We start from the raw sequence: 72,089 nt of genomic DNA, 5'->3' as shown, positions 1-72,089 counted from the left end.
TGGAAACATTTCTGGAGTAAATCTGAATAAAAACAGCTGGTGGATTGGATTTAGGGAACAAATATATACAGGTGAAAAACAAACATGGTTTCTGACCTGGTCCTTTGGCTCCTCCTCGCAAAATGCGGCCCAGGCGAAAGATAATTGCTCGTTCATACTCCTTCACGATCTGTGTACAGAGCAAAAAAAACACACAAATGGCTTAAATACATTAACTTTTTCTTCCAGGAGCAGTTCCCCTGCTTACTGAGGGTAACTTTTAATTAAGTAAAAAGCAAAACAACAGTTCAACGGCTTCTAAAGGCAATTAAATAAATACACACAATAAAGGGGATGAGTCTGAAGCACAAACTCCAGAGTTGAACACTGAGTAAACAGACTGAGTCATTCACAGTCATTTACTCTCCAACCAGCCAGCTTTGCTTGCACAGTGGAAAATAAACAGTGAACTTGACAAGCAGCTGACCTTAATGCACATCCATATGGAGATGGGAAGGGTAAGCAGCATGAGCAGGAGGGAGAACCCCACCAACAGCCAGCCACAAAAGCCAATGTCAGTGTCTGGATTCTCCAAAGCTGGAAGAAGAGAAGATAAACACACGAATGAATACATGAATTCACCTGATGCACGTTCACAGTGGGATTAGATAAATAACAATAGATCAAGAATAAAAACAATTAAGCAGCAGCAGCATTTAAAGCACTTCCACGTGGCAGATTCTTTCAGAAGCAACAGCTTTCATCCATCTCTGAAAACCCACACCTTGATAAAATGTATATTAAGGGTGTAACAGTATGCATATAGGTTTGGGTACAGGCCTTTCGGTACGGCACACAAGTGGTCTTAACAAATGAATCCAATGCATCTGCAGAGCTTTGAGTGTGTGTGTGAGGAATTAAATTAGAAATTTAAGCTGCTTCTTGCCAACCACTCAGACCGGGGACAAAACAATAACATACAGTGTGTTGTATGGGCTGCCATTTCCTGTCCTCAATCTCAAATTACATAACTGTTTTTGTAGCAGCAGAATAAACTGCTACAAGGGACACAGGATTTAAATGGTGTTTCTGCAGGCAGTGGCAGCAGCGACCAAACTGTACCACGATCACTGTTTACTGTTACTCCCCTAAAGTAAAAGATTAGTCACATTTAAAGTCACCTCCATCAACTGCTCAGTCACATCCTCTGCCCTGTTTGCAGCTCAAGCCTCAAATCTAACACACGACATGCAACCAAGTCAGCGGCTTTGAGATTCGTACCTTCGCCATCGAGCATATCATGCCTGCCCGGACCTACAGACAAAGTTTACAGGTCAACAAAAACAACTTGAAGCAGTGTTTACAGTAAAGCATTCATCGGGGCTGCACGTTACAAACAGTAACTGACGTTTTTTTTAAGCACAGACGCCATCACTGATGTGTGTGTGTGTCGTTATTCCCATGTGGTGGGGAAAATCTGAAAATAAAGAGAAAACAACGGAAAAGTGTCTGTGTTTATTATTATTATTATTATTATTATTATTATTATTATTATTATAGGGAGGAGGAGGACCTTGGGAGGAAGCAGGTGGTTTCTCTACATGTCGCAGGGGAGGGAAGGGAAGGAGCAGATAAGATCTCACTGGAATATAACGGTTTGGACCACAGAGCCATTTGAGACCAGCTGACAGGGAAATGTCGCGAGAGGAGGACATGTCCACGACAGCCCCTCAACAACAGCAGCTCAATAATCGATACTGATTTGCATTGAGCTAAAAATGAGATTTCAACCCGTGATATTAGAAGTAAATCGGCTACAATGCTAACTAGTGTAAGCTGGTTCGACACAGACTATACCTTGATCAGGCTTTTCAGCTAATAATAGTTTATCCACCGAAACAAGCCTTCATTAATAAATGTATCGATTAACGTTTATCTAACCCACAGAAGAGCAATGCATGAAAACAGTTTGGATTTTTGCTAACGAGGCGAATTTTAAAAGCAATCGGCTTAATTCGGCTGCGTCTCAATTTATGACGCACCGATAGAATCCACCATCAAAACCCGTTATGCTCGCTAGCATTAGCGTTCGAGGAGGTGGGGGGCGTGGGGGGTGGGGGGGTTATTATATGACTAAAGGTTTTCTCTGGGGTCGTTGGAGCCAGAGTTAGCAAACATGGTTTCATAGCGTTGAGTCTGACATGTTTCCATAAGCAGGAGGAAGGGAGACACCAGTTTGGATCTGTGCGGGACTGGGAATGATGGAGAAGGGGGGGGGATTAAATATGAATACATGAAATAATGGTGATCGACTCGCTGCGAACTGATCCCCCGGAGAAAAGCGTCAGGCCTTACCCGACACACGGCCCTTTCCTCTGGGTGCCTGCATGGGGGCTGCTTCGCTGTCGGTGTCCATTCCTGGGGCCGGTTAAAAATAAAAGCAGCTCTGGTGGGTTGTGTGTGGGTGTGTGAGTGTTTGTGGGTGGGTGTGTGTGTGTGTGTTTGTGGGCGTGTTTGTCCTGAACTGACCGTGGATCTGCTGCTGGGCTCAGCTGCAGCTTCTCCCTGAGCTTTGACTCGCAGGTTACTGCTTTCCCAGGCTTGTGGAAGTGGGCGTGGCTCAGCCTGTTGATTCTTAAAGGGATAGTTCCCCCCCCACCCACCAAAGGGGGTCAACACTGCTGCAGCCAAATCCAATACAATTAAAGTTAATTGTTCTTTAAAATGTTAAAAAAAACAATAAAATAATAAATAAAATAGCACCAAACTGCCGCAAACTTGAATGCGGCTCCAGACAGGAGGATATCAGAAGAAATTTAAGCTAAAATCTTAAACACAGACACACACACAGTGACATTAGACACATTGTGTACTCAGACTGGGTAAAACAACATAACTTTGTCTTCCTGAACAGAAAATACGTTTGTGTTTGTTTGTATAGAGCAGGGAGGTGAAATTTGATCTGAGATCCTTTCACGAGACACATGTGGGGTGAGGGTTAACGAAGAAGCTCAACAACAATAATGATAAATATAAATATTTGCCCCACACCCACAGGAGCCCCTCCCAGGCCTCAGAGATACCAGCGGTGCACAGGGAATAAAGCCCGGTCCATCTCTGTGTCAGCTGGCAGCTAAATTAGCCAGCACTTCAAACTAGCTAATCTCAGCTGGCTATTTATAAGCCACAGTGCTGGATTAGTTAACAGCTGACAGGCAGCACATTCTCCCATTAATAACCTCCTCAATTAACTTTCTGTTGTAATTCTGTCTATAATTCTGAAGCTACTGCAAACCAGTCGTTCGGCTTCACGGCTGCATGACGCCAGCGATCCAGAGAGACAAGTCGGTTCCTGTGCAGCACAGAACAAATTAGGTACTTACTGGTTTGTGCATTAAGTGAATAAGAAAAGCATCTTTGAGCATAGCAGCTTTTTAAGACATGTTCTGGACTTACAAGCATTTTATTATAAAATGCGTTTGAATAAAGTTTAAATGCAAATCTGAAGAATCGACCGATTATCGCCGAAACACACTGAGCACCCGTAGTCATGAGGGTGACACGGTGGGAAATTAAATGTGTTTCTGTTATTATAAATATTACACTGCTCAGTGAGCGACCTGTTTGCCCAGTTCAGGTGGCATGTTCAGGACAATCCAGGCGAGTCCAGTAAGTGTGATTATCCTGGGAAAGCAGAGGGACGCTGGAGCATGCATGTCGGAGTGGCCCACAGCTCCATCGCATCTAATCCTCTTTTAATTAGGGTGAGAGAAAATGCAGGACCCCTCTTGGATTAGTCACAGCACATTGACAAAGCACCAAGCTGGGACCAGTGTACAGGACTGCTGGCCAGTGTGGCCACTTAAGGTGCAGCAAAGACCCTCTCAAGCGTGAAAAAATCTGCCCCCCCGCCCCTCCTGCCCTTCATCTCCCTGCAGCTACCTGGAGTTTGTCCTCCGTGCATCTAAAAACAAAGCGTCTCTGCTCTTTGTTGAACTGAGAGGATAAGTTACAGCGTGTGATTCGCTCATTTCCGATCCTTCCCCCTGTTTTTCCACTCTCACTTGATGGGAAACTGTATCCGCGGTCACACTGGCTCCCTATTATCCACCCTTTTTGCTAAGCCTACAGGGTACTTTGCACTCCTCTTTATCTCTCCCCATCCCTAACTATCTCTCTTCATGCTCCGTCTGTCCGTTCTCTCCATCCCTCCTCCTTTCCGTGGCCAATAATGGAGGCTCAGTCTCGTGCTGATGGGGATTGAGGCGAACAAAAGAATCAATTAAGAGCCAACTACTGTAGACTGTGCTGCCACCTCAGATCTTTGAACATGTACAGAGAGGGCCTACAGAAGCTGTGTCACAGTACAAAGTAACACAAGTACTTTCAAGGCTTCGGCTCTACATGCTGGAGATACGTAGAAATCAATTAATTCAGGATATATACAGCCCAAAGTAGGTTTTACTGCAATACTTCTAATGCAGTTATGCAACATGGATTTCTCTGTTATTCAAAGGATTATTTTAGATTAAAAACAAAGAAGCTTTAGGAGAAATTTGGGGTTCGATCAAAGAACAACCACCAAGTTCATATCACTGTGGAGCTAATCCAGAAAAACAACCAGAGGAAATCCTGAGGACCAGATAGAAGTTTGAAGCTGAGTGTGTCAGGCCTCCCAGGAGACTCTGACTCACTGCAGCCGTCCAGGTTTGGGCTGAAACCTGCTGAAGGTGACAGACACTTCACTGAGTGATGAGCAGAAGGTTAAATTCAACCAGATTCAAATGTGTATTGCACTGACTCGGTTCTGAATCACTGCTCTCCTCAGTGACACTCATGTCATTTGATGTTTGTGTCTCATTGTCACACGATGAGTTCAGCAATTCACTCTACAGAGAATTAGCACAAATACAAATTACTTTATTTTTAAGATATTCCAAGTATTTGGTATGAGTCAAACCTTCTTATAACTCAGCTTAGTGATTAATGTTTTGTATATATATATTAAATGTGTATAATATATATATATCATACAAGGTCGTGAATAATCTTGACATCATAAATTGAACACCTTTATAGAAACAATCATATCATTTTTTTTACATATTTATCTGTAAATTATTCTAGGTCAATCAGTTTGAGGGATTTCTTTAAATTAAGTTAAGATTCTCAGAGTTCAGTTTCTTAAATATCAATATCTTCTGGTGTCTTTGCTCTAATGACATGAAGTGAATATCTTTGGTTGGTGGACAGAATAACACATTTGAGGAGGCCAACTTGAGATTTGGGAAACAGAGAGATATCTTCTGACATTTTCTGGACCAAAAACTGATCGATTAACCAAAAGAATTCGTCAATAATTAAAATTATCAATAATCACAGCCCTAATCTAATAAGAATAATGAAAATAACTGTCAAACTTTCCTCACAACAATACACATAAGCCAATAAATGTTATCAAGCATTATTAAACTATAACAAAAGTGAGGACTTATTGATAACCTATCTGATGTTAAATATATATATTAGTGTAACATCAGACTGGAAGATTGAAGCATTAGGAGAATGAAGAGTCCTGAATGAGAAATGGTCAAACAGTGTTTCCTGCCTCACAGCCTGTGACACTGGGTGGCAGCATGTCCCTCTGAACAGAGAGAGCTCACCTCCCGTCTCCAGCAGAGGAGCTCGCTCTGTGGGAAGCGAGGGTCTCTGAGGGGGGGGGGGGGGGGGGGGGGGGGGGGGGGGGGGCGCTGGAGCTTTCCCTGAGAAGATGTCACACAGCAAAGAAACGCGTCTAAATCACGACTGAGCGCATCTTTAAATCACTCCTGTCAAACTGGCTGAGAAATAAGAGATGAAACTGCTGCTTTCTGTGTTTTGACCCAATGTTCTGTCACTAAGAAACTTGATTTCAATCAATGGAAAAATAGAAAAATAACCCAAACAAAAAAACAATATATGTCCCTCGTTTTTGTATTCTATATAAATATCCATAATAAAAAGTTATGATAGGTCTTGTATATTTATTTCAAAATACCTTTATCGGGGCTTGTGACAAATATAATACACTACTACTTTTTCATGTAGTTGTTTACCTTATTTGTTTTTTTACTGATCCTTTATTCCATGTACACAGCAGCTCATATACTAATCTACAGCGTAACCTGGAGCTGCTGTTCTATTAGCACTGTGGTGTTTCATCCAATGAGATCTTCTTGTTCTACTCCAACGGACCGACAGTCAGAAAAGAAATCCTGTGGGGATTTATCAACTCTGCCTGAAGGAGCAAGTCGGGTCAATTATAAAATCACACTTCTATATTCCTCCTCTCTGTTTCTAGTCTGGCTACATTGCCACAGAATCGAAAGCAACACACACACACACACAAAAAGAAGCATTTCCATGATTGTACTGTATATAACACCAGATTATCCTGGAAAAGTCCGTGAATAAGCCTCAGACGTACGAATTTCGCTCCGAAAAGTTGACAGTGGAGATAGAGGTCACGGAGGTCAGAGTGAAGATAAGCTGAGAACTTGTAAATCCCGTCAATCTGTTTTTCAAATTACTGCAGTAACAGCATGCGAGGTGTTGTTTCCGTGTGTTATGGTAATGTGATAGCTGAGGCAGGCCTTGGTCTGCAGCTCGTGTTTGTTCGCAGGTACCGTGCGAGCCGCGTTTGGCATTCTGCTCCACTTCTCCTGCCGAAATGAGTTCTCTCTCTCTCTCTCCCTCTAAACTTACAGAGGATGCGGCGCCCACACAGCTGTTCTCCCCTGAGCTGGCGTACATAAAACATAAAAGGCGAGCCTATATGAAAAATGCACAGAGCGCTGGAATATAATGTGCTTGATAACCTGCTGCTGTCGGGCAGGAGAGAGATAAAGAGAGAGGCCTGCCCTGGATAGATTCCTGTTTCTGCAGAATTCGTTTGACTGCGGGCTTGGATGGCTGCCTGTGCAAACATTTGCTCGCCACGCTCAATCCATGGATCACATTACAAAGATTGATTGTTCACTTGCCTCTCACCCTCCACCATTTCATTGGCCGATATCAAATCAAATGGGATTCTTGAAAGGGGGCTGAATCCGAGGGGTGGAGTTGTTATGCACGGAATAAGTAACTGTGCTTCTCAGGCAGATGTGAGCGAGGGAGCATGAGTGTGTGTGTGTGTGTGTGCGTGTGTGTTTCCAGCAAATTCCTCCCCATTGTTCTCGAGGTGAAGTGAAATGCCGAAGTGCCAGGCGGAGAAAACAAATCAAAATGATTGTTACAGCTGAAAGAGTGGCACCTCGCAACCGTGTGTTCCAGGCCGTCATACCGCCATGTAAATTAGCCGAGCCGCCGCGCCAACTTGCAAGGCAATTCATTTGTGACACGCAGGTGCTTCACGTACCGACCGCCGAGTGATTGCAAAGTTCACAAAGAGGGAAATTAAACAAGGGAAACACCGGGCTGTGTGCGTGTGTTCTCTTCGGAGAATTTGTAGTCCAATTAAAGCTCGGTGGGTTTGCGTTGCGGTGGCACAAACACTGCATCCTGTGGTTGTGCCAAACCCGGGCTTATAATCATCATTTCAGCTCGAGCAATTGCCAAATATTGACTCAGTTGTTTTTAGGGCCTGTGGGTACTGTATCAAGAAGCCTAACTAAGAAAACAATTGTTCAGGAGGCAGAGCGAAGGAGCAAAAACTCACAATGCAACAATGTGAAAGGGCCGGGCGGTCCGCCGGTGTGCGCCAGGGAGAACCGGATCGAAACAGACATTACTCTCAGTTCAAGGTGACCCGAAGCTTTTACCCCAGTCGTTTCCAACCAACTACACCAGCCAAAGTGAATCAGATCGGTAACTCTGGAAATCTGTGCAGCGGCTGGACGCCCACACTCCCCTCCCTTCTTTAATCAATAGGGAAGTGAGCAGGTGATGTTGGTGTCAAAACTGCTCAAGAGGAAGTAAAGCAGCAGGATCAGGTGCTTTGACCCCAGTGACGGAAGGTCAGCACACAGGACGCTGGACTTTCTCTTCAGCTAACCTGCTTTCAAAATAAGCAAACTGCTCCTGGAGACCCCGAGCAGCAGCAGATTAGCCCCCCCCTGCCGCATCGCGTCCTCCCCTGCAGCCAACACGGCCCGCGCTCCCTTTTTCCATTTCCCCTCCACGTCTTCCTCCCGCGCCGTCATTCTCCTACACCCTCCTCGCCGCTCTCACCCCCTCACATCGTTAGCATTTAGATAGTTGAGAGCAGAGGAGCTTGGGTAATAGGCTTTTCCCTTCCCCTGCATCCCTCTTTCCCCTCTTGCTCAAATCAGCTGAAGTAAGAGGGATTAAATCAAAAGAACAACAATGATGATGAGAGCAACTGCGAGGGGGCGAGAGGGAGAGTGTCAGGGGGTGGCGGTGCATAACGCTTGATCGGCTGTGAGCTCATTAACCCAGGCCTTGACAGAATTGATGTTAGAGGTGATTGGAGATTATCACATTTAGGAGATACTTCATCCCCTTATCTCTCTCAGCTCCCCTCCTCCTCCTCCTCCTGCCTTTTTCTCTCCTTTTCTCCACGGCTCCCTTTCTCTCGATTTCATCCACCCTAACCCTGGTTCCATTCTCCAGGGTACGGAGGTGCATGTGTGTGTGTGAGTGTTTTAAGGGAGGGGGGGGGTTTACCATCGACACCAGCTCCCGTGTCTGCTTGATCTCCTAATTCTGCTTCATTTAAACTTCATCAACTGTTCCACTGGACCGGAAGCGGAGAAGAATGAAAACAGCTTGTGTGGAAACAGCTTTCTCTCCCTCGCTCCTCTTTTGTTGTTCAATCTGATATGATTCCCCAAAGCTGCAGCAGCGGCCCCGACCTACGCCCACACACATTCACACACACACACACACACACACAGACACACACACTTTCTCCTTCCATCATGAAACACACGCTCTTGCTCATGTATATAGACACCTGCACTATTAAAAAAAGAAAAATGTCCACCAATACCAAGTCGTTTTTGTCAATGAAGTCCCCGAAAGTTGAGTTCTCTTATATACGTAAACTTCTAGAAGTCAACTTTACTCTCACCCAGCAGAATTAACTTTATTTTGAGTGTTCAAACACTGAATTGATTGTCAGATTCACAAAGAGACGCAACAACAACACAATTAGTGTAAATTGAGCAAACACAAATGTGATAAAACCACCCCAGATGATGTCGTCAGGATTATGTGGGTTTATTGTTTAAGACTTTAAATGTATAACTTCAAAGTTTTGTTTTTCATTTACCAGGAAATTATTTTATTCTGAAGTACACTGTTGTGATATGGGAATTACAATCGTTCACTATGTGATTGCAATTTTATGGAAGTTCAATGGAGAATTTATGGAGTTGCCCTTTAATCCACAACAGACAGACTCTCGTTGAAGTTTCTAAACTGAGAGGATTTTCTTTTCTTTTCTGTTTCATCTTCACAAACTGAATCGTTGGGTTTTGGACAATTAGTTGGTCAAGATGAGAAGACTCAGTATTTTATAGACAGATTTTTTTTTTTATATACAAACTGATAATTTAAATAATAATCTATAATTTGGAGCCTTCGTTTACATTTCAAAGTTGAAATTTACAGTGAATATAAAGATTCCTGCACTGCATTGGATGTTGTTATAACTTTTTTAAAGTGATAACTCCAACCTGGTTCCTATTCTAAAAGGTCTGTCCATTGCTTCTATCATTCAGGATAACGTTGATCTAACCTTGTAAGATCTGGAAACATCACAAAATTAGAACCCAGCGGGGCAGGTTGAAATAAATCCTCCCAACAATTAAGCCATTTATAATAAAATGGTCATTTTGAGTAATTTCAGCTTCACTGCCTTTCATTTCCTCCAGACTTACAAATAAGTGTTTGACTAATTTATAAATATTCCATCTGATCGTGTGACTGCTTTTGTTTTTGGACACATCAAACTTTTTTCGTTTTATTGATGAAACGACGTTAGCAACTAATTTCCTGAACACAACGTGACGATTACAAAATGTTTGAGGGGCCAGAGCTGTGAAAGTGAGACCACAGTGTGGAGCTTTTTGCAGACACAGATTAGGAGAAGTCACTAATCCTGCATGCCCTGGACGTCATGCTCACCCCTCCCTCCGCCCTCCCCTCATACAGGGAAATTTAGCATGCCCTCTCGGCTGAGGCAGAAAATGAGATTACTGTATTTAAATGACTATGGTAATGGCGAGCATGCTGCCGGGCCCCTGTAGGATAAGGGATTTCTCCTGCGCTCATTGTTAGCAGTTTTGCAAAGTGCCATCGTCCTGCTCCGGCTCACAATGGGGATGTCATTTAAAAGACATTTCTCTTTCTTTCTCACTCCCCCCCTCGCTTCTTTTTATGCCCCCATGTTCCCCCGTCAGCCCGGTGTACCCGTCCCCAGGAGGGCAAATCTCTGAGTGTGTGTGCATGTGTGTGCGTGTGTGTCAACCTTCCCGACCCGCCGGTCCAGACATAAGGTGAATATTCTTCATTCAAAGCTGTACCACAGAGATTGGACACGGTTTGTCTGTTGTGGGCGACATAATCCAATCTATGTTTGTAATGAAGTGTTGTCTCTGGAGACTGACACCATGTGTCCGCTGTGAAAACAGAGGCCAGGTGGCCAGAAGGTCAAGTGTCTGAATGTCCGGCCCTACCTGCACAACTCCGAGCATTTCCCAAGGCCTGGATTGATTCTGTCATCCCTAATGTTTGGTTTTAGATTGAGAGGTTTGGTGCAAAGAAGGTAAAATATACACAGTTTATTATCTTTAAAACAAACTGCAAATGAGTCATTATTAATTGTGGCTTTGGCCTTTATTTAAATAATAAACAGTTTCAAAAACCAGGGAATCAGTTAGTTGACTGAAAAGAAATGAATGCTATTTTTATAATTCATTGTTTTATAACCACTGATATGTTTCCTCCATTGATCAAATGACCTAATTAATTAAGTGACGTATTTTCCCCACCAAAGGGGTTACATTCTAATTTCATAATTTAATATCTTAATACATATATACACCAAGCATACTAGATCAACAGATTGGTAGATAAATATATATATATATAATATCGCATTTATCTATTGGAATAAATTTGATTTATTGAATTTATATAAATCTATTTTCTAATTGATTGATAAATAACTTAATATAAATAAACTATACAGAACAGCTCAATAGATTGACAGAAAGACACATATCATCCAAATATCACGTGTATGAATTGCAATAGTTAAAAAGAATCAACATGAAATGATTTGGTGAATTTCAAATATGGATGAATTTAAGATAAAATAGACTTTTTGATGATTAAACAAAAACGTTCTGTCCAAACAATGTTCTGTACATAGAGTTCTGTAAGAGACTATAACAAGTAGGTAAATGGATTTGGAGACGATGGACTTTTTTCAGGCCTCTTCCTCTGATGAACCTGTGACAGTGTCACTTTGTACTATTCAGTATAAATATATATAATAAATTAATAAATTAATGTTGAGGGCTGGGTGTCAATAGCTGCCTTGCTTTGTAGAATATTTTGGCCTTCATTTCTCAGCGTGGTGAAGGACAATCACTTCACTTCAGTATCTCCAGAATCCCACGTCACTGTGCCATGTCAGCATTTAGAACAAAGGCTTGTGGCCAAATTAAATAAGAAAATGATCCTAATGCGATGCTGAAGCTAAGCCCTGATGGTGAGACAGTGAGGCTTTAACAAGAGAGGAGGAGAAAAGATGAGAGGGGCAGAGAAACCGAGGAGGACACTGCAGAGAGGGCTGCACAGAGATGGAGTGAAGGAGGAAAGAGGAATGCACTCAGAGGGACGGCAGGACGCCGACTGCGAGGCCGTGATGTCGCTGTTGCTTTTTTTTCTCTGCGTCACAGAGCACTTCATCATAGGTGGGTTTTTCTCCAGGTTCCCTCCCCTCCTGTCCGGCCACCATCCCTATCCCCTGTCCCTCTCTGCCTCCGAAGGCCCCCCGCCGCAAGCCTGATCTATTGGTTTTCAGCAGCGCGTAGAGCGATAAATCATGGGAATGGGGGCCGGTGATGATTAGGTAGCGGGGTGCAGAGAGAGAGAGAAAGAGAAAGAGAGAACGAGAGAGAGGAAGAGGAAAGGAAAAAAGGGGACGGATAGATTGGAGGAGGAGGGGTGAAGGTGGGCCCGGCAGCCCCGTGCACAGCAGACAGGTTACGGATGGTGTTTGTTTCTCAGAGGCCTGTACCTGTGCAGGGGGCAGATTCTCCTGGGTGTTACATAAAGGAGCTATGGGTCTGCCGGGGCCCGACGCAGCCTGGAGGACACATAAAGTGAGCTGGAATTACCCAGGCGCTGAGATATATACGGCCACGGCACCATTGCTTATTCTAGCCAAGCCCATTATATCAGCACTGCTCCTGAGACGAAGAGGAGGAGGAGGAGGAGGGAGAGGAAAAGTGGGAACGGAGATGAGCCCATGGGAGAAGAAAATGTAGATTAATACTGTTGCATATTTTACCACAATTAAAACTTCATTTGTCTAAATGTGTGGACTTTAGCCTCATTTAAGTCTGGGTAGGGGAAATTAAGAGATTGACCAGAAAAAACATTCACAGCTCAGGAGGAGGAAATACTTCAGATGCTGGTTTTGTTCCGTGGCATCTTTTAAAAAACGGATAGTTACACCTTATTTTTGCCCAACTCCTGCAAATTGAGCCCCCTGTCAATTATTGATGCCTCCTCCCTGTGTGATTATATAAATACTGAGGGGACTGTTGATGAGATTTGTCCGGAACCAGAGCAAAACCCGAATTTATTGCCTCATTGACAGAGATTAGCCCGCCAAGCGCCCTGTAGCCTGTCACCTATTCTCAGGTAACAAATCCCCCACAATGCACCCAGCCGCCATGTCTGGAGCCGAGGAGTCGGGGAAAACACAAACACGAACAGGGATGATAATGAACAAGCTTGTGTGTGTGACTGAGCGCGGGATGTGCCACAACAAGCCCCCCCCCCTCCCCACCCTCACTATCATATTGTACAACTCGATTTTACCCCTCGCCCATTTAATGGCTGTTCTCTGTTACTGTATGTTTCATCAGCGGCGCCGGGTGGCAGGTGGGAGGGATCCTGCCTTTGGAGGAGCGGAGAGGGGCTTTGTTTGCTTTAGTTTACACGCTCGCTCGTTGTTTGTTGCATGTTGGCGCGCCAGCTCTCTGCCGTCAGCCTCGCCATCATCGAGGCTGACAGCTCCGCGGCCATGTTTTGAAGCGCGGGGAGGAATTAAAAGATAGAGATGGGCGGGAGGGAGGGAGGGAGGGAGGGAGAGGAAGAAAAGATCCAGGTGTTGTGTGCTTTAACCTCACCTGCCGGGAGCTGATTTATCCTTTCAGGATCTGCTGGTTTGAGGTTCGGGATGAGGCACCTTCAGAGCTAATGTGGGTGATTCTCTTCTTTTTCTCGGGTGCAGGAGGAGAGGAAGGTGGGGGGGCCCCCGTAGGATTACAGAGATGATCCTGCCATTCATCTTAGCTCTAAACAGAGCCCCGTCTTCCCTCCCCAAACCCTGCTAATTCCCTTTTGATGAGGCGTGCTAAATAAATCCTATTTCCACGCCTTTATTCCCAACCGACTCCTGGAGCGTAGATCAGGGACGCAGATTTTGGGGGCTTCTGCTGCCGTTTGGGACCCACAATGGAGCCTGTCTGCATGGCGGCCCATTCCGACCAGTCAGCCTCATTATGCTTTCACCCCAACACATGCCCAGTGGCCCACAAACACACACAGAGGCCGAGTGACACATTTACACATGTAGTTCCACACGAATACGCCATGATGGCTTTGTGCAATTGCTAGGACAAATGCTGGACATCATGTCATATACTTCAAATTGGTGGTTGAGTGTAAGAGGATACTCCAGGTGACTGTGTGTGTGTTTGTGTGTGTACGAGTGTGTGTGTGTCTCCCTCCTGTCCTGTCGGCCCTTCCACTCTCACATGCTGAGCCCCTGCGCTCGGCTATGACGCTAACAAGCTCCTCCGTCTCCCCTGCTCTGTCTACACCAGGGCCCGGTTATTAATGGGGACCAGCTGGGAGTGGTGAAGGTACATGCACAGCCAGACAAAGCCCCATATATAATCATAAAGTCATAACAAACGACCCGATGTAAATGAGGATGGGAGTATTTTCAGGGATGCTGGGTTTTGGAGAGAATAGGGCCACGGTAAATGGAGAAGCGAGGCATCATCTGACATCAAAACAGCCATGTGCTCTCTTGGATGGCTGGCAAAGACCTACCTACCTGACCTCTGACCTCCCCCTGGACACGGCAGACCGGGGGTCAAGCCTTTAGAGGCTTCAGAGCGCCGAGTAGTTCTCGGACGGCTCATTTCTCTGCTGATGGGGCAGTTAGCCTGAGAAGAATGCCTCCTCCGTACGTGTACAGGCAAACAAAAGACAGCTTTCCAGACCCTCTCCACGCTGATAGGCTCTTTGACATATGGCTCCACCAGAACAGGGGCTTCAGGACCTGGCCGGCGTGCAGATTCTGTTTTATTTTGAGATGAAATAATGATTATGATGTATGATTACAAGCGGTGAGAATCCTGGCCTGCTCATCTGCAGTGTGTCTGCATTGGCAAGGCTTAACCAGACACATGCTTCCAATTAGCCGGGCTTCTTCATGTAAATGCTTCATAAATTATCCCCCCCTGCCTCGGGATTAGGTGCTCATAAAGCGAGCGAGCATCTCAATAAACAGCAAAAGGTTGTGTGCAGAGAGCAAATTAGAGGGACAGTGAGGGGAAGCACAGACGTGGAATGGCAGAGGGAGGGAGGGTGGCACGGTGAGGTAGAGGGGGGGGGGGGGGGGGGACCCTGAACAAACTGTATTTATAAAAAGTGCAAGAGATTGTGCTCCATCAGGGCAATGTGAGAGGTGTCATGTTCCAGAAAAGTAGCTGCTCAAGTCCAAACTCTTTCGCATTGTTTAAATTTCCTGGCAGTTTTTCAGGGCAGCGGGGGGGTGAAGTGCCGGTCACAGATGCAGAGCGATGAGAAAATCCACAATATTCTTTATAATTAATAACTTTCCAATTTATATAATATGCAATATAATAATTTAATATCAGTCCACTGAAAACTCACCAATGACGAGACATTCATACAGTGCCCGGGTAGACATTTTATTTTAAGCAAATCCTATAATATAAGAATAATCATAAATATTCCAAACTGATCTAGAAGGCTGGGTAAGGAAAATGTATTCTTTGGTTCTTCCCTGACCCATATCCCTCCACCAGGTATTATAATGGATATCCGTGTAGAATTGTGTCAGCCTCGGCAAAGGAGTGCACGGCGGAGTTTCATTCCAATATCATTGCCGATTATCTTTACGATTTATCATTTGCTCGGTCAATAAAATGTCAGAAAATAATGACGAGTCAAAGAAACATCTTCAAGCTGACGGAAAATCAATCCATCAATAAAAATAATAGGTTCATGTCAAGCTGCAAAGCAAATGCCTGATAACAGACCCTCTGCGCCTACTGGGCTCCACCAACTAGATCATGAAATAAATGGCTCCTGCTGAATCTACTAGTTGGTTCTGTCTGCCCCTTCTAGCTCATATGTATGGGACAGATGTACAGTTTGTTGTTAACGACCAATCAGAGGCCTGATCACAGTCAAATCAGGTGAAAAAACTATAGGTGGATGACACTCAATTTACAATGATGCAAATGGTAAATAACAACAAATCCGGTTTATCATTTTCAGCTGAAGCAAAACAAAAAAAAGAATCATAACAAGGTGTCAACTTTTGAGAAAATACTGCGTGTTCTCTGACCACAGAGTAAAACCACGGCTTCTATAAATGGCACAGGCTGTCTGGGAAATACGTGAGGGGATAATTCGATGAAGCCGGTGTTCCTCTGTTCAATCAAACCCACAATAGCCGCCGCATTACGAGAATTAGGCCGTTTGGTTTGAGCAAAGGTGTGGCGATGGTGAGCGGGAGGTTTTTGAAATCTGCCGGGAACGTAAAGCGTCTGTAAACACGAGGCACAAAGGGGCCTTAACGCACTAAAACCTCGGGCCAAAATGACCACACAATGGACTGTCTTATTGAATTGGCCCCGAGCTGTGGGGAGAGAGCTGTTTAAGAAGACGCAGGGTGGGAGCTAAGCTGAGAGAGAGAGAGAGAGAGAGAGAGAGAGAGAGAGAGAGAGAGAGAGAGAGAGAGAGAGAGAGAGAGAGAGAGAGAGAGAGAGAGAGAGAGAGAGAGAGAGAGAGAGAGAGAGAGAGCTCAGCATGACAGACACTTGTCCATGTAACAGCTCTGCAGAATCTCACGCCGGGCTCTCTACAGCACTCTGCTTTACTGTCGATCACGAAGACACTCAGCAACACCGGCTGTCACCCATACATGTAATATAAATGCAATCTCACTTCTACCTGTGATATATATCGACCATCTCAGAGGGGCAGGCAGAGACTGACAACACACTCTCACTCACTTCTGAATACAGCGCCATGCACAGTCAATAACAGAATGGGGTGTGAGATTAAGCCTAAGCCCACCTTCTTTTCATGTGGCAGAGCAGCCGCTGCCCCGAGATCTGGCACAGATGGCGCTGTGCCGGTCGGTGCCAGGAGATAATCGGGACAGATCGGGCCGCATTACTACCCATTATCTTCTAATTATTCTTGTGTGGAGCGCTGATCCTGCCGTTTGTGTAAGTGGATGGCACAGAGAGCCTGTCGCCCCCGGCAGCACGAAAATCCTCCCCGCTTCCCTCACCACCCTCTGGGAATGAAGCGAGAGATCAGCCGGGGAAGGAAGAGTAGGGAGGGAGAGGAGGAGCTGGTGGGTGAGACAACCAACCTGACGGAAAGAGGGGGACGCCTTTGTGAACATAGCGTAACGTTCAATTTTCATATTGCGACTCCGATGATGTAAGACCGCGAAGCTGTCGCCGATCCTTGACCTCTGCGTCGGTGTTGCGGTTTCCGAAGTCCTCTTGCGCCACAGAGCAGAGCGTGAGCAGCGTCCTCCTCGCCTGATGACTCAATAAAAGTACGATAAGGAAACAGTTCAAGTCTCCCAGGCTAAATTTGTACAGTGCCAGTGTGGAAACAGGCCCCAACCCCCCCCCCGCCGTACCCCAAAGGATAGAGCTAACTGCACAGAGGCATATGGCTTACCATGTGCCGGGTCCCACGTGCACACCCTTAAGCGCGATTCTACCCAGAACATCTTCGCTTAATTATCAGCATTTTGTTCAGCATCCTACTATTTTGCATATTAATATCTGTCAGCTCAGAGCGTAATATGAGGAGATGAAGACTCAGGTCAGGCGTATCAACTCCCGTGGGCGCGGAGTCCGAGATGATGTGTGTCTTCTCTTTACCTTTGAACCAGGTCTCCAGCGTGCACGTATGCACATATGTTTGTTTGGTGTCAGAACCTGGAGGTGACGCACGAGCGCCGGGTGTGTTTTGTTTGAGAGCGTGCACCCGTCACCCAACACACTTGTATCGCCAACACTGTTTACCCACCGGTATACACACACACACACTTGCACATGCCCATGGCGTTTGGTTACCAGCCTTCCGATAACACACGGCGTGGCATTGTTGATCAATCTCACTGGCCCACGGGCCGCACAGCGAGGGCATGTACATGCAAATGAGAATAGCTAAATGCCACTGAGGGGGCGAGAGAGGGAGGCAATCACTTCAGCTGACAAACTGCGCGGGAAGGGGGATGCAGTTGGGAAGGAGGGAGGGAGGTGGGCACGATGGGGGAGGCGGAGGAGGAGAGGGGGGGTTGCCTGATATCCAGGGGGACATTTTTAATGCAAGGTGATCCCGCAGAAATAAAGACTGCGGGCTTAATTACACGAGACACTGCGAGAAAATTAGTTTATCAGTTCCGCTGCCGTCTAAAAGTCCAGGTCAAAGAAAACCATCAGCAACATATTCTCCGCTGATCATTTTAGCTTTGGCCGGAACAGAAAAGTTCAGTGTGTGTGTTTCCGTGTGTGTGGCAGCGACAAGAGAAAACCGGAGAGCTTCTGATTAAAATGTAAGAGAGGCTGCAGCTAAGACCCCGACCATTCTCTGCCAAGCCGGGGTCAGGTCAGCTGATCTGGGGGCCACTTGCGCAAATCCCAAACACAAACATGGGAGAAGAAAGGCCCCAGAAAGCGCGAGGAGGCTGCTGGTAAAAAGACTGATAGAAGTCGTCCATGGGAAGATGAACAGGCAGGGAGATCATGAAGGGAGAGCTGATTAACCAGCTTTTAGATCTCTGGGAAAGATCCGAAGGATTGTGCCTCCAGCTCTGTAAACCCTGACCCTTAACGCTGAATCTATCAACCCTGGGAGCCGTTGTGCAACAATGAGAAGTCTATAAGCTGCTCCAAGCTGCTCCATTGACGGTTCATTAAGCCACAATGAGGACAGATAACCACTGAATTGCTGTATTGGTGGCTTTCGCATTACACTCAGAAAGGGCTTTTAGCTTACGTCACCAGGCATTCCCCTTACACGAAGCAGGGGGGGGGCGCATTCAGCAGGCATGAGGCAGGTGTTTTATTCTTGTCACACGCGCAGGATGTGAAACATGCCGTCATATAATCGTTGCCGGCTCCCCACGTTGATGAAATGACACCGAGAGGAGAGAAGACGAGGGACGTTGGATATTAAAGCACGAGCTTCATCCCACTTCAGAGCGACTGCACCTGATCACAGAGGGAGCAGCAGGCCCGAGATCAGCTGGAGTGGAAAACCAGTTACAGAGAGATTGTCCAGTAAATAAAAGGCCGCAGGTTTGATCCCTGTATTGTGGCCTGCATGCAAACACCTGTTAACAACGGCCGTGGAGAGAAGAAAGTGGGAGAATCTCTGGAGTTTAGTGCAGGATGTCATAAAGCAGCTTTAGTGACACCATGAGAAACACCAATGGCTAAAAAGGACATGACCCCGGAAACTAAAATGGCACGAGCAAAGTTCAGAGTTTCTTAGCGAGAGCAATGTATTTCAAAACTAAAACTACAAAAATTTCTATTCATCCTCAGCTCAACAAAACTTTACAGTCTGAGATGCAACTTTTAGAAATCTGCTAAGTCAGTTTGCATTCTCATTCAGTCAAATTTACACGTGAAAGGTTCTGCGTTTGCTTTGCCATACTCTTTGTGGCCTAAGTGCAGACTAATTGATTTCCCTTCATATGCAATGAGACCCTCTCTGCATGTCAGCGGTCAGATCACCACCAGGAGACGACGCGAGGTAACGTAAGGCGACTGTAACACTTTAACATCAGCGTGTGTTACACTCTCCTCCCTTTGATTTCAAGGCTTCGACCCCGACTCAACGACAACAGACACTTCTCCTTCAGTGGAGGAGGTCAGTCCTTCCCATGAGGCCTTGTGCTCACTCTCAGGTGGAGCAGCGAGGAGTCACGGTTTTCTTTCTTTTGTCTCTTGTGTCAGTCAGTGGCCGGTCCTGACCCGTGTGACAGTAATCAAAGTGAATAAAAGAGTGAGCCAGGTGGTAATTGTGTATTATTCAACTTACAGGGAGGACGCCGCGCTGCTTTAGCCTGTTGATCGCTTATGTATAATTTAACGCAATCTGTGCATGTATTATAAATGAACAGGGGTTGTGAAGTGGCAAACAGAGTGCAATTAATGCCTCGGCGCTCAGATCGAGCACATTGACTGTCTTTAGCCTATTTTTCCGTCGCGCCACTCTCTCCTTTTGTCCTTTTTAACCCCCCCCCTCCCTTCTCTCTCTCTCTTTCACTTTCCCTTCTTTCTTTCCCCCTGTTCCCTATCCTCCGTCGTCTCCCTCTTTCTCTGGGACTCAACTTTGCAAAGGAGTCTGAGTGAGAGTGAGTGAGTGAGCACTCTGGAGGCAGTCAATACCTTATCAACTCCTGCCGAACGCTGACACCTTGACGTCCTTGACAGCAAATTATTACTTTTTCATGACGCAACCAGGTGCAATTACAGCAACATCTTTGCGCTGTATCCTGCTGCTCCTGCAACTGTCAAAAGGTGTTCCTGGTGGGATCCTGGAGGAGCTGAGACATCAGTCTCTCAGTCCCTCCCAGATCTCGGCAAAGACAGACTGACAGACAGGAGCAAGGTGGGGGGGACGGAGTGCAAAGGAAAAATAGAGGCAGCCATTCAAACATGCCCTAAGATTCAGTAAATAGTTGCATTCTACTCAAATTCCTTTTCTGGGAACACTCAGGGGTTTGTTTAGAGGGTTGTTGACTGACAGCGAGAAAGTGGCAGAGTTTTGTTGTTGTTGTTGTTCTGTGGATGCAGGTAGTGAGAGCTAGCTGTTGCTGCAGCTAGCAGCCCGGGTAAACAACTGTGTTTGTATTGTCATCACACGCGCGCCTCGCTTTCCCCCGCTTCACACTCGAAACCCTGTAGGCCTGATTATAAAGTTTAACCACACTTTAACGCACAACAACACTGAGGGAAAAACAGCAGGTAAACCTCAATTAAGACTTCACAGTGTCACTTTCTCCCCGTGGCACCGCGGCAGAAGAAGAGAACACAAAGAGCCCACGAGCCTGTGATGCTTCCTCTGTGGATATACGCTGGATGCCGGGTGGTGGGGGAGAAACTTTGCTATCCTGGAGGTGGATGTTGCCTCATGTCTCTTTGTGTGTTTGGTGTGCGTCCCCCGGTTGGGAGCAGAGAGGGGAGACATGAGGGTGTCGGTGGCAATACTGCGTTGTGAGTGTGTTTGTCGCTGTGTGTATGTGTGTCATGGAGAAGAAGGACAGGTAAAGAGGAACAGAACAAACCGTGAACGTGCTACAGAGGCACCTGAGAGTCTCATCTTTCATCTCAGACTCATCATCCACTGATCCTCACCCCTCTGCCTCCCGCTCCCCCCCCACACACTCAGCCAATTTCCTCCGTTTCCCTCTAACACTTCACGTGCCTCGCAGAGATTTTTTCTTTACCCCTCTTTTAAAAACACACACACACACACACACTCATCTGACTTATGTAGGTAATGACACCTCAGTGAGCTATTGGTTATCCTCGGCCCTCTGTGTGTTTTTCCTCTCTCCTCCTGTCACCCCCCTCCTCCCCCCGATCCCTCTTCAAGCGCTACCCTCCTTTTACTCCCTCAGGCCTCCCCCGTCCTCTCCTATCTCTCTCTTTTTTTTTTTCTTCCCATGGTGTCAGACACAGATTTATTCTGCCTCTGATGCGTGTAGAGCATAGGAGTGTGAGCGAGCGCGGAGAGGGGGGGGGGGCAGGGTCAGTGGGAGGGGGGGAGCGGGGGGTTTGACTGTGTATGTGTACAATAAGAGATAAGATCATGGCTCCCCAGGGGCTTGTTTGGCCCTGTACCCGATCCATCAAACGCCGGCTCCGAGTGCCAAGGTCAACTCTAATGAGCATTTTCTGGGGTCTTATTCTCCATGTTGAACACCCCCCCGATCACACACACACGTGCACACGCACTCTCTAAACACACCTTGGACATACCTGCTCTGCTGTAGGACGGATGGTTGTGACAGGATATATAACGGGCTTGCATGCATCCCATTAGGTGTTTTTACTCTGGAATCAGACGGAGAGCAGGTGCAGGAGAGGAGACGGGGCCGAGGTGAGTGATGCATGTCGGGCTCTAACCGTGCAGGTGCAGGGACTGGCACCGAACCTGTATACTTTCGAGTGTCAGAAAAAGCACGTCAAATATCAGGAGACGGTACCAGATTATTAGATTGAGACATGTTCACTGTGTGTCACTTAATTTCATCACACTCACCTGATCTTTGCTCATTTTATTTTTGTTCAAACTAAACTTTTGCAAGTGTAGAACTTGTAGGTGGTAAAACAAACTCTTTACCACCTCACCTCGTTTTCACCGGGTGTACGTGGGTTTGACGTCAGGAAGGAAAATGGAGAAGCTCTCCCACCTCTTCGTTAGCAGGGATACACAGGTTTTGAAAAGGCAGGTTAACCTTCTAAAAAAAAGGGGCAATTGACTCTTTTCCCTTTGCCAGTTGAGGAGTCTGTTTCCCCCGGTGAGACATTTCAATTCAGCCTCACAAATGCACCGGAAACTGAGCGGCTCTCTCACCTCAGTGTCTTGCCAGGGTTGCATTTTGCACAATATGTAGAAAAACAGAAACGCACTGTTGCATGCAAAAACACAATAGGCACACAAACGCTCATGGCTCTTTTTATGTGCCAACACCTGGAAGTTCATTGCACGCCGGAGAAGCTGCAGCATCAGCGTCTAGACTGACAAACTAAAGACGGAATTAGCGCTTTCACCCGGGTGTCACGTTTGCATCACTGCCTATCGGAGCCGGAGCCGATAAAAACCTGTGTCTGCTGCAGAGTCGTTTGACCCGGGGGGTGAAGGTCGATTGTTTCCATTCTCATTACAAACAAAAGCCAGATGTTAGCAGGGGTTTTCTGACCAGTGGAGAAGGAGCTTTTACCTGAAACCCTTAGAGTAGTTTCAAGGTTCAATAAGTCATCTCATTTTTCACCGGCTAACTGACAAGTGCAATATATCCAGGAAAGTTGGTCATCTTCACTGTGACATAAAAAACAAGCGGGCAACTCAGTCAACAGTGGAGTTTTGTAAAGAGCCATATTCCTCAAACTATAGGGTTTTGTTGGTAAAGCTCCATGTTGTTAAAGAACTTAACTCACACACAACCAGGTCGTCTCATCTGCTGAGTTCCTTCACATGTGACACCCAGAAAATACCTTCACACCAGCTCATCCAGCTGTTTCCCCCATTTTCAGCATCACCAGGTCGGACGCGTGCACGCTCGGACAAAAAAGGGCCACAGCGCCTGGTAGGTGGGCTGTTAGTGTGTATAGACCCCCTCATCAGGCACTGATCTGCCAAAAGTTGTTAGGGTTTGAAGGCTCGCGGAGCATCGGTGTGCGCCGCAGCATGTGGAGCATACTAATGAAGCAATAAAAAGTCACTGCGGGAGGGGCGAGGGTTGGGGGGTGATGGCACGTTGGAGGGGGGAGGCGGTGGGGGGCAGAGGATCGGGATCGGCTGACAGGAGGTGCGATAATTGAGATGTTGCGACCCCACATATTACCTGCATATTGGCCAAATTAGGAAGCAGGGAGTTTAAGGCCACCAAGTGTGTGTGTGTGTGTATGTGTGTGTGTTTGCTTAAAGTAGCACAGGGTCTGATACGTTTACTAGAACCAGAAAGAGTTGGATTTTTTAGGGGGGCGAATACAGATGTTAGGGAGCAAAACATTTCTGATACAGACATTTACATTTTATTTAAATTGGCAATGACTCCTTAAATATCTTTATCAAATTTATCAAAGAAATGAAATAGTCTTGATATTTTACAGGCAAACCACATTTTAAATACAACACAAATACAACAAATTAAATAGAACCTGAATTAAGAAAATAAATGTTTTTATTTTGCTTAAATTGTCAATATAAATACACTGCATTGTTTATACTTCTCATATTGGTAAACATACAGTAGAAGCCAATATTATAAACCAAACGGTGTATTGGTCTGTTAGGGTGACACATCATGTGATTATTAGAACAGACAATATAAAGAGTTTGATGTTGCAGTGGAAATAAGATCTACAGTCAATTCTATAGGTTGTGATGTTGATCAGCAGATGAGAAGAGATTCTGCCCTATGATGATAAACTGGATGGAAAGCAGGAATATGGAAAAATCTCTAAATGATCAAACTGATGTTCAAAGCAAATGAAAACTTGTGCATGAAAGACTTTTATGTTTAAAAGTAAAACTTCTGCAACGCTTTTTTTTTTGCCTTAAATCAATAATTTAAACATACTTGTACAGAGTGATGTCATTGGCACTGAGGAGTAAAACTGAATGATTCAGTCTATTAGCTGATCAGCAGCTATTTTCCTTTCCTTTTCTTCTGCATTATAAATTATTTAAAAATGTATGATGAAAATAAGAAAGCTGCCTCCCTAAAGAAGAATACATTTACTCAGTGTCTCATCGGCATCAATTAACTCTTTCATTAAGTGCACGTTTGTGTTTGAGGCTGTGTGCGATGGGACTCATGAACACAGCCTTTACGACGCACCCCCCCCCCCCCCCCCCCCCCCACGTCCCCACATGGACCCTCACAGTGTAGAGGGTAGGGGTTGAACCTGGACCCTGTGCCCTCCTCCCATGGAGGTACAGGAACCCAAGGGGAAGTCTCCACCCTGTCCAGCAGCTTGTGCTCATCTCCCCGTGGCAGCTGTAAGGGACCCCCCCCCCCCTGCCCAATGTGAGCCCACCAACACACCATCACACAGGGGGGGAATCCACTTGACAGGTTAACATTGAACTATGACGCCCTGCGGGGAAAACAACTGGTTCAGCTGCTGAGATAATAAACAAAATGTTGAACAGAAAGAGAATCTGCTTTACCTCAGTGAATCCCAGAAATCAATATCATCCGGGCTCTAGTGTCTGTTAAAATATTTATTTTGTCAAACCTTCATTATAGGCAACTTAAAAGAACAATTTCTAGGTTAAAGCAGAGCCCAGCGTTGAGTGTTGGAGGCAAACGGACAAAACAAACAGCGGTCACCCATCACCAAATCCCAGGTCGTCACACACGCTGACAATCCATCCATCCACCTCCACCCGAGGAACTTTTGCGGCTGTGTAACGTCATCATGGAACTTCCACCTTTGCTCCTGACGGACCAGAATCATAACTCACACGGCAGCGAGGTCGTCATCACCAAACTATGTGTAGTTTCAGGGCACAACTGTGTCTCATTGCTGGGAACTATAATTAAAGTTAACTGAAATACCAGCAAACATCACTAATTAAAGAAATTAAAACCATTTAAAGCCGGATCCGCTCAAGCTCAGAGCTCTAATGGACCTTACGGCTTAGCCCCACAGGGGTCAAAGGTCAGGGAAAGCGGGGTTGGCCTGAGTTTGAGGGAGTTGGCATAACTCACGAGGGGCAGTTATGATGGATGGTCCTAGGTCCTCGTCCTCCGCCTCCCCACACCCCTCTCCATTGGCTCCTCGCTCACCTCTTTGCCTCTTGGCACTGTCCCTCCATCCCCTCTTATCCTCTGACCAGATGTGTTTGCTGAACTCTGTCAAGAATAATAAAACACTGGGCTGCAAGGAGCGAGCACGCCGGGTCGACAGCGCGGGACGGGCGGCCTGGGTCCACGATGCATGGAGACACAATTATGATACAGACTCCATATAGTTGTCTGTCAATTCTGGAGTTTTGATCATTGTCGCTATAAATTAATTATGTTTTTGTGACTGTTTGATGACAAGATACTGAAAGTGAACCACTATAGTTTGGGGTAACTTTGCTCCTGAAGGTGGCGCTGCAGAAAAAACCTGGATCTTTTAAACAAATAGAAATGGAGGTAGATCTTCTCTTCTTTTTTACCGATTTCAACAAAACTAAGGAAGGACGGGACGTGGTATTTTTGTATTATTCTATTCCATGGGCCTTGATAAACAAAAATCTGACATATTAAGAGGAGTGATATCTGTGTGTGTGCGATTTGGTGCAGCTTGACTGTATTTAAGGGGATGTTGGGTTTTGGCGGAGGTGTGTGCCGTATAGAGATATGTTCCATAGTCTCATGACGTTTGGTTGACACTTCCATCCAAACATTATGGCACTAATGAATGCAAATACTTACTGAGGTGTAAGTGGCCATGTGAGAATCCGAATGTGGGGAGTTAATGAGCTACAGGAGATCTTCACTGTCGGGTAAGCGAACCGAGCGAATGGTGAATCACTTCTATTCTGGATCCAGTTGCAAAGCACAGACTCTATTCTGGAGTAGAACCAAACATGAGTAGAGAAATTTTACTAAATAATAAATACCATAGCACATACAGTACCAGGCCATAAGTATGTGGACATCCAAGCACTGAAGCCTTGTATGGATGTTGGACATCTCTCATTCCAAAACCATTATTCAGGGCAAACTTTCCTTGAGATGAGAGGACTTGGCTGCAAGGATTTCCTCCCTTCATCCACAATAATTAGGTCCAGCCCTGATATGAGAAAGCTACTGTCTGGGTCACTGTCTGCAGTCCAGTTTGTCGTAAAAGTCCTGAGAGGGGTTGAGGTAAGGGTGATAAAGTTCTTGACTTGTGAATATGTCCTTCAAACTGTTGCCACATAGTTCGAGAAACTCTATTGTCTTAATATCGTTGTTTTCTGTGTTCACATAATTGGAAGTATGTCTCCTAAAGCCCTAGACCTTAAATAAACAAGGGTATTGACTCAGAGTCTGGAAAGTGAAGCAAATGTGCAAGTGCCAGTGGGTGAAGTCAAAGTGAGAGTTGACACTTGAAGGATTTTGAGTCCATGACCACATCTTTTTGGCCATTTTGTGTAGATATGTCCCGGCGCTCTTGTTAAAACATGGGACAACGGCTGCATCATCGTAATCACTCCTCAAGAAACTGAAGATTGTGTCATCTTGACGAACAGATCTTCAAAATAAGGCAACAAGTTCAAATCTCAGTTCAGCACAATACAAAAGAAACTGCAAAACTGGCGTAAGAAAAGATTCATATCTCATGAACTTCTTTCTTTGCTGTATATTTTCAATTTGCAGCGATATCCTCCAGACACGTCTTTAACAAGCAGAAGCCTTGGACACAAACCAGAACCACATAAAAGTCACCATGACATTTGCTCTCACCGTTTCCTCTGGTCGTACAAGTCTCAGTCGACGGAGGAGCCGGAGAAATGTCAAACATTTCTCATCTGCTTTTTTAAAAGGCCAGTGTCCGTGGTAAGAGTCTGTAGACAGAGGAAGAAGAGGAAGGGAGAGGGATGAAGAGGATGGAGAAACTGTTTGGAGCTGTGATGAAGGCCTCCTGGGACGGAATCAAAACCTGCCTCTCCTGAAACCCTCGCACCACAGGCAGCCGGTGACCACTCACCCCCTCACCACCACCACCACAAAGCCGGCGTGGACGAGGAGTGATGGCAAAGATGGAGGCAGGCCGAGAACACTGATGGCTACAGTGATGATTTCCGTCACACACACACACACACACACACTCAGACACAAATACCCCCACTCATCCTCACTCCTCCTCCCACCTCCCCACGGCCCTGGGCCTGCAGGCAACACACACACACACCTTCTACCTCACACACACACACACACACCATGGTTAGGCCTCCAATTAAATCAAAAGTGGTTTGTTTTTATTGGTCTTTTGCGCTGACAAGTGGGCTATCATTCTGACGGCTCTACCTGTCAGTGAGCAGCTGAAAACCCTCCGTTGACAATGCCCAATGCTTCCAATTAGAGGAGAATCAGACTCCTGCCGTGCTAGCCATCTTTCCAGCCCCCCCCACCCCCCCTCCCCATCCCACCTTCCCTCCCTCTTTTCTTCTGCACTCACTCCACGATCCTCCTCTACCATATTCCCCTCTTTCCCTCTCACTCTCCTCCGTAATATCTCCCTCCCTCCTCCCGTTCTCTCTCCAGGAGAAGGGGGTCTGTCTCTGCTGCAAATTACCGACACAAAACGAAGGTGGTGGCGGCGCTGGCGCTGGGAGCTGCCGGTCCAGGGCCCTGTCAGCATTAATGAGACGATGAAGGTTCATTTCGCCCGCATGCATGTGCTAAATTCTTTCTTGTGTGACAGCTGACTGGGAAATGTGAGTGTTAACCTTATAAAAGATTCAGCGGGTTCTCATTATTTTCTGTCAACTCCAGTACCTGATGGCGTTAAGGTGCATCATTTGCATCCCTGACTGGTCCGGGGTGCAGCACCAGCTCCAGAGCAAGAGCCTCTCTCTCTTTTCTTTTTTTTTACAAATGCTGTTTGTTTGTTGAGAGGAGTCGTCTTTTTACATACATCCCCCCTCGAAAGACACGCTTTACTCGATGTTCCAAAACGATAGAGGTGCCAAAGTTTATTCAAAGGCGACACACATTTTTACAAAACAAATCCAGACATATATTTAACACAACGCTTCAAATGGGAGAGTAAATAAGTGTAGCACAATGTTTTCTCAGTTTTTTCCCCCTACCCACAAAAGGAGGAAGGCCCAGCATGCATTATTAGCAGTGAGGCTTATGGACAGAATTCCAATAATGCACGTCCACAGATGGATTATTAACACTGACAGGTGAGTGTGGACCAGGAAGCTGCACCCGGTGCCAGTTTATCCTCTCTTATGTTTTATATTATTGATGCTTTTGCAAATATTTAAACACAGATCAGAATAAAGTGTTAATACAAATGTTGGGATTAAAATATTAAAACACCCAGAGGAAAGAAACAGTGAACTGACTGTTAGTGAAGTGGTCCAAAGGAGCTAACTTTGTTTTTATTGAAAGTTAAATGAGTTTAATGTGGATCAATAAAGACGTATTATCTAAACTTCTGATGAATAGAGGAGTGAAGAGACCGAAACACGCCAAGCAGGCAGCGATCATTTCCTGGAAACATTCCTGTTTCCTCCCTTTAACACGGATCAATAACAACCCCCCTCACCATCAGTGTGTGTGTCTTGAGTGTGTGTGTGTGTGTCTGTGTGTAAGAGAAAATAAGGGAGAGAGTGTGTGTGTTACTACGGTAACAGTTGCACTGGCCCTCCAATTCAGACCACTTCCTGGAGAGGAGAGGAAGAGGAAAAAAATGGCCTGACCATGGGGACACTTTCCAAAATCAGCACCTGCCAAATCATTAAGACACACACACACACACACACACACACACACACACACACACACACACACACACACACACACACACACACACACACACACACACACACACACACACACACACACACACACACACACACACACACACACACACACACACACACACACACACACACACACACACACACTATATAGTATTTATAAACCCACCACAGGCCTATGCTCTGAAATCGTTTTAGTAATTTTAACAAACATGTAGAGAAGCTGTTATTGTGTCATCATCAATGTCCATAAACAACATTGGAAAGCGACAGTTTCAGCTTCTCAAATGTGTTTTATCTCATTTTTATTAATCAAATATTTGGGGGTATAGTTTCAAGTTAAAAGGTGATTTGGTTTCTTTACTAATGTTTTAAAGATCACGTCATAATAATAAATAAATAAAGCAAGTTAAGCTATAATAAAAATAACCTTTAGCTATAAAAGTAAATATTTAAAGTTAAATAGTCATTGTTTTCAAAATTAAAGTGTTTTCTGTAGAAGAAACACTTTCAAATTAATGTTTTCTATATTTTCTAACTAAACAAGTTCGTTTACCTGAGAACAGAGATTTCAACTGATTTAATCTCATAAACCAACTTTGTTTTAAGACAAGTGTGAGTTAAAACTTTAAAAAGAAAATCAAATAAATGTGTATTTTGAACGAAACAACTCAGATGAGTGAACGCTTGTCTAAGTTTGAGGCCACGTGATGATGACAAAGAGGAAGAAGTCAGTTTAATCAGCTCATGATTTATTTACTAACATGACTGGGGCCTGTGGACGCGCAGGATGGAGAGGGAGACAAAAGAAAAACTGTGAGAGAAAGCATCAAACCACTGCTGCTTTTCATGCACCAGCAGAGGAGAAAGAAACAGCCAAGTCAGGGTGTGTGTGTGTGTGTGTTGCCTTATATCTGTGTTGTCCCCGCCTCACATGTGACAGCTTGCAGCCGTGATGGGACCCCATGGGAGCGGGGAGCGGATTCACTAACCTGCCGGTGTCTGAGAGACCGACGCGCGCCTCCAATCTGGTGGTCACATGGGGTGGAGGGAGGAAAAGGATGGAGGGAGCTGGGGGGGTGTCGCTGATGATGAGAGGGGGGTTAGTTAGATTATTAGGGGCTGTCGAGGCCGTCGTGAGGGGCAAAATGTGGAGCTGAAAGTGCACGCAGTGGCATTTCACGCGTGTTAAGGTGGAGAAAGAAGTGCGCACAATGGCAAATCACGCTTGAAGTTTTGCGTCACGCTTCTCAGACAGTTGTAAATAATTACCGGGGGACCATTAGGGGCGTTATTGTGCTTTTAATGATGAATGGTCTACTTTGGGTTTTTGTATATTTAATTGTATTTTTCATAATATATTTGTTAAAAGCAGAGTTAAAACTAATATTTACAAGTGGACATGTAGTGTGAGTTTGTGGATTTTAAAGTTAAAATGTTTGTCTCAAGTGGAGCCAACAGAAAAATGTGAATAATGAAAATGTATTTAATAGAAAGAAATAAAAATGTTCAAGTGAAATAGCCACAAACGTCTGAAATCAATTTAAAAAAAAGCCTGTGACAAATAAAATTTACTCTACCATTAAAACACAAACTAATAAAATAAAAAATACCTAGAAACAATAAAAGCAATAATAAAAATAATTGAATCTCGATGCATTTCTTGTATCAAATCAAACAATAATAAAACGCACAATCTGATGAAGTAATACAAAATAAAAAAAACTCAGGTTAAAACATGTGATAAGAATAATAACAATAAAATCTAAAACGCTGAGGAAGAGTGTGTAGAGAAGCTGTGGAGGTGGGGGAAAGGAACCGAGTCGAAGAAAAGGGAGTCGTGAAGAAAAACGCTGCAGCCGCTGCACATAATAACCCCATTATAAGCCTCATCAATGATGTAATGAAAGCAAACAGTGTGAAAATTGCCTGTAAACAGTTGGATCTGAGTCTCCTGATGAATTCAGTGTCTCTTTTATCAAAGTGGAGGATGAGCCAGGCAAGGCGAGAGGAGGGGGTGAGGCGAGGAGTGAGGGAGGGAGGGTGGGTGGGTGAGTGAGGGGGCGTGTAGGGAGGTCCACTTCCAGCTCCCCCTCAGCCAATGAAGGCTTGTCACTGGGGACTCACGTGGACGAGGCGCTCTTAAAACCTAGCTCCTGACTTTTTCCTCAAGTTCAATTTTTTGGGATTCCCTCCCACCCCATCACACCTCGTCCATTTTACTTGCCAGTTGTGACTGTTTAACCCACTTTACCTCCTTTTTCTGCAGCGAGCAACTGCATCCTCCTCTTCTTCTTCTTCCTCCTCCTCCTCCGCTGCTGATGCAGCTCCCGGACTCCTCTCTCCTCTCTCTTGCCGTCTCTCACTCTGCCTCCTGGCTTGTTTCTTACCTTAAAAAAGGTTTTTCTGTTGTTCTTTAGAGAACGCGAACAGTTTTTCCAGTGCGGACACATGACGATCTGATCTCCGCGTCTTCCTCCGCAGCCCTGACGCGCGGGTACCTGTCCATGGTGCTGAGCGCGCACCGGCTGCTCCAACATCCCCACGAACGCTCCTTCCTCCCGCGGCTCTTTTTCTCCTGCTCTGCGCGGACACATCGTTCCAGCAGCAGCCGGCTGAGGTTTGTGAATCCAGATCCGACGGAGTTGATCCTGAAGGAGGCGAAGAATCGATTGTGACTCCAGCATCGATTCCAGGAGGACTTTTTTGTTGAAGACTTGACAGAAAAGAAGAGAATCGGACGCATGGTCGATTTTTCCAACGCAACTTAGACTGGAGATATTTTCTCTGTGAAGGAACTGGACACAGCGGATGAATTCATTTTAATTGTAGTGTGTTGTATAAATATTTTCCTTGGTGCTGAGAGGGGGAGTGTTTCTCCTCTGCTGGATCAACTGAGACAAAACCACCACTACACCTCCTCCCTGAAATAAAACTTGTCCTGAATACCAAATGGTAGTTTGAGGAGGCCGCGATCGAGACAATGGAGTCGTCCACAAACGGGTCCAGTTTTGGGATCGACTCGCTGCTGTCCCACAGGCCGGGAAGTCCGGTGTCCAAAGGGGACAGCCTGGTCGGGGAGTGCCGCTCGCCCCTGGAGTTCAGCCCGAGGTCGGACGTGGAGAGCGGCTGCTCGTCGCCTCCGTCGCCGAGGAGGGAGTGCGTGGACGAGGTGGCCCAGAGGCAAGGTCACGGCGTGGGCCTGCCGCCGCACCTGCAGCACGCACAGATCTCTGCGGGGTCGCAGCAGAGGACCGTGACCTCGTCGTTCCTCATCAGAGACATTCTCGCGGACTGTAAGCCTCTGGCCGCCTGCGCGCCCTACTCCAGCAATGGGCAGCCGACCCAGGAGGGGGGGCGGCTGGCCTCGAAGATCGCTGACGACTATATGGAGAAAATCCACAGCAACTCGTCGTCAGACAGTGAATATAAAGGTAAGGACAGAAAAGGCACAGTGAGTGAGTTGCTCTGGAGATGAGAATAGAGGTGAAGCTGATTTGGCCTTTTGGTTTTTAAACTGGACCCACGTAGAAAAGGGCAAATTATTTAAAATCATATATAAGTTTTGTTACTTCTCTCTTTTTTCATATTTGATATTTGTATCCCTACATTTTGATCTGCTGCACATCTTCTGTTTGTTTGCTCTTTGTGCATCTTTACCCACCTTTAAATATATTTTTTAATTTGGTAAAATTACCAACAAAAATATAAACAAGATAGAATAAAATAAAATAAAAAAGGGGCTAATTAAAAATTTGATGTGCAATCAGAAACCAAGGAGTTGGGCATTAAGTCTGAACATATATTAAATTTCAATGAAACACAAACTGCCAAATACAAAATAAATCAGAATCTATTAAATAAATACACATGTGTGTAAACATAATTTTAGTTTGACAGGTAACGATGGAAATTTTAAAAAGAGATAAGTATAAATTAATTGATATAAAAAGTGTAGCTTTATTTTTAATGGTGTTTTAGACCTTTTGATTTCATTTTCAATAAGAAAAAATAATCTACAAATATAAATAAGCAAGTCAACTTTTTATAAATAAATTATGAAAAAGCGTGAAACACAATAACAACAGATACTTCCTCAATAATTTGACAATATAAAGTATCAGGCAGCCGGAAACCATCAATAAGCAAAGATCTCCCCGCTCCCCTGCTGCATCACGGTGTCGAAAACAAGCGACCTCTCCCCTGCACGATAACTAATGGGTTTATTATTATAATTATTGTTATTAATTAAGTTATTGTATTTAAAAGTGACGCAGTTTTCAGGCTTGTGGCAGCAGCGGAGCAGCCAGAGAGCATCTGTTGATGTGTGGGAGGAGAGGGGGAGATGACAGGGTCGCCTCCAGATAAATACCATCAAGGGCCTCTCTGTTTCCAATCATGTCAGCCATAACACACATGTCACCTCCATTGACAGTTTAATGAAGCGCTGCGAGAAACAAGACGAACGCTGTGGGCTACAATGGAAAAAGTACTGAATAACAGCAGAATTACATTTAACAGCAATTTGATAAAAAAACACATGTTTAATGACGTATAGAATTTCTAAATTATAATATTATTATTTGGTGTCTTTTATTGTTATTCCACTTTTCTCGTCAGTTATCGATACGACCCCCTTGTCATCCGTTTCCTCAACCAGTTCCGTGCGTGTGCATCCGCGCGCTCCCGTGTATTCCTGCGGATGGAGATGCTCATCGACGCGCTGATTGATGGAAGGAGCCGCGGGGCCCCGCGGAGCCTCTGTACGGTGGCTTTGATTTCAACGAATCCGCCTCCGATAATATTTCGGGGATTTGATGCAATTTGTCCCCGGCGCTAATCAGATTTGTAAGCGCGCACACAAACGGCCGCGGTTCCCACTCATTTCCACGGTCCTGTGAAGTTCCTGCGGTCGCGGTTGAAAGGCTCGTCCTTCCCTTGTGGCTCAATTAGGCGGATTATTGTGCTGCTCGGGACGACTCAACTATTCAACTACCAGGATCTCTCGCCTCGCTCGTTCCTCTCGTCCTCCCCTCTCTCCCCCCGTTCTCTTCCCTTTCTTTTTTTGATTCTGAGAGAATTGAAGGAGTGAATATATCAATGCTCGCCCCTGACATGACAACACGCGGGGAGAAGAACAAAGAGTGACGGGAGGAAATGTCAGATTGGAAGTGTGAATATTGGAGGAGCTTTTCATAACAATTTAAGAGCAAATCAAATAGCTGCACATCGCTTATAGGCACCGTCTCCCCCGCACTGGTTCACTCTCTGCACATATATACCCCCTCTTCTAATCTAAAGCAACATGCTGATGAATATATAATATATTTGCTTTTCTAACATTGAATTGTTTCTGCCACCTTCTTCATCATCAAACCAAATGTGCACTGGTAAAATTATCAAACCTTGGAAATCAAAATAAAATAGACCTAAAAATAAAGTATATTTGAGTTGGTTTCCTCCACTTTCTTACACTTGCATTAAAAAATTTTTATGGAACATAGGTGAAGTTTTATTATATATTTGGGGAGAGGTAACACTCTTGGAATTGACCCTGTTCTAGCTGATCTTACACAGGACATGCTGCTCAAAATATTTCTCAAATAGATGTTTAGTTATTAATTTTCAGCTTTGCCTTGATCCAACTACAGTTCATTTCATATTTTACCATTTCCTCCTGACTACAAACCCTCTTTATTAAAGTGAGCAGCTTCCTTCAGATGAGAAGCTACAGGGCCACGACTGGTTTTAATCCATTTTGAATGCAGGTTATATTAATAGTTGTCTGCAGTATTCAAAGGTTATGATGCTGCAGCTGCACTGATTTATATCTGCGGTCGTGTGTGGAGGTGACACGTCCACACAAGAGGTTATTCTCAACACTATCCGGGGCCTTAATCTGTCTAACTCTGTTCCTTTGTATTTTGTGTCCTTTTATCGGCTCCTCCAGTGAAAGAGGAGGGGGACAGGGAGATCTCCAGCAGCAGAGACAGCCCTCATGTGCGGATGAAGAAGCCCAGGAAGGCCCGCACGGCCTTCACCGACCACCAGCTGGCGCAGCTGGAGCGCAGCTTCGAGCGGCAGAAGTACCTGAGCGTCCAGGACCGCATGGAGCTGGCGGCCTCCCTCAACCTCACGGACACACAAGTCAAGACTTGGTACCAGAACCGGAGGTAACGACCCTGCTGCAGGTCCTCCGGGGGGGAGGAGGGGGGAGGGTAAAGTGGGGGCGCCATGTTTCCATGTCACCGTCACTCTAAAAGGTGGATTAAGTTCACTGAGGCTGCAGATGAGTCACCGCCACAAACCAACATTCATTAGTAATTAATCTGCCGTTTGTTCTCGGTTAAATCGATCAATCAGTCGGTCCATGAGAGGTCGCATCGGTTTCCAAGAGCCGAAGGAAATTTAGAGCAACACCTATTATAGTCAGCTTTATTAATTGAATGTATAAATAATATAGTTTCTGATTAATCATTAGTCAATTGGTGGTTTGATTTCACATATAAATAAACGCACCAAGTATTTACAGGAGTAACTATTACTTGACAGCTGGTTAATTGATCTGATATCTCTCAATATGGCCAAAGCTCCCAAGGGATGAGTGTTTTTATTTCCTTAAGATAACTCTATTCATATATTTTTTTATTTATAAAGACAAATCAAGTCCTACAGGGATTTTCTGTCCAATTAGTTTGTGTCTCGTGAGTTTATTTCTTCCGTTTTTCCTGCGAAATCATTACTTTTATTCTCAGGATTTATCAGATTAAAGTCATCTGTTTCTACAATTGCCCTGCAAACCGAGGTGTCAACTGTTCTTCCTGTAAATAAATAAACCTCCATGCAGCAGTAAGAGAAACCGTCCTCGTCTGTGTAAAAACATGTTTTCTGCAGTTTTCACTTGAATTAGCTTCAGCATTTATTCGTCTGCAGCCTCGACTCTCAAGCAGCTAAATGACATAAATAAATATAAAAACAACACTTTGGAGTATGAATAATGCATCGTTGCATGTGTGCATATCAATAATTCAAACAAACCACTATATCTACTCAATTATCTTTATTATGAATTATTCACCTGCATGGAGTGCATACTGGCAATCTAGCAGATATGTTTGGGTGTGAATACAAGTGGCAGGTTGGAGATTTTGGTGATTTAAGAAAAAACAGATGTAGCCCTGACTTGTAATTGGACCCCAGGTAAACAGATGGGAGTTGTTTTTAGTGTAGTTAATTCAGATTTATAGATAAACATGTTCTTTCCTCTCTTCCAGGACGAAGTGGAAGAGGCAGACAGCGGTGGGACTCGAGCTGTTGGCGGAGGCTGGAAACTACTCCGCCCTGCAGAGGATGTTCCCGTCCCCGTACTTCTACCCGCAGAGCCTGATGTCCAACCTGGACCCCGGGGCGGCCCTCTACCTGTACAGGGGCCCCACGGCGCCGCCGCCGGCCCTGCAGAGACCCCTGGTGCCGCGGATCCTGCTGCACGGCCTGCAGGGAGGCAGCGAGCCGCCTCCTCTGCCCCCCATGTCCGGCGTGCTTTCCCGGCCACCTCAGCAGCGGTGAGCCGGCCCCTGAGCACGAGCTCTGCCTTGGTTCTCGGCAGCTCGGGACTCATCCGAAAAATAAAAAAAACAAAGACACGAAAAAGATTTACACAAGACGAGAACTAGAAGAACTGATCCGCCTTTATCAAGGAAAAGATAAAACGCTGAACCCTGTGGACGGAGCATCGGGACTGAAACTCAAACTGTCCACGAGGGACAATTCTTTTCTCTCGTTCCTTTGTTTTTGCATTTTATTTATAACTTATTTATTTTTCATTATGAATCAAAGTATCTAAGTTATGTATTTATTTCCACTTTCAGTATTGTCTATGGTGTTTTCCCCAACAGATGAAATGTTGGTGGCACTTTGACCTAAGGTTCAAAGCTGACTTTTATTAGTATTATTGGTATTATTATTATTATTTGAATGTGGACGTTCATGGCGAACGCTGAAATCTTCCATGACATTTGAATAAGCTGTAGTCAGGTGATCCAAAGCAACGATGACTTCGTCTTTCTTTGTAAATTCCTCATTTGTTTTTCTTTAACTGTCATAAAACTGTAAATAAGAATATTTTGCATTTTATTCGAAAGAGACTGGTTTAAAAGGAGACTCTTTTCTTTAATTTTTTTTTTAGTGCGTCTTTGTTCAGACCACGGTGATCCAGTTTAACATAATGGGCTAGATTAGCCACCAGAAACTATACAAGCGAAGGAGTCAGAATAAAAAATAATGATGATAATAAATAAATAAATACGCATTGTCTGAGAGAGGATGGACTTTCCTGTCTGGAGCCAAACAAAGAAAGAAATATATAAAGTCTTCTTCTTGTCCTTAGTTGACGTTTTAGTAAAAAGGAGTACAAATGTCAAGTCATTTATAAAAATAAAAAATAAAAGTAGTTTTATTCCCTCAGTGGGGTAAAAAGGGGAGGGGGGGAGGCGACCACCTCAGTGATGCTTTTATTTTTTCGATACACAAACCGATTGGACTCGTCCAGGTGGAGCTGCCTGTTGAATTTATGTATTTGAACAGACGTTGTGCATTATGTTATTTCATATGACGCCGTGATAACCCCCCCAACTGTTAATATCTCCTTTGGTGAAAAAAACATGTATATTGCAGATATCAAACTTGTGGAGTGGTTCTCGTATATTTCCTGGATCGTTTTATTTTTTATTTTGATATAATTTGATTTATATTTCCTCTATAGCTTCCCTCCCAAAAAAACCTCTCCCCAGATTTCGTGAAATTATCTTTTTATTTGGTGAATTTCACAGCAAAGGTTGGATGGAAAAAAAGGGGGGGGGGGGGGGGATTTGATGTAAAAGAGAATTACTTTTATAAATGTGGAAATAAAAGTCTTTCATTTAAGCACGTGGCCGATGAGTATATATAAAGATATTTTATAGAGTCAGGAGGAATCAACACGTGGAGGGAAGCTGGTGGGGATCACTCCACTTTAAACTTACAAGAGGTTGAATAAGTACACAACAATAATAATCAAGTGAAACCAACCAAAGCAAAAACGGTTGCAGTTGTTATGCTTAAAATATGAATTTGTCGAGATTTATTGATGCAGCTTTTAGAAGCTGCAGTTTGAGGTTGTGTCAGGTTCTACTGTTATTTTATCCACATAGCAACATGCATAATACACACAAATCAATGCACGGTTAGATTAAGTCTTAAATATACATATTACATACAAATGTTTAGCTTGATCTTGTAGCAAAAAGCTAAATTATTTATTTAAAAATTCAGAATTCAGATTTATGTCAGACCATATTTAGACTTAAATAAATCGTTATTTCTATCAAATACAAGAATATAAACATATTCCTGATGCCTGCCCTATGTATATACTAGATATATTGTTATTATAAAGTCAAAGGTTCGTGATGGGGGTGAAGTTTTTAAAAACATTTTTCTGGAGGCAGGCTTCTTTAAAGATTGAATCTTCCTGAGTGAGTGAGTCTGAACATCAGTCTGTCAAACGACTTCTCCTCTGTTTGCTTTCGAGTCGCTGATTGAATTTGCCTCGTGTTGAGATGAGGAGAGTTAATAAGTCATCAGGTGCTTTAACATCCGTCTTCTTAACCTTTTCAAAATAAGATCTCCACCGCCAACTCGGGCGTCTTAACACGTTAATGTCACTCTGTGTTAATTACTAAGAATACGGGACGTTTATTAGGTTTTTATTAAAGCAGGAACATCTTTGATTGAAAGGTACAAGTTTGCCCTGGAATTGATTGCAAAGCGCACAGACGAAGGCGCAGGACCGACCCCCCCCCCCCCCCCCCCCCCCTCCCTTCTCTCTCCCACACAGAAATAGACACACGTTCAAAAGTGCAATCACAGATCAATTCCAGCTAAAGTCTTTAAAGAAGAGCCAACAAAGCTGAAGTCCAAAATGGAGCCCCTCTCCTCTCTTCTGTGCACTCCCCTCCACCCCCCCCCCCCCCCCGTCCTGTACTGACCTCACCGTTCCCACTTTCCTAAATTAACAGCACCAACTCCGACTCGTTTTCCATAAACAATGCAGGGGATGAAATATTAATGTTATGTGCGCAATTGTTTAAGTGCCCTAAATGATCCCATTTGGAAATTGATTGTTTCCACCCTTCTTTTCCTTGAGGGTGCTGGATGTGTGCTCCGGTGCCAAACGGCTCCAGCAGCTGGTGACCGGGCTGGAGATGACTGCAGACCGGGGATCAGCGTGGGGACAGCTGGTCAGCGGCTCCTCCAGCAGCCCCCCCATCCCTCCTCCATACAAATTTCACCCAGCCACTGGCCTCGTCCCGCACCTCCACCCCCTAGGAGCCCGCATGGACTCAAAGTTATCCGGCCGTGGCGCGTTGGGGGTTACAGCAGTTCAGGCTGACGGACAAGACTTGGCGTGTAGGATGTTAACGATTAGACAAAAGACTTTAATAGGTTTTAATTGAAAGTCGATAATGGGTTTGATAGCCAGCTCCCCCTGCTGTCACCCACGCATGGCACCTGTTATCCGGGGCCTCCACTTAGTGGCTGACCACGCCGTGACACATCAGACTGACGGCCTGGTAACTGCCGCATTTATGATGCGTAAAATTGCATTAAAAATACAGTGGGGCTGCGGATGGGAAAGTGAAAAGAGGGGAACAGTGGGGAGATGGGGAAAAAATAAATCTGAACACATTCAACAACTCGTCAAACGATCATTATGGTCCCATCACGAGGATCCGTGACCGATTCACATAACGACGACCCTCCTCATGAGAAGGGGGTTATTCTTGCAAAGTGCACAGCTGATTATTTGAGGAAAAGCCCCCGTGTGTCTTGTTGGATGGAGTTCTTTTTTTTTTTTGCCTCCTTTTTCCTTTTTGCATGTGAAAGGCTGGTGGTAAATCCCCCGGCTCTCACCGTGGATTGTCCCCGGCTCAGGGTTAATGAAGTGCGGATGGAGTCTCGTTGAGCTCCCGACAGACAAAAAAAGGCTTAGACTCAGGAGGATCAGTGACTCTGCTTAATCCCGTGGACTCCTAATAATCATAATAATCATAATAATTCAAACGAGAGAAAGAAAAATAAACAAAATAAACAAGCTTGTGATGAAATTAAGAGTGAATCAAAGCGTCATTTGCATTGTGCTGCTGCTGTGAGAGCTTTTTATTTGCGCTTTCATTTGGACCAAATGAGGCAAATCTGCAGCTCGCGTTAAAGATGCTTGCAACACACATGGAAGCGTTTTGTTTAAAAAAAAAAAAAAAAAGATCCGCGGGGGAGGATAAAAAATAGATCAATTAAAAATGTTCAAGAAACGCGCGTGGCCTATTTTGCGGTTTCATCCTCTCCCCAATAACAATAGCCATAAACGAAAAAGGAACTAATTTTCCAGTTTCGTGGGCAAAAAGCGAAACGCAGCTTAATACAGGGGGGGCAATTATTATCTGCTGTTAGTCGAGAGAAGGAATTACATCCCTTTATCCCCACAGGCCTGTAGCCTCGACACACCGCATGTATGTGGGGCATCTTGGAATAACCTTTTGAAGCCTTAATAGCGCACAGACGCGTTACAAAGCAGAGCAAAGGCACTTTATTACACACAGACCCTCATGTGTAATACTCCAAACAAAGTGTTTGACTGTGGCTCTCTTAAAAGGGGACGTTTTTTTTTTCTTGCAACATCCACACACAAAGTCTTGTTATATATTTAAGAGGACGATAGAAGTTTGAAAAAATAGAACACAGAAAGGGATTTAAGTGCTTTTAAAAATAATGAGAAAAACACAAAACTAGGCCCATGTCTCTCTCATGCATGATGCTTCAGTCTAAACGTAAATATAGAGGCTATTGGATTTTCAATTTTTTAAGTAGGACACATTTGGAAACGACCCCAACAAAGTCATCCCTTCCCCAAATATATATTTCCCAAATCTAAAATGAAAATGCCACCTAACTTTATTCACATGGCCACGTTTTTATGCTCCACTAGAGAGGAGGTGAAGAGAGGAGGCTAACATTAAAATGAATCTGACTCAGCAATGAGCAGGGACATTTAGAGGGATGAAGAAAGGCTACATGATGAAGTATCAGTGAGTGGAGAATGGGGGAGACAGTGTGAGGAGTAGAAAGGAGCAGCAGCAGCAGCAGCAGCCTGATGGTGGTTAAGAGATCCCCTCCTTGCCTGGAGGTACAGGGGGGGCCGCGAGGAGGAATGAAAGCCTGGCAGAGGGGAGTGGAGTGGAGGAGAAAGAGGGGTAAAGATAACCCCACTAATCATTTCCCCGATACGACGGTGGAGAACTACAAACTTGGGTCAGGGGCGCGGGAATTGACAGCCCAATCTCAGCAAATAATGAAAGCTTTCCTGCCAGATCAGAAGGAGGGTTAGGGAGGAAAGAGGAGAGGAGAGTGGGATGAGAGGAGGAAGACACAGGGAGGAAAAGAGCAGGAGCTGCTTTCTCATGCACATACACACACACACATAGGAAACCTCTTTATTCTGTCCAGGACTGCAGAGGATGGTGAAGTTGACTGACTGACATTAGCATATACTGCATGAGACAGCAGGTACAGGTTCTATAGCTAACACTGCATTGAGCCATAATGCCAGGATGGAAGAAAGTGGACACATTACTCCAATGCAGTTACATCATTTGCTATCATTGAAAAAGCTAAAAAGTAGTTAAATAGGCCTAAAGGCCACTTTAACCATCTTTAAATATACACTGAGACTAATGAGGAAATGTAGAGTTTCTATTAACACATTTATATCAGTTTGAACATTTGCAATTTCAATACTGAAATCAATGTGATGCACGACTTATACTGAGTAAAGCAATGTAAACCAAATTTGAGAAGTAAAGTATCACGGATGCCTCAATGTTTAATTTAGTGTTAACTTTGCCTACATGAACTCATATTTCAATTACAAAATACAGCATCAACAAGATAACAAGAATTCAATGATCTTTTTGTACTTTAAGTGGCCTGTTAAAAGAATATACATTGTTATACAGATAACCTGACTTGGCTTTTAAAGATGTTTATTTTTGTTAATTCAATACAATATAGGTGTTTTTTTCTTTATAGTTATTTATAATCAAGTTTATGGTTATTTCTTTGTCACGAGGGATCGATAACAACATCCAAGGAATATTTTTTTATATTAATATCAGTATCGGCAGATTCAAATGTTCTAGTAAATATGTATTTTTAAAGTGCATCGAAAATTCTAAATCAAATTAGGAATGTTTTTTAGAACTCATTTATTACCAAAGTAACTCCTGATTTCTTCCTGATATGATGTGAATCCACTTTTCCCAGGGAGCGGTGGAAGCCGTGTAGCTCGCAGCAGGAGGCCGGTGTAAGCCACATTACTGGCACAAAGAGATTATTCAATCAATATCTTGTTGTGTAACGGCAGGCTCCGCCGCACGCCACGCTGCTCTCTCTCAGCAGTCGCTTCGACCAGACAACATTAAAAAAAAACACACACCCTGAGGCCCCTGACCCCCACCAGCAAACCGGCCTCTGGGACCAGACGACAACATGAAGCGATCAGTAAATCTCACACTGATCCATGACTTCCACACAAAGACGTTCAAGTAAATGGCAAAGATGGCGATACACTCCCAATATTAAGCAGAAGGTTTATTCCGATTCAGTGAGAATACAAAGTTATTCATGACAAAGTAAATTCAGCAAAACACTGACTGCAGAACAGCCCTCCTGCGTTGAGACAGACTGACGTACAGACATGTTATAAATTGCTGCTGTGTTGGTGTATTATGGTGACGATAAATTCATCTGCATAACAATTTGAGGCATTTCACTGCATCATCTTAATTGACTTTTTCCATTTTCATATTACTATACACCGAAAGGCTACACAGCCCTGAGTATGTGGATAGAATTCAATAACACCAGTGGTCAGACTATTTAAAAATACATCTAATTCCCAATATACATCCAAGGTCAACAATCTCATAATAAATCTGACTCCCCAAACTCTGCAGGAGCAGCAGATTTTTACATGAAACTATACATACTGTATGTAGTTTTCAACATGGCAGCCATTTACTATTTATAAGCGATCCCTGCATACAGCTTATACAAGTGGACGAGTGTCCGTGATCTCGTCCCGTTTGAAAGTGGGCTAAATTAAGAGGGAACAGGCAGTTGCTTGGACACCCCGGTGGACCCGGAGGGGGGGTCACTGACCGGGGCCACTGGGGAGCCGCTCACCTCATAAACATAAAGGGAGGAGAGTCCATCAATAAATGATGAGGAGTGGTATACATGTATTTTTAACGGTGTCTCTGTGTGATGTCTGGCAGCTCGCTCACACTCTGTCTCCTGGTGGAGGGCAGAGAGCAGAGCAGGACCACGCATGTTTGAATCAGGCCTTCCTCCCTCCCTCTACGTGTATTGGTTGGGGGTGAGGAAGAGGAGGTGGGTGTCGGTGGCTTAAAGGTTCGTACCACTGCCTGCACGGTCAGCGTCAGTGTGAGTGTGAGGAAGGAGTGATTCAAGGGTGAGTTGAGGGTGAGTTGAGGGTGAGTTGAGGGTGAATTAAGTCATTAAATTCACTAATTTGCCAGTAAATGAAGTCATTGTGGGCAAGTGCTCCACCTACAGGGGTTCACTCACACGGGGGCTTCAGGAAAACTCAGGTTTTGTTATGAACATGTATCAATACTATTGTCTGATGGGTTTTGGTATCAGCTGATCAAGAGTACAAACCAGTGTATAGTTCATAAGTTCATTCTAGGCTCGTTCTTTTATGTGTAAGACCACATCAGACATCGGCCTTATTCTTGATTTAGAACAAAATGTAACAATGCATATCAAATTATCAAATTCTTAAATGTCAATTATTATTTCGTTGCAGTAAAGAAGCCGTATCAGGTGGGAAATTCATTGTTAACTAAAGCAAACTACCTATGTACAAAAAGCAGAGACCAGTGAATTTATTATATATTTATATTCTGCTCTCTTTGTGGATTTTCACAAACCAATCCCCGATCCAGCTTTATGAGTCAGTATCGATTGAGAACATCCCTATAATGTAACCAAGACACCAGTGCATGCTAGTACATATGCTAACAGCACGGGATATACAAACTAATCATTTTCATTATGGATTAACCAGTCGATCATTTATGCTCGTAATACATTGAACCATGCATGTTATTACTCATTCAGGAAGTGGAGTATTAAATGATTAAGATATTGACATCTTAATATTAAGAGAAGGTAAACAGGATAAATTTGAACATGTCAACATGTGTCATATTTTTTTTTAAAATCTGCCAAATTCATCCAAACTACATGGAGCTGCTGGAGCCTCAGCAGCAGATAAATTATGGGAAAGTTGCAGAAGTGTCAAGGGAGCAACGCTGTGGTTTCTGGCAGGAAGGAAATGATTGATGTTGCTTGTAGCCTACAGGGGAGCAAGCAGGCACACGACAATCGATTCAATCAGCTGTGGCAGGCAGGAACAACAACACAGCCCGGGTTTGATTTACATCAAATTACAGCGAGAGATTTCACAGAATTACTGTTATTATCAAAGCAGAGGCAGGCGTTCAACGATTAATACGAACAGTGCCGTGTGCTTGTGCGAGGCTCTGCACTATTCATAAAGAAATCACTGTAAACAAAGGAACACTACGTCAGTTTTTATGTGCGTTCGCTTCATTTCAACACATCAGGTGGAATTGAGCATCTGAAAATTGTTTATTCCGAGGTGACACATTGAGGTTTTGTCCGAACAATTGTCAAAAAGCCCAAAACAGTCAAATTAGCAGCAGAGACGCAGCAAATCTTCACAGTTGAGGAGCTGAAACTGGTGAAGATTTGATATACAACGAAGAATCTAAAATAATTGTTCAAACCAATTATATAAATAAAATCGGTTCTTTTGGTACTTAGGAAAAGATCAACTTTATTGATCCCGTGTCAGGGAAATTCACTTCCTACAGCAGCAGATCCTCAGCACAAGTGAAATAGAATAAAATAGGAAATAAATTATACTGTATATAAATATAAAATATACCTATACCTGTCACTACAGACGGATATATTGGAGAAAGTGCAGTGGCATGAGGAGTGCAAACTGATATAGAATTAGACATAACATAAATATATATATATCAAGCCTGTTATATAGGCAGGTATGGTATAAAATATTAATAGGAGTATAAAGAGGGTATATGTTATATATACGAGTATAATTTCACCAAAATATACTAATTATTCGAATACAATATATAATTATTCAAGTACACAGATAAATATCTGTCCATACACTACTTGGTTGTACATGTACAGGCAGGAACACTATACAGTGCATCCCTCAGTGTTTGAGCTTGTTGCCCACACTCAGTATTTATGTGTACCTGTGCTCTTGCAGGGTGTCAGGTGTGTTCGTCTCGGGGCCAGAGACGTTGAAGAATCAGTCAAGAGTGGACGGGTTGGGGACTTGAAGGGGGGCCAAAAAGGCCCTAATTGGACAGGTGAGACCGGTGGCTGTGAGGCCGACTGTGGGGAAGACAATTTACCTCAGTGACCACTCCTTGACATGCCATTTGCCTCTGAGGACCCCCAGGGCTGGCCGAGCAGCTGCCCGACAGAGCCATAACTCCAGGCCAAGGCGAGGACCTCGGGCTAACAAGGCGATAAGGAAAGACTGGTGGAGGGTTGAGAGGGAGGAAGACAGCAGAGAGCGGTAAAGCAAAAGCAGGAATAGACCGAGAAGTCAAGAGGAAACACAGATGTGCACAGACACTTTTCTGCTCGCGGAAAACTTTATTCTCCAACAGGCACAGAAGCCGGAGATCTCACGCTGCCGAGAGGATGGCTTTAATCGCAAAAGAAGCAGTGTGGTTTCCCTGCCTTGCTCCGGATCCTAATGCTCATTTCATCATCAGACAAACTGACACCGATATATTTACATGGAGCAGGAACGGCAGAGGAATTTGGAGGCATGTTGTCTGGGAGATCAGAGGGCTGGATTATACAACGGAGGCAACACAAACAAACAGCAAGCGAAGGCCCCTGGCTTCGCACACACACACACAGACACACAAACAAACACACCGCCGTGTCTCCATGACTTCAGAGCACCTCACATTGACACACACTTACTTTTATTTTAAACAGCTTACCTTAAACTTAACCTTATCTTAAACCCATGTTTCCACCTTTAGGTTGTGGGGCCCCATGAGGAGGACGAGTCCCCGTAATGTGCAAACATATTTATGTCCTCACTACACAAGTAATACCTAGAGCACAGACACACCGTCACCTATAGACACCTGAGTGGAGGAAAACAGACTCTCCCAGGTTTGAAGTTTGTCTGGAGTGGCAAACCGAATAAAGTGTGTGAAGCGTGATGCCAGGTAGGAGAGAAAACCAGCTTCAAACGGTTATCAATACAATTGGCTGTGCCAGGCGCAGCAGTTTAACCTCTTTAGCGCGCCGGGTGTCTGCTAACTGGATGTGACGCTTTCTCTGGAAGGCGCCTTCTGTGGTGTCGTCTTCACAAAAGGCTCACAGCAGCCTGATGGGTACTGGGAGTCCCAGTTTAACTGTGCTGCGCCGGCGTCCCTTTGACAGTCCCCAAACTCCACCATAATAACACCCCAAGAAAACACAACAAATTCTCCCACTTGCCAGAGAATAATAAAAATATACACAACAAAAAAAAGAGAAGGAGAAACACAGGTTGTGATGTGCAGTGGAAATTTGCAAAACAGTAAATAGTGATTCAAGTGCTTCACACAGCAGATGTGTCAAGTTAGCCTGTTTATGGGAATCAACTTTTCCTGACTGCTCTCATAACACTTTTTCCTATGAATATCAACATCCTGTTACACAGTAAAGGACAAACACCATGAGCCATACAAAATATTTCTAACATATTTGTAAACACTGACACAAGTACAAAGATAAACAGACTCCCTATAAAAATCCAGCACATCAAACATGTTCCTGCACAGCTCTGCGGCAGCATTCATAATCCGCCTCTGCATCCTGCTTGGTTCCTCACATATTATGCAATTACTTCCAGTGTAATTACCCATCAACCCACAGTTTTAGCAGATTTAAAGGCCGATGTGGAATCTTGTCTAATCGCGTGCCCAGCAGTCAAACACCATCATCTGATGGCATTAATGTATGTCACATATCCTGAGGCGTGAAGAGGACGAAAGCAGCGGTAAGAAAATCCCTTCTAGTGAAAATGCAAAGAGCTTCCAGTTTTGCCAAGGCGACGAGCGAGGGAGGAAAAGGGCAGGGAGCGCCGCCTGCCAAGGATGTGGCGGAGGCATTAGGGATTGCAGCTGGCGTGCAGTCAGGCTGGCTGGGCGCGGCAGCAGCCCCCTGCACCCCTTGATCCTGCACAGAGGCAGGTCTCAGCAGACCCGCGGGTGCCAAGACACCGCCATCCAAACCTGGAACCATCAGCCTCCACATGGACACATGAAAAACAGAGGAAGGGGAAAAAAAGAAAGATGCACATGCGTCTGCAGTATGTATATGCATGCAGGCACACAAACATGTCCTCCTCGCTTTGAGCACAGTCGCACACACTGCCGCACACACACACCTCTGACAGGCTGTACACAGATGTTCCCGTGATAACAATGACAATGTCAACACATACTGCTGCCTAACTCACATCCTAAGTCATAATGAACTAGAGGCACTGAGCCACCATTTCTTCTTCTGGGCTTCTCTCTGACAATTCGCAGACTGCTTCTGGCTCCAGGTTGCATCCTGACCCCGGGGAGGAGGAAGAGGAGAAGAGGGAGAAGTGGAAAAGAGGCTGAGGAATAAACAGCAGCTGGGTAGATATAAATATATATGTATATGGCGAGCTGATCAGGATGTTAGAGACGTGTCACTTGCTTCCCGGGGCTCTCCGTTTTATCGCCACGTCAGCGCGTGACCCCGCAGAGCTGCTGTCCCCTTCAATTAGGCCCGGGACCGGATTAGCAGAAGAGGGGGAGGCAGGGGGGGGGGGGGAGTGAAAAAGAGAGATGGCTCGGAGAGATGGAGTAATTGGTGCGGCTAACAGAGTATTAAAGAAAGGGGAGGTTGAGTCTTAAGATGCAGCGGAGAGAAAGGTGAGGAGTCAGTGGGGGGTGGGGAAGATAAACCGGGCTGATATGAGGACCCAAGCGGAGCGGCTACAGTGAGGTGAGGACACACACACACACACACACACACACAGAAATACAAACACACACACACTGGCAGGGACAGACTGGATGTGCAGCTTGTTTTACACAATTAGCTATTTTAGGTATGTCAGAAAGAAGGGACTTTTAAACGTACACGAAAATAGAACAAAAAGTGCCACTTTCCCTTTTAACACAAGCACCGAGGTGAGAATCAAGTTCTTAAGTGAAAACTAATCCAAATACTCTCATGTGTCACAAGGTTAAATTGTGTTTACACACATATATATAAATAGAAAACACCAAAGACAATATCAAATGATTCAAGGATCCAATCAGTAAAATGACAAGACTTCATTAACATAAACTATAGTTCCCAAATTGTCAAATATATATTTAAAATTGACCCTATATATATTTGGTATTATTATAAGCATATTACTTATGCATTGCGTATGCACAGTGAGGAGGTTGTGGCTGAGGGGGATAGAGCAGTCGTCCTCTTACCAGAAGGGCATGGGTTCAATATCAACTGATTTGTTATCTCGATATTTCAACCTTCCAGATTTTGGTGTCAAAGCATTTCAGTGATTTCCCGGGAAATGACAATGAAATGTATGATTTTTACAGATACTTTTCAAAGTGTAGAATATCTTAGGACATTAAGATAACAAACAAACACTATTTGAAGGATTAAACCCTGAATAATAAGTTAATGACAAAACAAGTATGAGGTTTTACATAGGGAGCATCATCATCCATCATTATCTATAACCTTGCCCTGTTTGGATTTTTTAAGCTACAGTCATGAAAAGCAGCAGGAGCACTAAACCCTGAGAGCCTGACTAAACAACAAAACAGTGTGCTGCTTTCCTGCTGCTCATCTCCATTAGAGCGAGCCTCCACCACGATTACCAACAAGGGAGCCCTGCGAGCCCTCGACGCTGAGAGAAACCCGCCCTGACAGCTCCACTAAACAAGATGGAGAGGATGATGAGGCTGCGAGGAGCCACCGTATCCCAGTGTCTGAGCGCACACACGGTTAAATCAACTGTTGCTTTTTTATTTCGGATACCTTTATCATTTTTTGGATCGCTCACCTGAGCTCCCCTCCAAGCGATTAATTTTAAACCACAAAGTTTACTGCCAGGGCATCGCCTCACATTTCTGCCTCCGCTAAGAGAGGGGAGGGCAGAGGGGGAGGAGGAAGGAAGAGGAAAAAAGGCAAAGAGTAACTTATTGTTTTTATATGAGATCTATTCCCCAGGTGTTCCGGTCAATAATGACTTGATATATCAGTGACTGCCTTGCTATTTGCACTGTTTTCGGCGTGTTTTCTCTGCCTGTGATTGAGCGGAGCTATTTCCACGCGTGGAGAGGGGCGGCTGAGGACCAGCGAGGCTAACGTCTGTTTGATCAAAGTTTATGTGAAATTTCCCCGGGCCGCCGGGGGAGCCGCTGTTTATGAACTGTAATAAAAAGAGTCATTTTGACGGAGTGACCCCGGTGCACAGGCAAGAGGTGGAGGAGAAGGAGGAAGACGAGGAGTGTGGCGTGGGGGGGGGGTTTGGTTAAGTCTATGTTTGCAAGGAGGTGGTGTTCTCACAGGCCTCGGAGAAAGAGAGGAGGAAAGAGAAGCAGAAATTGAGGAAGAAAGAGGAGTTGAAAAGACCAAAAATCCACTTGTAGATAATGAGAGTAATGAAAAAGCATAGAGAGTAAAAACAAAACAAAAAAAGAGAAAGTAAAGGAAGGAGAGAGAGAGTAAGAGGGGGATTAAACCCCTGTGTTGTCTTAGCAGCCAGCCAACAGCTCTTAATGAAACACTTTGGTTCAATTTCTGATTCATCTCGCACAGCTTGATCAGCTTTGTCCCCAACAATCCCCTCATCTGAATTTAATGCATCGTAAATGAGAAATTAGAATGCACACGACTCTCAAACGCGAGGACAAAGGCGGGAAAATGAATATGTGCGTCGTTTCCCCTGCACGCTCACACGTATAGTTATGAGAAAATGGCAGTCAATAAATAGGTATAAATAGCAACCTTTGAGAAAATCAAATAATGTTGACCTTTCGCTGAGTCGATAGTGTAATCCTCTGCGCTGCCGGCTGCCTGCGGAGCCACTTGAACAGTATCACTCCTTTAATGAAGAGATGATTGGTGTCCAGGTTGAAAAGCTTACAGCTGGACTTGGACAGATGCTCTCCAAAAGCATACTAAATGATAGGTTAACATCACATCAGCTATTCCTATTGCAGGATCAAATTAAAGCTGAATTCATTCCTTCTCCCCCCCCCCCCCCCTTCATTTGCTTGCTCATATATGGCACTGAAACTACACAAGAGCACGAGCTACCACAGGGGCCGTTTCTTCCCTCATGCATATGCACATAAAATCAAGAATAAAGAAGATTGAACACGAGAAACTCCAGCTACAATGCCTCCTCTCTCCCATGCTGATGTTTAAATGGAGGTTGAATGCATTTCTCAGCAGATGTAATGAAACACTAACAGACAGCACCTAGCAGTGGCACTCTGCACCACTTCTCTAAATAAACCTCCCCGGGTCAGTGAAGCTGCAGAGAGAAATCACGGCGTGATCCAGGGAAGCTTTGCTGTGACAACACTCCTGTCTAGTTCCTGTCTGGGATTTATCAGAGGTTTCACAGAATCAATGCAGCACGCTGTAAGAAAGATCACAGCAAACACTAGAGAACCATCAGCGGTAATAGCCATCTCAACACGGACTGGGGGAGAAAGAAAAAGGAAACCAGTGTCTGTCAGAACATGTTACAGAAAAACACATGAGACAATTAGTTGTAATGTACAACGTGTCATTTCATGATGCTTTTAAAGGTTTTAACATGTAAAAGAAATAAACTGCAGGATTTCACACGCAAGCAGAATATTGTGTTTGTGCGTCTATGTGTTGCACAAGCCGTGATTAAAATTTGTGTAATGTGGCTTGGTCTTCCTGCCAGCCCAAACCATCACAGCCCAAATCCATCACAAAGCTCACCTATGGGTCTGTGGCTGCGTGCCACACACACAAACACACACACGCGCAAACACACACACACACTTATACACACACAGAGCCAGGGAGAGGATTATTGAAGTGGTATCAAACAGGAATAATAAAGCAGGTTCTTAAGATTTTAATAAGAATAAAATGAAACAGTAACCACCCAGGGGCCGGCAGGGTTAATCCCTTCTATATTACTGAAAATAAAAAAGGGATAAAAACAGACAGGAGGACAGAGCAGGAGCCAGAGAGGAGAGAGAGAGTAGAAGAAGAGAGAGAGAGAGAGAGAGAGAGGAGGTGTGGAGATGAAATATAAGAATAGTGGCCGGCTGGTATCAAAACTGGAGCCAGTTAAAAAAGGATTGAAATTAACAAGTAGGTTTAAAATAGCAACGAGCGGGGTTATAATTTTCTGCTCATCCGGTTTTATTCTCTAACACACACACACACTGTCACACTGTCACACACTCACACACACACAGACAATATGACACTGTTTGACTGTGTTTAGACTTGATGAAAGCTCGGTTCATTCCCTATGCGTTGAAACACCCGTGTCAGTTCAGCAGCATATTTCCAATGTCAAAGCACGTGCGCCGGCAGCAGATGGCATGAAACAGTTGGCAGGAGCGAGCGAGCGTGAATATCTGTTTACTAATAACCCTTTAATTACTTCAGATGGGCAATGGGATCAAACACCCAGACCCACACAGGAATTAGCCTTAAATGAGACTGGATAGAAAATCTAGGCTAACCCCTTATGTTGCAATAAAGACCTTTGCTGTGAGAATTGACGATTAGAAAAAAAATCCCTTATAGACAGAGAGCGGAGACACTTTTAATATTCTCTTTTCCACTTAGAGCGCTTTATTCATAATCAAACAACATAGCAGATGCTTTCATATAAATTTAAGATGAGAAACATTCTCACATGGCTGAAACCGGTGATCATTTTCATTATGGAATCATCTGTCAGTTAATTGAATAATCATTTAATCTATAAAACATCAGAATATAGGAAAGAACAGGGACCCATCACAGGTTCCCCGAAGCCCAAGGTGATGTCCTTAAATCTTTCCCCCCGAATTTAAAACTCAGAGATGTTAAATTTACAATGAAAGAAAAGCAACAAATCTTCATGTTCGAGAAGCTGGAGCCACAGACAATGACAATACTTGTTTTACTTGATAAAAAACTTCCCGCCTGCAAGTAATGATTATTTTTTAATCGAATATATTTTCAATTCATATTCAACCCTGTAGTTGTCAGATATCAGCAGAATTCTTATTATCTTCCTATTAAAGGTTTAAGCAATTAACCGATCACAGAAACTGTTGCCATTCAATTATCTGTCAGTTAACTAATTGATCCGTAAACTGTTTATACCCTGATTGATTATTTTCATTACCTACAAGAGACACATTTTCTACCACAATTTACTCAAATCTAAAGAAAACTAGATTTATGAGACAGATATCAGTTTCTAGAATAAATCGTGAGCTTGATATATAATCTAGCCATTTCTTTTTAAACAATGTAATATTCTGTAAATTAAAAACTCGCATACAGGTAAAAAAAACACTGGTACAAATGTCTGTAAAAACCTTATATCGTGATTTTTTTTTTTTTTTTTTAAAATCGGCCGTGCTCCTACGTTCAGTGAGCAAAACACTGAAAAACTAAAAATGTACTTTACTCCCCTCTAGTGGACGACAATTTCCGACACACAGGAAATTAGGGATTCTGCACAAGTTCTTTTTAATCGTTCTCAACAAGAAATCCAACATCGAGGGACCAGCTGACACAACGGCCTCCCAACAATATGTACTCAAAACAAATCTCTTCGCGGTGACAAATTTAGCCGATAGCATCATTAAAAGTGTGTATAGCTTCTTCCGAGTGGAACAAAGAGCCACTTTTAATATTTTGTACACCTAATACATATGCCACTGCTCATATGCTGTGTAGTCAAGTGTTATGAGGCTGCTCCCGGGGAGAAATCCCTGCTGTGTGTAAATGTCATGAAAAATTCCTTCATCTGCCAGAATAAAGTTAACCCTCTCCATTTTGTTCCGCTGAACCCACCTCTCGGGCAAATGTGTTACAAAGACGTGCGCCGCTCTCCACAGCCGGCTCCTCGTTCCTGCTTCACGCCTTTCATTACGTGAGAGGAGAGTGAATGCCGTCCGCCGGCTGCCCTTTTCCACTGCGCCTGGCTGCATAGTGACAGCATACATTTTAATGAAAGGACCTTTTACTTTGGAATAACAGCGAGGAGGGGGGGAAATAAATTGCTGTTCAAAAGGAGATAATACTCTGGGCATTGTGGGATTGCCTGGGATTGGGCAGATGTGTGGTGATGACCCCGACAACGAGACCAACCTGTATAAATTAAGATATAAATAGCCTCATCGAGAGTAGTATTACCAGGGGTGTGCTTGAGTGCCGGAGCACATGCTTAATATATGCATGTAGGTGTGTGTTTTTGTGTGCGTGTGTGTGTGTGTGTGCAGAGCCTCATGAGGTAAGCGGAGAGAAGAAGAACATACAGTGTGTCCGCAGCTCAGTGTGGTAGCATGACAATCCTGTGTGTGTGTGTGTGTGTGTCACATACTTGTGACAGAGTGCTGGGGGGACCTAAATCCTGCTCAAGTATAAGGCAAACAGTGGTGGCAGTGCACGGTTATTGTATTTTCTTTGCTTGGATCCCAGTAAAGACCCCCAGGCCTGCGCCGCATGCCTGCCTGTCACCGCGGCCATCCTGCCGTCAGCGGCCACCTTCACGCCGCAGCCAGAGCCTCGGCTGGCGCAGGCCCCACAAGGAAATTAAAAGGGGATTAAGGCTGGCTGACACTTTGTGGCCGATTATTCATTTTTTGTGTGTGTGTGAGAGGATTGTGGGGTGGCATCGTGGGATGGCATCTCGTCTTGGCTCAGAGTAACCAGTTGAGGCCTTTTGATGGCACTCAAAGGTTCGGTGAAGCTCAAGCAATAACCACAAACTGGAGAAAGAGAGATAGCTGCCATTGTTCTGAACGTTGTCATGATCAACGTCTCTTATAAGGATATGGCAAAAGATATCTAGTCAGTCTGTCAGTCTTCACAAGAAGGAGAACAACCACTTAAATCCTTACACTTAGCTTAAGTAGCTGTAATAAAGTGCTGTAAAAGATGAAAAAATACTGGATTATAAAAATCATTTATCAACAGCAAACTGTGTAGACAAACGCTGAGGAGAAATACAATACTTCTCTCTAAAAATGCAGTCAAAAGTCTTGAAATAGACAAGTTGTGCCTCACAAATGCAGACACTTAATTAAAAGTAATGTTCAACACTGTCTTGTGCCGATCCTACACCTGGCCACGTACCACCTCATCCCTAAAATGCGGATCTCAGGTTTATTCGACCTCTCTGGGACACGATCCTGGCACCATGTACTGTGTGCTTAGCAGCAAGTCCCCTTTAATTCTGACAAGCGTCAGGCAGCTCAGGTTTATTGCCTCTTTGTGTCAGAACTCAATATCATCGCTGCAGGGAAAACAAACTGTACAGATGCCAGTGTTTGGTCTGCTAATTAGCGGTTTGTATTAGTAATTAATAGGCATTACCAGTCAACCGGGCTCCTGCTCAGCAGCCTCCAACAGCCTGTGAAGGAGATCCAGGCTACGCGTCCCCCCCCCCCCCCCCCCCTGCAGCGCCACACACCACAACAGCTCAAGGATATTTCAGCATCGCAATCAGGACAATAAAGAGACAGTGTCCTAACTGGAATTATCATCTTTTAAAAAGGGAGAATGCAGCAAAAAAATATAAAACAGTGGGAGGAAAACTTTTTGAGGACAGGTTAATGGGGCACCAGGTATTGAAAACAAATGAAGAGTTGGTCTTTGTGAAAAAAACGAAACTCGGCTCACCATTGATTGCATCTGGGGTGAATAAGCCTTCTAATGGTGTAAAACAGTCCGACAATCTTTAAACTCTTTATACATTAATGTGTGCACAACTGATCTGGGTAGACGATGAGAGCAGAGGTGTGGTGGCCATGAGGTGAGGCAAGGTATGGCGGGGTGGCAGAGTTATCAATTATACAGAGCGCAGTGGCACTCTGGCTTCCTCCAGATCTGGTGTTAAATTAAGTTGTCAGTGCTGTCTCTCCGATTTCCCTCATCACACAAGCAGACGGTGATGGTGCGTGACGGCCGCTCGCTGGAGCTCCTCGCCGGCTGCCGCCCCACATCTCGCCTGCAATTCATCAGCTCCTGAGCACACTGGCCCAGGCTCAGTCTACGCCAGCACACGCCGCGTTGCACCGGAGCCAGCCAGCCCGCTAAGCAACATGGCGAGAGGAAAAGGAGCGTATCACCTTCCAAAAAAGCCCATCGCAGAGGACGGGGCGCAGTGGACTTTTGCCCCGATTCCTGGGGCAGGAGTGGACTTGGTGTTTGAACTTGAGGGCTGTTTGTGTGGGAGTGCAGAGGTGAAAAAGTGGAAAACAGTGGAAGGGCATCGTCTTGGGACAAGCATGGAGCACAATAAAGCCTCTGGCCCTGCTCTCCTGCAGGGGCAAGGCCCCAGGTGAGGGCAGGGAATGTGGGACACAAAGCAGCGAGGCTTGGCACATGGGCACTAGCCACCAGCTTCCTCCCAGCACACTACTGAGTTGAAGGGCACTGGAACATTCAGTCGCAAAAAAAGGGGGGGGGGGGGTGGGGGGGGAGGGAGGAGACAGAAAAAGGACAAGCAGGTGACAGAAATAATGGATAACTGTAAAGCAGCAGGGTGCTAAGCTCTCAGTGCTTAAGTATTTATTTGTGATGAATAGTAATGATGGTACACTTACAAAGCACTTGTTTAATATGGAGAGAGAGCTCAAGAGGGGCGAGGGTAGTTCCTGGGCTCCTTCACCGGGGCCGGTGAGCTCTGAGGCAACCGCAGGGAGACGGCAAATCTTGCCCAGACCTCAGCTTCAAAAAACGCTTGCATTCCTTCTCTCTGTCCCTGCTCCAGCTCTGAATAAAACATTAAACACCATTCTGAGATATTAACCTACTTATTGAAAAAAAAAAGTCTGTGATTTATGTCGATTTGGTTTGGCTTTCAATACTGCCCAGCTGTCACCGCCGAGCCTGTAACCTAAATTATCCAGCAATGCTCTTTCACTGAGTTAAGGGAATAAGCAGTCCTTTAACACTTCAAAAGGCCTGACTGCACCAACTCTGAGTTGTTGTTTCATTTTTTTCTGCACTTCTTAAGTTCAGTAATTATTCAATCTGGGTGATAATGAGCGCCTAGTTGACCTTGCGGATAAAGCTTTTTCTTTTATGTTTATGCTTCATGTTTTCCAGGCTAATTTAAGAAAACAGCGCTTAATCTTCCACCAAAAGAAGCAAAACACCAGGCTCTCAGATCCTCAGCGCCGCAGTGGGAGGACCCCTTCCGTTAATAAGCAGCATCCAGGCCCCGGTGTATAACTGGCAACGGGTTCGTCGGCCATGGATCAAACAGTCATAACCTCCTGTTCCAAAGATAAGCTGCATACAGACCTGTGGGGGATCTTTAACCAGGGAGGAGAGTGTGTTTGTGTGAAAAAAGCAGCAGCACAGACGGAGGGGGTAAGCATGAAAAAGAATGAGTGGATGGAAGGAGAGCGTCTGTGTGTGTGTGTGGTTCACAGGGTCGACGGCAGCCGGCTCATCGTGACGTGCCTGAACGGAACCTAGAGGGGGGCCCGGTCTGAGCCCCTGCGCTTAATTGGGCACTCAAATGTTACCAGGTCCCTTCCCAATCGACTTGGAGGTGACACATGGCCAAGAGAGGGAGTGGAGAGGAGCTTGTGGAGAGAGGAAATGGAGCAGAGGGTTTAGCACCTCCTGCGGCCAAGTGTTTTTATCTCCCTCTGGGTTTTTGTTCCAGTCGGGACAGTGGACGGCGTGAGTGATAGTGCGTTTGGCCACTCGCGGTGCCAGTGATGACGGAGCAAAATTAACCCCTCAGTGGTGGGGATGGATGAAAATGAAGCACGTTTAACTTTCTTTGCGTGTTTGGTCATCGATTTAACACGTTAATCTCTTGCAAAGACAAGTGCAAATGTTGAAAAATCCAAATAATCTTTTAAATGCTCTAAAAATGTTTTAGGTTTGCTTTGAAATAAAACGCAAGTGCCCCCGACATCATTTTAATCAAACTCAAAAGCACTACACAAACTGCAGTTTCCATTTAAAAACGGACGACTTCAAACAAGCGCTAGAGCAACATAGCAGAAAATCATAATTTTTTCCAGTTCATCAAAGCTTCCACCAGCTAATCCCTTTCTTATATAAATAGCTCTTTTGGTGGAGAGGGTAGCAGCCGCATAGAGCTCTAACCCTTCTGTCCCTGAAGCTACAGCCAGGATAAGCTGTGTGTTGGATTGGCACATCGGGCTGCCCGGGGCCTGCTGCTGCGCTGGCCGCCAGTACAGATGGAGGGCAGGGCTGGGCAATGCCAGCTTGTCAGTCGGATTAAAACGACTCATTTATTCACTGAAGTATCGTGCAAAGCGACCAGGCCAAAGCGGGGTGAGGCAAAAGGGGGAGAGGCGGGTCGAGCAGTGGCGAGCTGGGGGCAGCTTGAATGTGAGCGAGGGTCCTCTCTGGCCCTAGGCCCTCCCCCCTCTTCATCCCTCTCTCCTGCCTTTTTGCCGGTTACTTATCTTTCTGGGGCTGCCAGAAGCCATTACTGCAGTGTACGGAAGGCGGCCGGCGGGGTGGCATCTCCTCGTGCCCGGGTGACAGATTGCTGCTCGGCATTGGCGGCGGAGGAGGTGAGGGGCTGGAAAGTGATTGGCTTCGATGGTCAGGAAGTGGGCACTGAGGGCTGGAGAAAGAGGTGGAGGAGGAGGGCAGAGCGTAGGGGAGAGGATGACAAGACCTGGCTGCGTGACCTTTGGTATCGTGCAAGTTACTTAAAGGGGCACAGGCCTTGCTTTTAAGAGCATGCTTGGCAGTGGTGGTCGCCGTGGTGGCTGCAGGCTGAACACGGATGCCAGGCCAAGAAGAGGTAACCCCAACGGCGACTTCTCCACTTGCCCAGGACCCCACTGACCCCGCGGAACCTTAGCGAGGATAAGTAGAGGACGATCGGTAGTTTCTGCAGATTAGTCCAGGCTAGTTCACCATGGACGGCTTCACCTCTGCAACTTCAGAGCTGCTGCCAGCATTGATTGTAGAATCCTCAAAGTCATGAAGAGTTCTGGAGAAAGATGTCAGACTTTGACCCATATAAGAGACACAAACATTTAACCAGATATTTTTTGTTTTTACAAAAGGCCACTGTACAAAGAATTTCTACTACAACAATAATTTAATCAGAACAGTTTCATTATCATAATGGCAGGTCATTGTCAGGCCAATGCAGGGTGTGTATCTGTGTCCATGTGTGTGTGTCAAGGGGGATGAGGCTTGGAAGGGTTTTATCGGGTCTAATTACTCCCGATAGCTGTAATTTACAGGTTGACAGCAGGGAGAAAGCGGCAAGATTCACACTTCTGCGGGTCAGCATCTGTCGCCATTACTGCGCAGCGCACACTGCCGGCCAGTCGGTAAGCAGGAGGAAACAGTAAACAACAAACGGCGTGTGACAGATTAGCAGCACGGGCTAAAGGACCTTCCACTGACACATCATTTCTCTCGCGCCGCGAGTTTGTTTCGCGGCAGCTGTCACCAATAAAATGGAAAAGCGGGAGCTGGGAAGGGGAGGTGGCGGCAGCAGAGGTGGCTTTTGTTCCAGATTCAGGGAAGGAGAACAAGGAGGAGGAGGAGAAGAATGGGAGAGGTAGGAGAAATTGAGATGGGAGGGAGGGTTAGGAAGAGTGACCTGTTTTAAAAGTCTGGCCTCACTTTTTAATAGAGTATTAGCAGGAAAACCAGGGCAGGGCAACGTCAAACTGTATTTTCCACCGTAATTACCTTCACTCCTTCTCCCTTTTTTAGGTCTGCAGAACAAATTGCCAGTGTCTCCCTGAAGTGGTAATTTTAGCTCAGTTTGCAGCAGCCTGTGTGGTACAGTCAGCAAGGAGTTATTCTAGAGGGTAAGCATTATCTCTATACAGTATGTGAACACATTTGTTAACACTGCAACCTGCTTCAACACACTTTACCCCTCCCTGGCCGTCCCATGTGACTCTCTTTCGCCTGGTCCCATGCAGCTCAGAGAGGAGCCAGGTCGGTTTGATGCCAGAGAGGTCTGGTGGGCAACACCACTCTCCCCCTGTCCACCTCATTGCCTACACACAGCCTTATCTGGCCAGCTCCTGAAAACTGAGCTAACGCTGTATACAACCTGGCAGACCAAATTTTCCTTGACCTCCAACTAGAGGACATTCTCCAAGTTGTCGGTTCATTAACCTGGACGTTGAACAGATTCACAGACACAAAAAAAGTGACTGGGGAACGTCTGTCCAGATAAATGTTGCACTCCATAGCATTTGGTTTGCAGGTTTTTGCCCAAATTGACAATTCAACCAAGTTCCTGAACTGAATGGAATTACAGAAAGAAAAATAACCCATTCAGACATGCCTGAAATAATCACTGAAAACATAGATGCCTTAATTACCTGCTTCAAGTTTCTGTTTTCATCCCTGTCTGTTTGTTTGTAATATAAATGTTCCCTTTTCTTTAACATTATAAGATACAGCTTATTTTTTGTGTACATTTTCATAGTTTTCACATGGTATAATTCATGGATATAGTGTCCATTTGGTGCTACTCACAAGCAGAATATTTATCCTTTTGTAATACTACAATTACCTTTAAAGCAACAGCCAAAATCCCAATATCCCATTTCCAATGCTCCTGTTATCTTTAGTTAAGCTAAAAGTTGTTATCCATGCTGTAACTGCAGCTATAGGGGCCTGGGAGGAAGGGAATCTGTCACCTGACAATGAGGAACAGTTTCAACAATAAAACAAAATACACAGTATAGTCCTTTAAAAGGCAGATGGAAGCCTCTGGTACAGGTGTGCCTTCATCCCCATCAGCGAGCACATCCATAACACTCTGGTGTTGGGGTGATCATGTAGGTATATGGCCCTGTCCTGTTCAATATCTAACGGGAGACTGCCTGGTGACTCCACATGCCAACCTCCAGAGCGCCCAGTCCTCCACACAACTGCCATATGGGCGGCCCAGCCCCATTCCATTAGCGGGGCCCAAGCAGGTCCGGACCCCAGCCCTCCTGGCCTTCCTCTGGCACTGCCACAGGGCATGTCCTGCCCACTGCCAGCTGCCCACACTAGGTCAGAGGATGCAACAGCCGCTGCCTGCCCGCCTACCTGCCTGAGTCTGGCAACAACCAGCCACTGGTTACAGACACACAATGCATCTCACAATCTGGAGGAGCCGCCTCACACAGACGCTGTCGGCTTTTAACAGCTGTAGTTGAAGATCCTTCTTTTGCATTTGCACACAGAAAATTTCATGCAGGAGTTTTTTGCTACACGGATCAACCTGCATCTCTTATTTCAGACTAAATATTGTTCCTTCTATTTCGTTTTCAAAATGAAATCAAATGGATTATCAGGATAAGATTTTTTTTTTAAATGGCTAGATGTTGAGTAAAAATGTACAGAGTAGTGGCAGCTTAAGAAGCAACTTCTGCTGCAGGGTTTCTCAACAAAATTATTCTTGTGATAGAATATTGTAACCTCCAGCCTCATCTTTACATGAGCATCCAGGAGCAAGGGAATCAAACTACTAATATTGATAATCTCCAACTCTGCCTGTAATAATATTGTATTTTTAACCTCTGGCCCAGATGGCATCTTAAATAGTAATGAATTATTCATCTAAAGTGATTGATGACCTGTCAGTAGCTGACAATTCAAGATACAATTAATTAATTACTTGCTGGTGCTCGAATAGATTTTACGATAACAAGAGATGGGGCAAGAGAGAATGAGTTAATTGTTTAAATTGTAACTAGATGAATCATGAGTGGGAACTTACTTGTATACAAACCCTGCAGCATTGTATTTTACTTTCAGTGACATGTTGGTTGTGATTACCAACTAAACTGCAATATGCATATCATACACTCTAGAGTTCTAACATATATTCATGCATCGAATCCAGATAGGTTAGAACTAGCTGAACGCTTAAATCTCCCAAAGAGTCAGAAGTAAACGATGAAAACTATTGGGAAATGTGACCTGACCCCGTGTCTGCTTTTTTTGTACGATTAACAGGATCTAGTCTTTCACCTCATGTAGCCCATTTGTGAATTAGGCTGGGTGTTGGGTGCACAGGCATGTAATGTGTGCGAGGGCAACTTCCCTAAAGACGTGCAGAGAAAAGCACGAGAAGGGCAGACGGAGGCAGACACATTCAGCAGATCACATGGGAATGTCAGTGTGTGCCTCGGCAGCCTGTACCTGCCACAGGACCTGGGGCCTTTTTTAATTAATCATCACACGGGATGAATAATTCAGCCATTATCGCTGGGAATAAATAGAGAGGCTGGTTTTCCTCCCAAGTTCCACCCAATCAGTTTCCATGTTTCCCTTAATAACCCTACGGTTTAGGGCCTGGCCTCAGGTAAACACAGGCGTCTATAACTCAGTGGCAGGATTTTGGAAAATTATACAAATAGTCCCTTGACTCAGCAGTTCTGGAAAGTTACTTCCTAGACATAAGAGTCCACAGGAGCAAATTTATCTTGTAAAACTGTCACATTTGATATACTCTTTGGAGAGTGGTCGTTTTGCATTGGAGGAATGAAGAAACCCTAACCCTACATTTTAGAATTTGATATACACAATGGTGTGACTATCTTGGATTCTATTGGTCATAGTGCAGCGAAAATAATGAAGATTAGTGGAGGTGAAACACATACAAACAAAACAAAAAGTAGGAATTAATGCAATGATTATGGTAAAAAAATGCAGCTTCGTTTTCTTTGCCTGACAAAAAGACAACGCTAGGAGTCAGGATTTCACCCACCAGCTATTATGAGGACTTTCTCCAACATGGCAACTCCAAACACACAGCAAGTCGACTATGATGGATGAATCCAATCCCAGCGATCCACCGGACACAGTTTGGAAAACAGAGCGTCTGTGTTGTGTTCCCCAATCAGCCAATAATACAGGTAATCAATCCAACTAACACTAGCATCACTCATATATTCACACTACAGCGCCGTTAAAGTCAACAGCATGAAAGCATCGTAACTGTTCAGCTGTCGTCACGGAATAATTCATCACTTGTGTAAAAAACAAACACACACGATACAAGTTGTCATGATAAGCACATGATAAGCGCAGGTGTTGATAATAATAATAAAGATGATGTTCCAGAAAGTTAGCATGAACGATACCAGACCCCCGGAATTCAGCTTTCATTGCTTTTATTAAATAATGACCGGTTATAGTGATAAAATCCCTGGCTGTAAATAAGACAACTGATTCAGTGAGTCAACAGAGCTAACAACCCCTCAATACACATGTTAACATATGTAGCAATCAGGCTAGGTAAGCTAGCTGCTTACCTGTCTGGTGTATGACCTGATGTTTCCCACACAGGAAACAGGAAACCAGGAGTTTGAAGACGGTTTCTAATCAACACAAATTGTTTATAAAAAGCAACAGGAAGAGAAACAGTCGCAACAAACACCTCTCCACAGGTGTGAAACCGGAAATGGGGGGGCGGGGCATCCGCAGTTTAATTTACCCGCCATTTTATCTTTTACTTCTTCTTCTACTTCTTTTGGTGTTTATTGGCAGTTAGCAAACCAGCTTATAGGTGCATTACTGCCACCTTCTGGACTGGAGTGAGGGGCGGTAGATTGGCAACAAACAAAACTATACTAAAAATAAATTGTATTATTTTCTTTTGTCCCATTTCTCTCAAGTAGTCGCCGACATTTATTAAACAGATGTGATGGTTTTATTCACCGGCAGCATTGGACCAACAATAGCAAGTATGGAAGACTATTAGTGCCATGCTTATGAAATAAAAACAAAATAAAATAGAAAGGTAAGAATGAAGTCACACAAGTTTGGAAGTGGTGCACGGCCACATTAATGCAACAGCACAAAATAATATTACATATTAAACACAAGTATCGTTTTCAAGAAATAGCTGCTGTTTGCAGTTTTCTTCAGTGGTTCCAAAGGAAAAGGACTAGTCATGGAGAAGTGTTAACAGGTTAACATATGACAACCAAGATGTGAAATATATATGTACAATTTACGTATTTCTCCCTTTTGTCTAAAACTATTTGTTTCATCAGATTTTTTGTGTTGACACTGTAAGTGGCCTTTCACCTCTATAACAAACGACATGTATTTACATTTCATGAATAAATAAGCTGCTGTTTGTGTTTATTCCCTCTTACCATTGTAGATATATATCTTCTTTTTTTAACACTTCGGTATCAAATAGAAGATTTAGAGAAACATAAATCCATGTGTAATCACACACAAAGACACCCTTGGCCCTCTGCTGTTATTTTTGATGACTGATCCCTGGTTTCCTTCTGGCCTTCAGTCTGCTAAAACAGTTCACAGCATGTCCCGTTATTCCTGCACTGAAGAGATGCCTCTGATCCTGACATCCTATCACCTTGACCTTTAACAGATCACTGAACATCCCTGAGGGGAGCTAAATAAAAGGCCAGCGCTGTGGTTCCTACTGATGTCACCGATGTGATATCAATAGTTTGTCACCGAGTGTTCCTCCGTAGGTGCATGAATCCCCAATGCATCTCAGAATTGCCTGTTAGAGGCTGTCAGGATGTATAAAGATAAAAAAGGAGGCCTCCTCGTCCCTTCCTACCCCAAGGACAGTATTGGGAGGGGGGCAGAGGAGCACTGATTGAGAGCACCTGTCAGGTGAGGCTTTCGCAGTTGACAGCGCAGAAGGAGCTCCGGGTCGACTGCTATGACTGCTAATCTCTGACGTGGCAACCTGCCGGGCTCTGCCAGTCTCCAGAGGGGAAGCGCCAGGAGCCCGAGAGCGGAGGCGTTTCCAGGGCTGCAGTCCTGCTAATGTCTCCCCCAACAGAATGAACCAAGCTGATATGCTCTAAATACATTTCATTATCATCATCATGATTATATCACTAATTGTGTGTACTCGGTAATGTGCTGCAGCAGCCGCCTCCTGGGAGGTGTCTGAGAGACTGAATGATTAAAACATGTATGATGAACCATGCATCAAAACGTCCCTGCGGGCTTCCTCACAAGATACATGTAAGCGGCTCCACTGACACTCGGAGCGAGCAAACAGCAGAGGATGTGGTCTACTGAGGGGCTGAGAGGCTGAGGAGGAACCTGCAGGCAATAACATGACAGCAGGTGGATATTAGAGATGCAGGGGATTGACCTGAGGTGACCCCATCCATATCCATAAACCCACACTACATAACCTCTACACCTTCAGACATGAATCCAGTGCAACCTAAATAATTCCACTACCACACAATAAGGAAACCAAAGGCTGTGGTTCAAATCATGGCTGTGGGCTTCTCTGGCCTGTGTGTGTGTGTGTGTGCTTGCCTCCATCTTTCTGTGTGGTTGACAGGAGAGGATAAAGTTTTTGTGACAGCATTTGATGAATGTTTAATCCAACATTCATACATGGGATTGGGTCCCCAGTCAAAACCCAGCAAAGACACACAGCAGGTGTGTGAAATATTCATTCACTACACGCTTCATTAAGAATGAAACATACCATGGTCCCCGTTCATTTATTCATTTCGATTATCGAAACAAAAGACAGAAAAATGGGAGATTAAAACACGGTGGGCGCGCTATTCTATATTTGTCTCACAGATTTGTAACAATTTGTGTTGTGACAAATAACTCTGCCTGTTGAAATCCCGCTGTCATCTTGCTGAGAGTCAGGCAGCTACTGTGAGCGGAGCTTTCATCTGAGGGTTGTAACAAATCACTGCCTGCCTGAGACGCTGCAGCTCCGCATCCGACTGCAGCAGTTTGACCCCTGACCTGTCCAGGAGCGTCTGGTGACTCATCGCATAAAGCATCCTGATTTATATCTGAGCTATCAGCTGGGGACGGGACAGTTTTCATATTTTAACAATTAAATGATGGAATATGACAATTAACAATCTCTCTTGGTGATGAGTGACTGCACAGAAGAAATGACTGATGCTCTACCTGTCAGCTCACAGGTTCTCTTGGACTCGTTTTTATCTTTTAGGCCATTAAATGTGTTATTGTTAAAGTGCCAGGGTTGATTAAAGATAGAGCTGCTCTCTTTATATGAATGTGTCACACAAAAGCAACATTTCCCTGTGGAGATCATTAAAGTTTAATCTAATCTAATCTAATTAAAACAAGGATGTGCAGGTCCTGACACATTGTCCATTATGAATGTGTTGTTTTTTCAACACAAAAATGTTTAAATACAAAATGTTTCAAACAATAATTAGACTTTTATAGAAATACACATCTCAACATGGTTTGTCGCTGTTATAAAATGTGGTTAAAATGTTTCTGATGAACTGATTATCAGAAATACAAATGAAAAAAATGCCTCCAACACTGTTTTCATATTCGGTTAAGGTCAATTCAATTGTCAATGCATGTAAACATAAATACAGTTTGGCTTTCTAAGTTGTTTTCTTAGTTTTGATATGAGGCTGACAAAAAAGGTGATGCAATTTAATTATAAAAGGAGACAAACACAGTAATTAAAACACAGAATCAAAATGTGTTTATTTGTAGTACACTAATTCTATCTAAAACTAATGTATCAATATGAAAATATTACAAAATGTTATCATATATATAAATATATATTGATTTAATTATTAAGGTTACATATTGTTAGGTGACATATTTTTATATAAAATTTACAATATTATATTTAGTTATTATATATATATATATATATATAATACAAAAATAATACATTATAATAAAATTACATCATTAAATGTTACGATTAAGGTTTCAGTAACAATAATAATAATAATAACAATAATAATAAATGTATTTGTATAGCACTTATCTAAACAAGGTTACAAAGTGCTTCACAATGTTTTTTAAATATACTATTATACAATATACTGTACATACTATTTATCTCCAAGGAGGAAGAGAGGAAGTCCCGCCCTCCTCTCCTCCCTCATTCACTTACGTCACTTCCCCCTGATTGACAACATGGCGGCCGTCAGTCCGTCACACTCGGGGAGTGCACTTCCCAGGGACGTGATGATCAAGACGGAGCCGGAGGTGGAGGCGGAGACGGAGGGCGGGCTGGTGCTCGGCTCGGAGGGGGCGCCGGTGAGGCGGGACCCCGTGGTGCCGCTCCTGTCCCCGGTCAGCGGGCTGCAGCCGCTCGCCTGGTCGCAGGACCACCGCCTGGCCGTGTGCACCACCAGCTCCCTGGCGCTGATGGAGCTGGTGTGCGACGTTCAGAGCGGTAAACAGGAGCTGATGCTGCACCGGACCTCCATCCCAGTCCCCGGCGAGGCCACCAGACTGCGGGTAAAGAGAAACAACTCACGGTGTTCAGTGGAGCAGGGGGGGGGCAAGAAAACAAGCTAGCTGATGTTAGCATGTGCGTTTGTTAGTAAACACTGAGCTCAACCTAATTTATGACCCTCAGATGAAGACACGTGATGTTTTATATCTGGAGACGAAAACAACCCAATCAGTTCATATTTAGTCCACAAAAATGTGCAAAGTATCAATCAATCAATATCCCAAATTGCAGTTATCATCTAATTCAGGATTCTCTCTCAATGAATGAAATGAAACCATTAGATTTCCCCCAACAACTTGAAATAAACATCTCCAGGTGACAGGTGATCTACTGAAGATGATAAAGAAACTGAAACTCATCGATAATAATTGATTACAGGACAAATCAATATGACTATAATGTCAAAACATGTTTCATATAGTACAAACTAAGAAAAAAAGACCATGACACCTGTTAAAGTAAAATACAACTCTTTCAATTTATTGTTTTCACTGACCAATAGGCCCCAAATCTATAAGCTCAGCAAAATATAATAATACTAATTACCATTATAAAGGTTTTTAAATCGATACCTTTTGTAATTTTGTAAAAATAACAAAATGATAAGACTGGAAAATAAAAGGTAAAACTGTCCCATAGATGAAACTAATTGCTGACCCTGTCATATATCAAGTTATTCATGGATGTGTTTGCCGCAGCAGTGATGATACATTCCAATAACAACTGTTTCCAAAACACACAGGTGGTCACAAACTGACATCTGTGAGTGTTTTTATCTCGTTTGTTATTTGTGCAGTTGTTACACAACTTATGTAAACATGCCGTAGGAGCACAGCCAAGCTCGTATTCACTCGTGTGCTATTAGTTTGGCAGCGGTGGACGTTTCTGTACTTTCATTATTTACTAAACTGCGAGAAAGATAATTAAAAGCGATTGGATACAAACGTCGATGTGAAGAGAAGCTGTAAAACTATTTTGTTCTGGTAAATCTCTCCCTCCACAGCTGCTCTACTGTGTGATAATGATTGTTTATAGGTTCCTCTTCCAAAAAATCCACTTGGCAGATACAAATATTGGACGGAGGCTGAGTTTAATAATCCACTCGACACAGTGACAGAAGGGTGAAGTTGGTTTTCTGCCGTCGTTTATAAATATGATTAAGTGCTTGTTAAGCAGGAGGCTTAATGAGGCGGGAGGGGCACGCGATGGCTTTCGAAGTAAGTGTCACAAACGACATGATGTTGCGCTGGTCGCTGCCATGTCAAGGAGCAATAAAGTTTTTTTTCCTAATCATGTTATTTAGTTGAATAAGCTCTTTTAAAAAAAAATATGCTTTGTTTTTCCGCTCATCATCAACTGATCTTTTCTGTAGCATCTTTAACATCGATTTTAATTATTATCTTAAATTGGAACAAACAAACCCTGGTAGAAAGTACAAAGTAGAACTCGATTGATTTAAGGGGATACGTTTAAGGGTTTGATTATTCTTTTAAAAACCTTAATTCTGTCATTTTGTTGTTAACGTTTCAGGTGGGAACAGTGGAGGAGCATAGAAACATGGTGGAGAAGTTCAGCAGGCATCCGGTCCCCAGCGTGAGGCAAGTGTTTCTGGCCGACAGAGTGATGAACCCGTCAGTGGTTGCGCACAAGGGAATCAAGTATTCCAGTTGGTCTCCGTTAGGTTGTGACTCCGATGGACGGTGTTTGCTCGCGTGCCTAACGCTGGACCACAGACTTACCATTCATAACAGCCACAAGCGCCTCGAGTGGAGCATGCTCGTCAATCTCACCAAGAAGTACAGCGAGAGGTTAAAGGAGCGAGGCTACGCCAGAAAAGACAACGAGCCGCCGCAGGAGAACCTGCAGGACTTTGAGGAGGTGCAGCGGCGCTTCCACATGCAAACGCCCCTGAGGATGGAGTGGTCAAGCATTTACACGACCAAACAGGTTCAGCCGGACAACACGGGCACGGACCTGGAGATGGTCCTCCTGGCTGTCTTGATGGAGAACGGCGACCTCGTTTTGTGGAAGTTTGATTTGCCGTTTTCAAAAGGGGACGATGTTGTGTTTTATGACATCATCGAATCCGGTGTGATTCGACCCAGTAACTTGGCGTGGTGGGAGTACGAAAACGCAGATCGCCGGATGAGCGGCCTGATCATCGGCAGTGAGGTGGGACCGGTTAAGATCATGCCGGTCAGCCTGACGGGAGTGAAGGGCTACTTCACCCTGAAGCACCCTGTCATCCTCTGGAAGGACTGCGACGAGATCGCTGTGGAAAACATCAAATGCGTCCAGATGATCCACCCGATCCACAAATGCAGCTGCAGCCTCATCGTGGCCTCACGAGGATGTTACGTCTTCTGGTGTCTGCTCATGATTTCACCGGCCGGACTTAACGTGCACAACTCTCACGTGGTGGGGCTTCACTCGCTCCCCGTGGTCTCGCTAGCCGTCAGTCAACATGGCGTCGCAGTGTATTCATGCTCCATAGACGGGTGTATAAAGAAGCTGACGCCTACATTCACTGAGAATACTTTGATTTTCAAACAAGACGACATGATGCGACTTGACAACCTGACAGGGCGGCGGATACATGGGATTGCGGTAAGCCACAATGGAGCGTATATTGCGATGGTCAGCACACAAGGTATGGTGAACAGCCACAATCCGATCGCCAGGACCTACCAGGTGCACTTTTTGAGCCTGAAAACACCAGAAACTGCAGCAGCTCTTCTGCTAAAGTCTCCCGTACAGAACTTGTACAAACTGGCCGACCTGCTTGACATCGTGAGGTGGCAAATTCTGAAAAACAAGTGCATCCCTTCAGCCCTGCAGGAAGAGCTTGACCAAAAGATCCAGGACGTAGACTCGCCCTACTTGTGGCGTTTCAAGCTCTTTTTGGTTCGTATACTTCACAAGTCTCTGCAGTCACCTCTGACAGATCATCTCTGGAAACCCAGCCAAGAGGGAAGCAAGGTGTTTGTAAGGGACGCCGACGAGGAGGACGGAGAGGACGAAGAGGATTGTGTGCTAGAGGAAGGCGAGTCTGTCGGAGGCAAGCCGGAGAAGGAGGAGAATCGCGAGGAGCAGTTGGCAGAGGTGCAGGCTTGGGTTAACTCTGTAGAGAGTCACCTGATGAGAGAGAACATGAAGAAGGTGCTGGGGGTGGTGTACCTCAACACCTGGATCGCTCAGAACACCAGTATACCCACCTGTGGCCTGGTGGAGTACCTCGCCAAAGACACTAACGACAGAAATTCAGAGGTAAAACCTAGTGACCCACTGATCATCACTCACCATGAACGTCCTGGTCAGATTCCTTTATGTTTTCACTTGACCTGATCACAGTGTTGTTACGTACATGCTCAAAGTGGAAGCCAAATCTGTGACTGTACCTGGTTAAATCTCTCTTGTAGGATCTCTCCTGTTAATCCACACTAAAGGATTTTTAGTGCATAGATTAACCACAATATCAGTTTTAGATTAACATCAGATCTTTTAATTTACGTAAGTTTTGAGTTGAAGCCGCGACCAGTAAGACTTGTTTCATCCAAAACCCTGTCACCAGTAAATAAAGTTAAAAAAATAATATTGAAACTCCAAATTTGGGATTTCCTTGGGTTGTGCTCCACAAATCTGAATCCTTGGAGTAGGTAACAAATTTGAAATTTCATCTCATTTGTGCGTGTTTCATCAGTGAATATCACATGTCATTAGCTTAAGAGCTAATTGGGGTAAAATACTGCAGATTTACGGCATCAAATGTTTTAAATCAGCTGATAATACAGTTTTTTTTTTTCATTCTTTATATTTTTATTCTTACCACTCTCTGTCTGTGTGTCTGTTAATTGTCCCTCTCAGATCCTGATTGGCCACATGAAGAAAAAGATTAACAAGCAGACGTTCCCGGAGCACTGCAGCCTGTGTCAGGCCGTGCTTCCCTTCACCGACCACAAACAGGCCATCTGTGAAAACGGTCACATGTGGCTCAGGTACAAAGACTATTCCTGATTTTTCTTTTTTCTTATTTTTTTTAACAACTCCTAAATTTAAATCTAATCCACTAAATCTTCTTCAGCCTCACGGGAAGTGCAGGTGCCGCATCGGTTCAGACGCCAGACAGTCGGGATGTGAATTGAATCTTTGACGGTTTATTTGTCTTCACAGAGCAGTAATCAAGCCTCCCACCTCTTGATATTTACCCATGCACCACTCTCATCGTCTCATAAATATTATCTGTCAAATATTCTCCTTCCTCCCTCGCTGGCTGGGATGCGGTGCCTCCGCTGGGCACTGGGAGGGAAATCTGTGCCCCTTCAGTTGCACCTCGGCGCTGCCTCTGCTCTACTTTTGTGTTTGTGTGTGTGTGAGCCTGTGTGTGTGTGTGTGTGTGTCTGTCCCTGCCAGCCCGCTCTCTTAATACCGTTCTCTCGGTCTCCTGCAGGTGTGTGTTGTCATACCAGGCCTGCCAGACGCTGACGTTCAGACGTTGCCTCCTGCTGGATAGCATCGCCAGACTGCCAAAGCCTGAGGGTAAGCGCCACTTTTTCCATCTCCCTCCACCTCCGTCTCACAGTCGCACTCTCCATCAGCCGTCTCCTCCTGTCACCTTCAGTGTCGGCCCTCATCCCAGCCTGCCGCTCAGATCACAACTCCACACTTTGGATTTCCAAGTTGGTTGAAAACGTAACTCTGGAAAACATGAAGCATTATTCAAATGAGAGGGTTTCTTTAGTTTTTATTATTTTAAAATGAAGGTCTTATCTCACTTTCTGGGTTGAAGACAGAAACTTGTGCAGCTTGTGTCTCATCATTGCCTCAAATAATGAGCACTGCTGCAGGAATGATTTCTGAGACTTTGTCTGATATTTAGATTTCTTGCAGAACGCATATTAAAAAATTAAGTGCGATTTCAAATCCATTAATTGTTCTGATTATTCACGATTTATCAGGGAATCGTGATTTTTCTATGGAGCTTAAAACCCCCCCTCAAACAGCAGGCGTACATCCAGCATTGTCTCCTGAACTGATTACAGTTGGGAGAGAAAACAGTGCGTGAGGTTTGGCCTCATGCAGCTGCATCATGCATCCCAGGTCTTTATCAGAGTTGGCTTAACGCCTGAGGCACGACTCTCCTGGTCATTCCAACCAATCCGGGCTGAAGGCTGACGGCTCTGTGCAGTTTTGGCATCTGTCAAAATTGCCATCATCGCAGCTTCCGTCTCAAACCATCTCACGAGCTGATTGTGATGCTCTGTGTTTGGTTTCTGAAACACGTCAGTCGGTTTTACTGTATTTAATATGTTTACTGAGGCCTTGTCTCGGTGAGTAGATCAGTAGACTTCTCTATGGTGAGACGCAGTAATAACTGTTTCCTGTCGAAAAGACACCTTTCATACCCAGAGGTAGATCCAAGGTAAATGAATGATCACCATCATTTATCAGTGAACTCTGCCATCGACTTCTAATGTCTGACAGCGCTTTAGCACAGATTGTTTCAGTTTATTTATATTATTTTCTTTGTGCAAAATATCATTGGTTATCTAAATTAAGCTCTATTTTAGTCTATTGCTAACTTTTAGATTAATTTATTACACTAATCTTAAGCACTTGTTAT

General features: G+C 44.5%; 3 protein-coding genes across 4 annotated transcripts in view; 2 read left to right on the top strand and 1 right to left on the bottom strand.

Moving 5' to 3' along the window:
* Window positions 1-2,502, bottom strand: part of stom (stomatin) — a gene marked incomplete in the record, with an annotated part of 8,683 nt that extends 6,181 nt beyond the window's left edge. Inside the window, 4 exon segments of the mRNA XM_053411311.1 lie at window positions 97-169; window positions 467-576; window positions 1,261-1,293; window positions 2,335-2,502. Of these exon segments, the coding sequence (XP_053267286.1) occupies window positions 97-169; window positions 467-576; window positions 1,261-1,293; window positions 2,335-2,395 (277 nt within the window).
* A 29,215-nt stretch (window positions 2,503-31,717) lies between these two features.
* On the top strand, window positions 31,718-36,300 carry barhl1b (BarH-like homeobox 1b). The gene is made up of 3 exons (XM_053411594.1): window positions 31,718-32,168; window positions 34,685-34,907; window positions 36,009-36,300. The coding sequence occupies exons 1-3, from the start codon at window positions 31,718-31,720 to the stop codon at window positions 36,298-36,300; spliced, it is 966 nt and encodes a 321-aa protein (XP_053267569.1).
* Window positions 36,301-66,144: 29,844 nt separating this feature from the next.
* Window positions 66,145-72,089, top strand: part of gtf3c4 (general transcription factor IIIC, polypeptide 4) — a 6,423-nt gene continuing 478 nt past the window's right edge. The window contains exons 1-4 of one of the 2 annotated variants that reach the window (XM_053411014.1): window positions 66,145-66,471; window positions 68,000-69,736; window positions 70,334-70,464; window positions 70,917-71,005. In XM_053411014.1, coding sequence (XP_053266989.1) covers window positions 66,145-66,471; window positions 68,000-69,736; window positions 70,334-70,464; window positions 70,917-71,005 — 2,284 coding nt within the window. Of the gene's footprint in view, window positions 66,472-67,144; window positions 67,687-67,999; window positions 69,737-70,333; window positions 70,465-70,916; window positions 71,006-72,089 lie in introns of those variants that run through there. The other variant, XM_053411015.1, reaches the window with a different exon arrangement.

This window comes from Pleuronectes platessa, chromosome 19 (assembly GCF_947347685.1).
Source record: "Pleuronectes platessa chromosome 19, fPlePla1.1, whole genome shotgun sequence".
Taxonomy (NCBI): Eukaryota; Metazoa; Chordata; class Actinopteri; order Pleuronectiformes; family Pleuronectidae; genus Pleuronectes; species Pleuronectes platessa.
This window is presented reverse-complemented; position numbering and strand designations above follow the sequence as displayed.

Bases quoted from the DNA above. Each gene is read 5' to 3' on its own strand.
- barhl1b (XM_053411594.1), top strand. From the start codon at position 31,718: ATGGAGTCGTCCACAAACGGGTCCAGTTTTGGGATCGACTCGCTGCTG. The intron at 32,169-34,684 runs GTAAGGACAGAA...CGGCTCCTCCAG, and splicing joins GTCAGACAGTGAATATAAAG to TGAAAGAGGAGGGGGACAGG. The intron at 34,908-36,008 runs GTAACGACCCTG...CCTCTCTTCCAG, and splicing joins ACTTGGTACCAGAACCGGAG to GACGAAGTGGAAGAGGCAGA.